Genomic DNA, 72,089 nt, shown 5'->3' on the forward strand with positions numbered 1-72,089 from the left:
TTAATCATATCACTTTGTCATTAAAAACTCCTCAACATAAAGAACTGTATTACAACTTTTTAAACCATGGAGAAAAGAAGAAGAGTTACTGGATACATGTGACTCCTATGAAGATGCTTTCAAAGCAAATGAAAGCACTATAACAGACGTAAACTTTACACAGTACCAAACAATGTTGCACAATGAACAGCAACACGAAGAAGAACTCCAGGCCCAACTAGATAAGGACACTCCCGACAGTAATCAACCTTCTGTAACAGGAAGCCAAGAACCACTTGTAGCAAATGAGGGAGAATTAGCCATGACAGAAGTAGAAAACACCATGTGTCAGTATGAACAAGCTACAGAAGACTTCACTGTACTGAAATTATAACTGAACAATGAACAGCGTAGCATTTTCCAAGAAGTCACGAAACAAATTAAACATAGTGTGCAACATGAAAATAAAAACTGTACCTGCCAAGACTACAAACCTATGGCCTACGGCCTTCGGACATACACCCGAGACTCTAGGCCCTGGCCACAACCACCTCAGCATAAAACACCCATGCTACCAACCATTTTGACTATGGTATGTGGGCTGATTATAGGGGATATTAATAACAATCAATACTCTACTAACAACCCAAAACCAACATCATTCTAAAGTAAAATAGCTAGTAGTGCGCCCAGCATTTAGTATGTACATGGACAGCCTCGGTGACCGCGGACATTACGAACACATCAGGGGCACCTTTCACATAAACAAATACAGCGTTTCACCCATCTCTTACTCCCCCACCCTCCCCAAGCACTCCTACACACCAACACACTCCCCGAAATTGCATTTTTCCTCTGTTCGCTGCCACGCTGTCTGCGGATCCAAGATGGCGGACGCAACAAAACAATGTGATGCACCTCACGCCTCACCCCAGCCAATCAGCAAACCGTGAAATGTGTCAGCGGAGCGGACATAGATTTCACAAATTTTTTTAGACCTACTTTTTTATCATTTAAAAAGAAAACTACCATACAGATTCCCACCAAATTTACAAAGCACACTTTCGGGACCAAGCCACTGCTCCTGCCACAAATTTGGTGAAAAACCGTCCAGCGGTTTCAGCTGTAGGCGTGAGATTTTTTTTCCCCCTTTCACTATATGGGAAAAAATACATTTTGGGACCCCACTATAACTTTGCCCTCCCTTGACCAAACCTCACCAAATTCAGAGTGGGCCATATACTTTTTTTGCAAAGTTTGGTGAGGATTCGCCCTGGGGGAGCAAAGTTATAAGCAACCCAAAAAGAGCTCTTCCTATGAGATGAGCAACTTAACCATAGTTACATGGCCGCTACCACAGGCCCCGACTCATGTCCCCCACCCCGCCACCCACCCATATTGACAGGCACCTGCCAGCAGGCCCCGACTCATGTCTCCCACCCCCATTGATGGGCACCTGCCAGCAGGCCCCAACTCATGTCCCCCCCCACCCCAACCCACATTGATGGGCACGTGCCAGCAGGCACCGACTCATGTCCCCCCACCCCCATTGAAGGGCACCTGCCAGCAGGCCCCGACTCATGTCCCCCCACCCCCATTGACAAGCATCTGCCAGCAGGCTCCAGCTCATGTCCCCCCACCCCCAAACCACCCCCATTGATGAGCACCTGTCAGCAGGCCCGACACATGTCCCAACCCCCATTGACGGGCACCTGCCAGCAGGCCCCGACTCATGTCCCCCCAACACATTGATGGGCTGCTGCCAGCAAGCACTGACTCATGTCCCCCCACCCCCATTGATGGGCACCTGCCAGCAGGCCCCGACACATGGCCCACCAAACAACATGTCCTAACAAAACAGACCCTTGCCCCTAATGCCAATCCAAATCCCCACTGCCCCCCAGTAGAAGCACACACCCATCCACTGCACCCACTCCCAAATTAGCCATGCCATGACAGTCTTAAAAGAACCACCATGGCCAAGCCACCATAAATGCACAACAGAGCCAAACAGTGGCAAAACATGACTGAGGCAATGTTCATTGAGACATGCATAAAACCAATGATAGTACACAACACCAATCATGAAGTAAAAATAAATGTATCAAAAAACATAATGAAATGACATAATGAAAATCAAACTTGCAAATTAAGAAATAATGAAAGCAATTCCCAAAAAAAAAGTAAAATCCAATGAAAAACAAAAATCTACGACCTGAAAAAATAAAAGTGGTCCATCGCCAATGTCAATATGAATTAAATAATTAAAAAAAATGAAAACCATTGATCCATGGGAATTGTAAAAAAAGAAAGTATGTACAAGTCTTGAACTATATGCAATGCAAGTCCAAAGGGTCCATGATCCCAAAACAAAAGGAAACCTACAAAAAAAGTCCTATGAATAAAAAACTACATACATAAAGTGGAGCGAACACCATGAACGCACAGACCGGATGAATGTGCAGATCGGATGAGCAAGAACAGAATAAGTGTGTAGAGCAGATGAATATGATGAAAGGATGAGTATGTAGAGCCAATGAGTCTAGATAGCTGACGAATGCGGAAATGCAGAGAGTGTGTTTATCACCGAGCGGACGATTCTAGAGACCTGGCGAATGTATGAAGTGAATGAATGTAAAAAGCGTATGAGGGTATGAACCGGATGAGTGTAGGGAGTGGATGACTGTAAAGAGTTGATGAGTGTTGGGAATGGATCAGTCGGCCTGATCACGACCTTGCCGGTAACCCTTAAATCCGGCGGTAGCGCTATTACCGCCAGATTTAAGGGTCCGCCGAATCAGGGCTTTGGCGGATTTCACCCCAGCTCTTGGCTGGGGGGAAATCCACCAAAAATTTGCGCTATTACCGCCGGCGAGAAATCCGCTGGCGGTAAGAGCGCAAATTTTCCCCATTGAGCCCAATGGGGAATGGGGCATTCCCGAATGGGCTCAATGGGGGATGGGGACTTCCAAGTCCGCCCAACTCGTGATCCCACGCTATTAGCGCCGGGGGCTATGGCGGTCGCACTAATAGCCCCCGTGCTAATAGCGTTACCGTTACGGCCGAGATCGTCATCAGGCCCATAGCATGGAGCGGATGAGTGTATGGAGCGGACGAGTGTATGGAGCGGACGAATGTAGGGAGCGGATGAGGGAATGGAACACATGGGTGTATAGATCACATGGGTGTATAGATCGCATGGGTGTATAGATCGCATGGGTGTATAGAGCGCATGGATGTATAGAGCGCATGGGTGTATAGAGCACATGGGTGCATGGAGCAGAGGAGTGCATGGAGTGGATGAGTGCATGGAGTGGATGAATGTATGGAGCGGCTGAGTGTATGGAGCGGATGAGTGTATGGAGCGGACGAGTGTATGGAGCAGATGAGTGTATGGAGCGGACAAGGGAATCGAACGCATGGGTGTACAAATCGCATGGGTGTATAAATCGCATGGGTGTATAAATCGCATGGGTGTATAGAGCGCATGGGTGTATAGACCGCATGGGTGTATAGAGCGCATGGGTGTATGGAACTGAGGTATGCATGGAGTGGATGAGTGTATGAAGCGTATGAGTGTATGCAGCAGATGGGTATATGGAACGGATGGAGGTATGGAACTGACGGGTGAATGGAACGGTTAGGTGTATGCAGCAGATGGGTGTATGGATAGGTTGAGTGCATGGAGCGGTTAAGTGTATGAAGCAGATAGGTGTATGGAGTGGATCGGTGTATAGAACGGAAGAATATTTGAAGTAGATGAATATTCAGAGTAAATGAAAGTATAGGACAAGTGAGTGTAGAGTTGAGTATATAGAACAAGATATTCATGCTGGAGGCATGAAAACCACGAGTGATTAAAACAAATGAGTGCAGAGAGGATGGGTGCGTAGAGGGGATGAGTGCCTAGAGGGGCTGATTGCGTAAAAAAGGGAACGATAGGGCATAAAGCGGATGAATACCAAGTAACAAGATATTCATGTTGGGTGCGTGAAAACCACGAGTCATTAAAACGGACGAGTGCAGTGAGGATGAGCGGTACAGACTAGAGTAGGCAGGGCGGACCCGAGAGCGCAGGGAGGGATGGAATATGTGAGTGCGTGGAGCGCATAGAATTGCGTGACATGTATAGTATGGGTTGGAATGCAGATAACGTTTGAAAGAGCATATAACCCATCATATCACACCAACATGCTTACTCTCACCTTTACATCACCACCCAACTGGAACACCGGGATACTATGACACCATTCGGTATAACTGTTCTCATACCAACATCCGCCGCTCACTCCACATCATTCTAAGTAAACACTGCTGGTTACACACCCCCAACCAGGCGTTCTCTTCAGGCCTAACGCAGCCACATCCGGTCTGGATAAATCCTGCCAGAACCAACACATACTCCTGATCTCTCAACCACCTCACCTACCGCTAAGAAGCAGCTTCTACATGAATATCGCACGAGCTGCACACATAGCAGGTGCACGCATGCAACTTTTGACTCCCTCTACTCTCTCTACTGATCTGAACTTCGGTTCCCAAGGGCGTTCAACCTACCAGCGCCTTCAGTCCATACCAATGGTATACAAGGCGCTATATAAATGCAAAATAACATAACATAATATAACATGCACAAATTGACAGGAATCGTGCAGCAGGCAGCAGCATCCATACACACACACACCAGCATGAACATCCGAAGGTTGGCATAACATCACAAGCAACATGGGGTGTGCCGAACACATGCACACACGCCAACAGACAGACATGCATCTGTACATCTCCACCACCTGTCACAGTGCATTCATCGGCAACAATGTCACATCTGCCAATCGGGTTCCTACATGTCTTTGTCACATGCATCCATGGCGTATGACTGTCGCACACAAGTCAAACACACACAAGCACATGTAAGCCGTGCACGTACATGAAGGTGGAACCAGCATCCATGTGTCACAACCCAACAATGCCATAGTACATACACAGAAATACTAACATGTGTGTATCTCCACTTGCAGTTGTGCATCATGCTTTGGAACACATACACCATTGATGCGCATCACACATGACAGGACTCACATGCAGCATGGTCATGTCCCTGCACATACACATCCATACATGGCCCTTTTCAGACATATGTCCAAGCTGCACACTCCTGGCACACCTCAACATGCACTGTGTCCAATAAGTACGCATGGACATTTACCCCTCGATTCCGGACCGGTCTCCCTCTCGAGGACCTGGCAGTGAAGCACTGGGTTAATGCGTTCCAGGACCCTCATGTCTTTGGTGGTAAGGTGGACCCACCGCCTCACTGCATCCGCTGCTTCCAAGAGGCGCCGGGCCTTCCTGAGGGTCCTGGACCTGAAGTCCTCCCAGCGCTTACAGACGTGTTGTAGCTCACGGGTTGCCACCCCCTCTGCGTTGATGGCAACCACAATGTCCAGCCAAATCCTCTCCCGTCCATCCTTTTCGGCGCATCTTTTTCCCTAGAGGGCATCATAATGCAACAGGACTTGCTCCACCAGGATGCCAACCTCTCCTGCTGTGAAGCTGGAAGCCCACTGCCTCTCTGGCTGGGGGTTGCCAGTGGTGTCTGTTGGTGATTCCCCTGACATGGCAACCCCGAGGCAGGTGTGGGTGGGCAACTTGGTCCTGGTGCTGGGCTGTGGAGCGCTGGAACTTCAGTCGGGAGTCTTCTGTTAAAGCAGGGGTGGTCACAGCAAACTGGAATACTGCAGATGGCTAACGTGCAGGCAGAAAATAGCAGGGCCCATGGCCAGCAGGCAGGCAGGCAGCAGCAGATGGCTGGTGGGAGTTGGCACGGGGCTCTGGGGGACAGGAAAATGGCCTTCTGGGTAGGAGCGTGGTCTTCCGTGTGTTGTTGCATGGCCAGTTTGATACAGAGTGATTTGGCACATAAAAAAACAGCACGTCAGCGTGTAATTCGATGAAAGGCCCTTAGCGCGTAAGTGTGTATGTGACCTAACGCGCACAGGCTTTTCCCTTGGCACGGGTGCTTAGGTATTCAGTATGTGAAAAAATTGCACGCCCGCGTGTTAATGCGTGTAATCCGAGGATAGGGCCTAAGCGCGTATGTGAGGTAATGCACACAGGTGTTTCCCTCGGCATGGGTTAAAGGTGAGCGGGGCCAGCAGTTCACTGTACGTGCTTTTCATGGAGACAGACACGTGTGTTGCTACTTCTGGTTGTTTCACGCACCATCACTACTTCACAGCGGATCAAGGACATATCTCTTCTTTTGGCTGGGGTATTGGCTACGCATGTTTTTCATTACCACACTAGTCAGACGGTGAGTAGCCACGCTATTTTTCCCACTGTGGGTACCCCTGTCTATTGCTTACCCGTTTTCGAGGTCGTAGTAGCCTGCGTGTCCCGCGCATACGTGTTTATCGTGTCCCTGGATGCCAGTGTGTACTTCAGGAGGTTAATTCCACACACGTGGGCTACTGAGGGGTTGCGTGCACAGTTTTACTGCAGTTTTGGGGTGCCTGAGCATTGCGTGACCCGTCACTTCATCACCGGGGTCACATACAGCCTTGTAGGTGCACAGGGGTGCTGTTAACATCTAGTATCCTACCCCCTTCACCCCGATTGCCCAGGACAATTGTCGTGTACACCTTCCATTGGCACTACTACATCTTTGCCGGCACTACTACATCTGTGCCATGGTTGGGAGGCCACGAAAGGTGAGGGACACCTCAGCTGGATATACTCCATGTAGCGGGCATGGTCAGGGACGTGGCTGGGGTGACCGGGGAGTAGGGGACTCCAGGGTGTCCAGGGTGGCCACAGAGGGGGAAGAGGCAGGGGTGCACGACTTCGGCTGCCCTGTGTTGGTGCAGTCATGCCACCACCCTCTGTGGTTCTGAGAGATGCAGCTCTTGCATCTGGCACTGGTGCCCATGTGACCCGGCTGCCTGTTTCATCGACTGCCAGGGGTCCAAGGGTAGTGTTAGCAGCAGGTGCAGCTGTGGACACCTACACGCAGGTTCAGGGTCAGCCAGCGCATGCTGCGTTGGCACCTGAAGAGTCTCAGGATGATTTCCAGGCGATCAGGAGGCACACGTTAAGTGCACGCAGGGCTGCCCTGACCGAGGCACATGTCCCTTGGGCAGTATTGTCATCTGCTTCCCCCAACAGCCGGGTGTTGGCAAGTGCATGGACAGATGCAGCCGACACCACCCTGGCTGTGAGTCTACCATCCAGGTCAGTCCCGGTCAATGACCTTGGCAAAGCGGATGTTGCTGCGCAGGGTCCAGTCAAGGGCACCCAGCAGCCACTGACGCAAGTCAGGGCTTCCGTTCTTGTTCCACCTGCCACTCCCTTGGTTCAAACCATCAGTGCCACAGCTCCTACTGATCAGGGCGGCATTTGCCATTCAGGGTCCAGATCCCTGCCCAAGAGGAGGAAGGTTGCATCTGCACAAGAGGCTGGGACCCCACACATGGCTCCGGCCTCCGGCACATCGAGGAAGAAGCCTTTCTGCAAGCAGGAACTGGACTTCCTTGTGGGCTACATGTCGGAACACAACTGTGATATGCTAGTGGGCCCAAATTGTCACACTATGGCTGCCCAGCATTGGGACCACTGGAAGCGTGTTGCGGAGAGTGTTAGTGCATTCGGACATGAGGTGCGCATAGCTCAGGAGTGCAAAAAGCATTGGGATGACCTCCGATGCTGTGCTAAGCTAAAGCGTGCTTCCAATTATGCCATGACTGGGGTGACTGGCGGTGCAAGAACTCACTCTGCATGAGTTGATTGCTGCGGAGTTCATACCGGCCGAATTGTACGAAGGAGTGGGAGAGATGCTGGATTTTGACGCCCCGTCCAGTGAGTGTTTCTGTGTGCTTGTCCAGGCCATGTGTGGTTTGCTTGTGGGATGTGTTGTGCTTGACTGCCAATACATGCTACGTGTACATGGTTCTCATGTGTGAGTCATGCAATGCTTCAATAATGCGTACCTGCTGTGTAGCATGCTGGACATATGGTGCAGAAAGTGACTGTCCTCATCACCACACTTGCACCCTACTCACATGCTAGTCACCCGGCTGCCCCTCTGGTCCATGTTCCAGCTCACTGGCCCTTCTGTATGTAGCCTGGGGTGTCTTTCCACTCAACACTCGGACTATGTCATCGCATGACTGACATGCATGTGTCTTCTGCCTGCATGCTGGTACTCCACATAGGCATTCTCCTTTGCCCCTCCACCCCCCCTGCACCACTATTACACCATTGCAGTGGTGGGTAACATGTTGGACTACTGCAATGGCCTGTTCAACGCTCCTGTGTACATGCACACTTCCCCCTGCCAACCTGCCAGACACATACTGTGTGGTACATCCTATGTCCTTGATGCAGGGTGTCTCACTCAGACTGTGCAGATGGCAGATGCTCCGCAGGGATATGAGTGCCCATTCATGCTCCATGTGCATTACATGCATGGCCCTATGTGTCCATTGCAGGATGATCATTGTAGTACGTGTCCAGGATGACATGCATTTAATGGCATTTTATCATCCATTCCATGCTCACTGTGGCTCAGTCTGGCATCACTCACATGTTTAGGGTGTCATAGTCTGTGTGGGGTACAGGCCTCCCCCTGTCTCAGGCCCCTGACTCTGTCAAACTGGTGTAGTGCCTTCTGCACACATGGGTGTACTACAGAGGGTTCCTCATGTGTCTTGCTCACTATCCCATTCTCATCGGCTGTGTTGTCCGTTGACACAGATGATGCAATTGACGGAACTCAACACTGTCTGCCAATACACAGTTCTCTGGTCAACCTTTCACTGTCATGCAATGCCTCCCTGTATTTTCACTAAGGGGCGGGGAGGTGCCTGTATCCATGCAACTCATTGTATGCACATTACACGTGATGCCTGACCTTGCACGTACACTGCCTTCTTGTTCATTGTTTGACATCATAATGTACTTGTTGATGTAGATAGTCGGTAACATGCACATGCTCTGCACTGCACCAACCCACTTCTGAGCCATGTCACACCATTCTACATACCTACTCACTGATGCAATGTCAAAGTGACCTGGCATGCATGGTCAGATTTTCATCCCTTCACTGTCATGAAAGGCACAGGTGCATCCTGTGACACATGTACTCAGTATTGAGTGGGTGTTTAAAAAAGTTCATGGGTCAATCTGCAGCCTGTACTAACCACTATAGGCCACAGATTGACTGTAGCCTGCCAATCGGGTTGTAATGACTGTGGAGCTGCCTGCACATGTGTATGTGTACACTTTCACATACATCAAAGCAAGCAGCGGTTTAGCTGCTTGCTTTGCTGTATTGGTTGCTGTTCATGTTCACAATACAGCAACCATTACAGTGAAATGGGTGTTTTTGAAGACTTTCACATGTACATATGCAAGCAGCTTCAATGTAGTGTAGTGCAACATTGTGGCTACTCACTTATGTGTGTGTGAAAGTGTTCATTTACACGTGTGTCTCCTGCAGCTTTTTTGTTGTATGACTAAAATGTACTTGATTAACGTTAATGCTGCTGTGATTTCAGCATTGCGCCCGTTACGTTCAACTGGCACAATCCTGAAGGCTGAAGGTGCACTGTGGTGCAGTATGTGTACACCCATGCACACTTAGCTAATCTGTTGGGGCCTGGCCGTGGTGATTTGACACACTGAATAATGTTTTAGGGCACAATCAATGCACAGTGTGCTCAATCAGGCCCTGAGGGGTGTTCTGGAGGCTTCATGGCCAGCAGCTCGGACCGTACTGGGCGTTATGGTCCCTCAGACCTGGTTGCAGGCCCTCGCTTTGCTTGGGACATTCACTATGTCTACATGGCCCATGACGCCCAGTACTGGACGAGCTGCAGATGGATGAACCTATATTGGTGATGATGGTTTAGTGATGCATGTGTATGCACATATTACGTGTGTCATGGTGTGTTTGGATTCACTTGCAGCTGTGGCCATTTTTCAGTTGTGACATGCTTATAGTATGTGCCATCACTTTGTTTACATCTGTCATTTCTGCTTGCGACATGTGCCTCACAGAGGTGGTGTGTGATGGAGGTGATATACTACATTCTGTACATGTGTAGGCTTTGCTATTTACACACATTTCTGCTTTTGTGTGTGACATATCTGCTTCATGAGTTGGCTGTCAATGTGATGTCTATGGCCCTCATTACGACCCTGGCGGAAATCGAAAAACGATGGCGGAAATGCAATACCGCCATCGAATAGCGCTCGGTGCGACTATGACCCGTCACCGCAAAGTACGATGCCATTAGCGACACCGTAGTGAACGCCAACGCTAACTGCACCAAGCACGCGCGCGCGCGCCATGCCAAACCGCAAACACCACCATGGTGCAACGGTACGCCAATTCCGACCCTAGCGGACATGTACCTAACACCATCAGGCATGGCGGAATGGACCATACCGCCATGGCGAGAAGTACGGCATCGCGAATCAACCGTAAACGGCCCCACTGAGTGCCTGTACACCGCTCCCTGCCCACAAAGTACAACTCCCCGTAGGTGCAATGAAGCCACAATGCAACCATTGAAATGTACAAGTCACCCATGCATGCCAACGAACAAAAGAAACACAACAAGGGCCAATGGGAGCTGCAGGGCACAGATGGCACGAATACACAAGCCATCCCAATGGACATGACCACAGTCCCCCACCAAGAAACGCACGCAAACACAGGCACCTGTGACCAGCAATATACCGAAAACCACATCATTCAACCAGTCCACCTGGCTGACCGGCATCTGTTACACAAAACCCAATCCCCCGCCCCTGAGCATGACAACATTCAAACTGGCATATTGGCAGCCCCCATCCCTGACCTCACTGGGCTTCGTAGGCAAACGCGCACAGCACAGTACCACGCAACTAAACCCCGAAGCTGGAACCCAATGCAGATCTCCTCACAATACATCGCCCCCCAAATAGGCATATGCCACATCACTTGCAAAGAAAAACGCTACACGGGCCAAATCAGAATAGACATTTATGCACATCAAAATCACCAAGCACATACAGCCATCAGGCCATGAAATCCAAAACACCAACCACCATTGTGGGCTGCTTCCGCAAGAAACGACCAGCCACTACCTGTGTGTCGCCCTGTTCCCCCATGGTACACAGAGCCACATTCACGTCCGAAAAGGCAACATGGAAGCGCACAGAACCGCAGGGCCGTCCCAATGGGGAGGCACTAGTCCAGCTGAAAGGCCGAAATGTTGCTCCGAGCCACCAGTACTGCGTAAGGGCATGTGGGCCATTGGCGATCGTCCCATAAGATCGTAATGCTGCTCCACTGATTAACACGAAGCAGCAGGTGTCGGGAGTAAAATCCATCTGCAGGAGTGGCATACAGATGGCAGTGGCAAAAGGGGAGGAGATACCTGTCAACAAAAAGAAAAGAAAAAGAACAGAATGGCCATCAGAACTACATACCAACAACTCACTTCAATGATCACACGAAATCCACAGCCATATGCATGCTAGCCCACTCCAAAGGAACATCACCACCCCAAAACCACTTGCGACTCACAACCATCTATATCGAGGTGCAAACACCATCACAAACGAGTGTCTGAGGGCGCCTCGAGACAGGGAGGGCTCAACAAGGCCAGATGGACGATGGTCCCACTATGGCAGCCCTGCATCACATAGCGTAGGGGAGGCGGATAGATCCCAAGAAGCCCTGTACATGGCAAACTCTGTACCAAATCACCTGCCCATGCATCCATCCATCATTCCCTCATCCCGGGATCAAAATGCCTGAATAATTACTCACATGACATTAGAAACATCCATTGAGTCTGTGCGTTATGCAGCCTGCTAAATCCACAGTGCCCCAGCCCGTAATTCCAGTGTTCTGAAGTAACATGTATTTGGGAACGGACGGCCTCATCGCCCACGTAGCTATTGCGCATCCCAAACTATTCATATCAATCATTGCTCCCTCGCCATGGGCCCTGTCTCAAGGACATAGAACAATAGAACGTTACATTTGCAGTCAGACCTGTGGGCATCTCCTCGCCGCTAGCTGGAAACCGAAAGCGCCGCCCTTCGAATTCCTCATTTGCAACATCACGTCGAAAAGGCATCTGTGGCCGTTTGAAATCACTAATTATCCCATCGAGTGCGGCTGTGTGTGAAAATGGCAACTGCCTTCACTCACAAATGGGACGCCCCGCCCGTCGGTGAAGCTCGGTACAGTGATGCATGAGGGCCCACCGTTAACCGAGTACTACGTCCCACTGACCCCTCACAAGTCTGTTCGCGACTGCACAGATAGTACGTGAAACAATGGGACCACAGCGGAATGAACATATCAACCAATCTTACACGGCCATCGGGTACAAATACATGATTGCAATAGCAAGATGCCATTCCCCGAATTGCAGCGTTGTGCGCGGGACGTGCTCGGCCAAAGGGGAGAGCAGTTTGCACAGGTGGAATTAATCACCACAGGTGGAGGCCATACAGCCTGAAAACACATAAATTGCACAGCCAGTCCCCTCCCACAACCACACCGAAATGCTACCGGCAGGACTCGCGATGTTGGCCCTGGGGGACCTGATAGCACTGCAAGTGCTCCGACTCCAAGAAGTAGACGAACACCAACTACAACCAGCCGCACGGAGGAGGAGGAGGCCAAGGCAGGGCCAGCAAGGCCCACCAGCACAGCCACTACCACCACGCAGGCAGCCCGCAATTCAACGCCTCCGAGCACATCCGTTCAACCTCACTGATGAGCAGATCCACACCCTCTACCGTCTGGACCGGGACACCATAGCCGCCATTGTGGACATGACACAGGCTGACCTTGTCAGCATGATAGACAGCCCAACCGCCATCCCACCCCTACTGAAGGTGGTGTCTGTACTCCACTTCCTGGCCACAGGCACCTACCAGCACACAGTCGGACAGTTGCATGGCATTTCTCAGCCACTGTTCTCACGGACACTATTGCTAGTGCTCGATGCCCTCCTGAAGCACGCAGACGACTACATCTCTCTACCACGCTCGGAGCAGGAAATAACCAACACAAAAGTGGGATTCCATGCACTTGCCGGCATACCGGGTTGCATTGGTGCCATCGACTGCACCCATGTTGAATTGGTCGTCCCACATGCCATGGAGGCCCAGTACCGCAACCGAAAACAATTTCATTCCCTGAATGTACAGATGGTGTGTGACTCCAACAGGATCATTACACATTGTTGTGCCCGATTCCCTGGATCAACCCATGATTCTATGGTCTTGAGGAACTCGACAATACCACGCTACATGGAGCGACACGCAGGGAACAGATCCTGGCTACTCGGTGAGTCTCATTACATGCATGATGATGTGGGGTATGTGAATTGCCAATGACCTGCCAGGAAGGGGGGGGGGGGTGTGCGTACGTATCAATGGCATTCCACATCATACGTTTCTCGTCCACATACAGGTGATGCTGGATATCCACTGAAGAGATGGCTCCTCACACCAGTCCGGAACCCACGGGACCAGCATGAGGAGGACTACAACCATGCCCACTCACGTACCCGTGTAGTCATTGAACAGGCATTCGGCCTACTGAAGGGTCGTTTCCGCTGCCTCAGCAGGTCTGGCGGGGCACTCCTGTACCGCCATGAGAAGGTTGCAAAGATGGTCATGGCATGTGTCATGCTCCACAACATGTGCGTACGTAGAAATGTGCCCATGCCCCCTGACGCAGAACTGCAAGCACCTGAAGATGGTCATGATGAGGGTGGGGATGTGGCAGCACCTCATGGAGTCTGCGAGGCACCGGAGGGCCGTGACATTCGTCAGCATCTCATTGATGTATGCTTCTAGCACTCACGCCTGGTGGCTGATGCATGGACACGGGACTCGTGGCACTGCGTGTGTCTGGGACATGCACAATATGGACTGTACGCCTATGATGGCCTAGTACACAAAGATCAATGTCCACACTTCTCATTGGTTGATCGTGCACTTTTTATGGCATATGTGATATCATGTTGAACACCCTATCGACCCGCCACCCAAGTGAGCCCAACACACCCCCTCCACCCTCCTACCTCCCCCCCGAACACCAGTGTCCAAAGATGCTCATTGTCAGTGGGCTGTCGCTATTGCATGCCCCTCTGCGGGTATCAGGGGCACCCCTGCCTGTGGAGCGCAGGTTCCTTCCAGATCTACGTTGGGGGCTGCCCTGGACGGAACTTGCAACGGATGATGTGTCTGCCTGCTCACGTCCATGCATGTCCCTAAGGGTTTGCGAGAGCTCAGTGAGCACACGGCGCACTGCGGCAAGTTCGGCACATACGTCTTTGGACGTCGCATGCAGTTCCCCCCTCAGGCTCTCGGTGCTACTCTCCATTTGGACTCTCAGGCTATCGGTGCTACTCTCCATTTGGACTCTCAGGCTCTCGGTGCTACTCTCAATTTGTGCCCTTAGCGTCTCTGTACCTCTCTCCATTTCTGCCCTAAGTGTCTCTGTTGATGTTTCTATGTCTGCCTTGGTGCCCCCACATTCATCGGCATGGCCCTTGAGGAGTGTGGCCATTTGCTGCTGTTGGACGATTAACTTGTCGAGGGACTGTTGCCTCTGCTGGGCCATGGCCATTTGCGGTGGTGTCACAGAGGGGCTGTTGTCCTCATGTTGCCTTGCCACAGGGCTTGTGGGGGATGGCCAGTCGTCGTCTTGTGGGTGCCCCTGCGTGGTATCCTCATGTTGTACGGGAGGGGACAGACAGGGGGATTGGGACAGGTCATGGATGGATCTGACCTCGACATCCCCGTCTTCTGTGTCGGAGCATGCTGCCATCAATGGGGTGTCACCTATGGTGCTGCTGCCACCAGAGGCAGTGCCTTCTGTGGCATCCGTTGGGGGGACCTGTGGTGGTGGTGTTGTGGGCATGCTGGCTGCTGGGGTGCCTGTTGATGTTCCCTCCTGTGTGCTGCCACCTGATTTGTGCTGCTGCCGTGTCTTGATGCGTGCAGCTGAGGTGGAGGGTCTCTGGCCGTTGGTCTTGGCCCTCTTTGCAGGTGTGCTGGTAGGGGTGTCCTGTAGCTCGTCGTTTGGATCGGACCCTGTGGTGGAGTAAAGGAGGGCGAGGGTTATTGATGGGTCAGTGGGAATTGGAATGGCATTGTATCACATGCATTGGGGTGGTGCCTGAGGGTGATTTGGTCGGGGTCTTGGGGGTGGTTTCATTTGTGTGTGGAGTGAGGGTGCAGTTGTTTGGCAGCCTGCAGTTAGGGTGTGCCTGCTGCACGTGTAGTGCGTGTTTTAGGGGTTTTTAATTAATTATGTATTTATTGTGGGTTTTAACGTGCGCTATCAGGCCGATGTGTGTGGACGTTCTCCTGGACATGTGTTTCTGTTGCACTATGGGGACACATGGTACTTCACATGAATGGACTTTGTGGATTTGGCATTGTTTTATCTGGGCCACCTACCTGAATCTTCGGATGTCTGCACTCCTTTCTCCATCCCTCCGACTCCCTCTATGCTCTCCATTCCGATGGTGGAGGCACAGATTTCTTCCCAGGGGGTCAACTTGATGGGTGATTCAGGACCTCCCCCGGTGGCTGTGGCAATGTTGCGGTTGGCAGAGAGTATGCTGCGGACGCGTATCCGCAGGTCGTCCCATCGCTTGCGGCATTGCTGTGGGGTGCGGGGTGCGGTCCCCACCGCACTTACCCGCTGTGCCACCAGAGCCCATATGGCCTTCTTGTTCGCAAGTGCCGTCCTGGTCATTTGCGTGGAGAAGACGACGGCAGCATTCTCCTGGAGGGTCTCTGTTAGCACGGTGAGTTCCTCACGGGAGAAGTGGACCTGCCGCTTGCGGTCGCACGCTTTCTTCGCTGCTTTTCCCATTATTCTTGGTTTCGCTAGGGTGGTTGGCGGGTTGGGGTGTGTTTCGGGGTAGTGATTTTAGTGGTTGTGTGGTTTTAGTGTATTTATAGGTGTACGCCGGGATGTTTCCCGTTCCGGGCCCATGTTTTAGCTTCCGTTTCCGTATATTTCCGGCCACCGTACTTTCCGGTAGGCGCACACTGCGGTGACCGCTAAGAGGGGTGGCGGTATTGCACCTAGGGCGCCGTACGGCGGCGGTGTGGGCCGTTTTGGGGTCATTTCCGCCATCGCGGACTTTGCACTTCCGCCATGCCGTGGTGCTCGTGCCCGATGGGTCGGAATGGGCCGCACTTTGCTCCTTCGTGCAATGGCGGAAACGCTATTTACGCTGTGGCGCTCCGGTCAGTCGCTTTCCGCCAGGGTCGTAATGAGGGCCTATGTGTGTGTTGGTTATGTGCTTCTGACATGTGTACTCATGTTTGTTTTTTCCACATTACAGATGATGATGCAATGGAGCCAGAGGATGGTGATGCCAATCCTGACATGGGGTTGCTATCACATCGGCAACCCAGCACAAATGGGGGTCATAGGGTGGTGGGCCACTAGAACCCTTTTTGCTGCAGACCATCATGTCCAGGGCTGACAATGGGTCTAACTCAGATGATCACTATGACAACAATGTAGAGTTGGATGCGTATCATGTCCATTCATCCACGGTGAGTGATTCTGATGTGGATGATCCTCTGTCCGCGACACCTGCACTGAGGGGCCAGGCAGTGTTGGAATCTCCACCTGTGGTGGATCGGGATGCACGGTCACACTCCTCACCAGTTGCTGATGTGCCTGGGGCATCACGTCAATGGAGGGATGTAGTCCTGCAGCCGCAGGTGGTGCCAACCCAATGAGGACCGCAGCTCCTTGGGCCCCGCGGGTGTCAAGCCCAGCAATGCGGTGGCCGTGCGCCACTGGGGTATACTGAGTGGGAGCAAGCCATGGTTGCCAATTCTGAACAACAGGGGGCAGCAATTGATAATATCACTCAGAGCATGGGTCTCCAGCAGCGGGCAGCACAGTCGACGGCCCGCTCGCTCAGGTAGGGCATGGTGGCCTCAGACAGGACACGCTGGGCAGAAATGGTGTCTCTGCGTCAAGCACTTGCTGAGACGCAGAGGGACACAGGGAGGCCCTGAGGGATGACCATGAATCCCTCAGATCTACTCTGGGTGTGTTCAACATGACCCAGAGGCAGCGGACAGAGGAGAGGTTGGAGCAACTTGAGAATACCATCTCGGCTGAGCTACGTGCTTGCCGGAAGGTGCTCCAGATGTCATGCCAGGCCATGCAGGAAGAACTCCATGTTACACGTGCTACCTTGCAAGCCGAAGCACGCGTATCACGTGAGGTGCTATATGCTGACCTACGTGTCATTGCTACACAGGACCAGGTTTACCAGTCCCGCAGACTTGCTGCCGATGAGGGGCAAGCTGCGTATAGGCATGGTCAGGGTTCTGTGCCACGTCCACCTTTTGAGTCAGAGGGTAAGCAGTATGACGAGTTGTCTCCCACACAGGTCGGGCCGTCCAGGCGTTGAGCCCATGGAGGTTTTTTTTTTATCTCAACATCATCGCATGTGGGTGTTGAGGTGTACCCTGTACCTCCCCCCTTCTGGGTGCCTCCCCCCTCCCGGGTCATATGTGGCCATTTTTTTTATAGTTAGTTCAATTAGTTAATATAGTTTAAAATGTCTTGCCTATTGTGCATTCATGTGACGGTGTGATGCTTTGTGGCTTTTAAAAGCATCCACTGTCTGTTCCTGCTGGGCCCATTCAAGCTTGTCTCATGTATTTGTTTGCAGCTTGGGGTCCTGACTCACATATGCACTCCTGCTTCTCCTATCCATATGCTCCCAAGGATGGTTCGGTGTTACAATCATTTACACAAGGGCATAGGACTTCCATCATATCTGGGACCTGTCTGCTGTTGTACCACTTGTGTTAACACCCCTAGTGGGGATTATGGATATTTTCTCCACGGCATGTCTACAATCAATTTTGGTGAGTACATTATTGAACCGTCCAATTATTGATGTTGATAGGGAAGTATGTTCATTTCATGCCTGTATACGTGCTTGATGCACTTCATGCTGTAGACGGTAGCCTGCACCCTTTAGCTGTCAAACTCACACTGATGATGGGAGGAGGCCAGGTGGTGACAATGTCAAGTTGGTATGTGTTGAGTACAGCCCCTGGGGATTGTGGCAAACGAGGATGCATTAGGATGTGACCCAAGAGGCACAACTCATGGTCCAGTCCTCACCTGAGTTGTCCGCCTATACTACTACAATGCTCCGTTCTGTTTGGACGGCACGTTGTGTCTGTCTTCCCTCTATGACTTTGATGCTGCCTGACGGCGCAGTTTTCCTACTGGACTACAGCTCTTTTACTTGTTTTTCACACTCTGGTGCCTATAGTACCTGCTCTTCTTCCTGCTACTGTCCTTGTTGCAGATCTGTCCGCCCGTCTCTCGGGCAGTTATTTCCACATACTCTTACACTGCCTTGGTTTGCCTCAGTACACTTCTGTTCAACTGCATCTCTCTGTGTCTCCTCCTCTCATATATTACATCCATGCTTTTATGTTGAGTGTTGCCTTTTGCCAATGCTATTCAACTTTTGTGGTTCTTAACTTGCTGTCAGCTGTTTCGGGCTATCTTGCTTTCTCTGTACCTTTCCAGACTTGTGCTGTCTCTGCCTTTCTTAGTTCACGCTATCAAGGATTTATTGTGTTTCAGCTCAACCATCCAGTTGTGCCAGCCTCCTTGGTTATTTTCTACTCAAGTTCAAGCTCTACCTGTCAGGGTACAGAACCTGGGGTTGTGTGGAAGGAGGTCAGATGTAGGTCTCAGACATGGCCCAGTAACATGCAGCATGAAGACACACACAGAAAACTTTCCAGCCTTATTAAAGCCTTGTATGCCCTTTCTGCAGGATAAGGAGCCTCCAGACTATCTTTCCCAGCAGACACCGGGCCAAGAACTACTAAACACTTGCCACGTTGGGTGGGGCACACGTGCGCATGCGCACACAAGCAGAAGCATGGGGCTTGTGCTCAGATGTCCGACAAAGCAGGCGTGTTTCCAGGAGCTCCTAGCAAGGTGAGAAGAATGAGGGGCCATGCCCCAGCCGACCTTCCTCCAGGCCCCTCACACATGCAAGCTAAGTAGCGCCAGTGCTGGGGAGCTTGGCCAGGCATTGGGGAAGAAGCGCACAGTGCAGCTAAGCCGCGCTGAGGACCAAATGCCAAGAAGCTTTCCAAGTTGTCAGGGGCACACGCAGGGGGCAAAGCCCATATCCTCGACTCCACCCTGCTCCATAGAAGCTAAGTTATTAGCACAGTAGTGTTCCTAGCCACAAACTAATACAGCGCAAGCGGCGCACACAGCAATGCACAAACTCGAGGGCAGTGCATATCATTAGCATATGCAAATTGCCACATGCGCTACCTATAGAAATCTGCGGCTGGCAGAACGTGACTTGTACTGAAGTCGCATCTCACCACACGCATCTAGCAGCTCACACAAGGACCATTCAATCATGTGTGATTCTTAACACATGGTCTTCCATTTACCGCGGGGCAACGTGTGGCTGCCTTACATCATTAACAGTTATTGAACCATCACTGGGGCAAGCAAAAGTATACGAACGAAGCATCAGACAAGAGTGCTTGTTGGGGAGGAGTCACTAAGTTTGAGGCATGAATGGTGTTATGTGTGCGTGGGGAAAACACACAGAGAATAGTAACTCACGCTCTCTTTGCAGCATTGAACTGCTCCTGTTACCGGACCTGAGAGTGCACTGGCAGGAGGCCAGCACTCACCCCAGAGATAAGTCTCACTTTGGCTCGCCTTTGAGACATTTTTTACAATGTGCATGATGTACATGGTTTCTCTGATTGAGTATGTGTGATTGTCAATAGTTGTATTTTGTCTTTTGCTGTAACGCTCACCTGGTTCCCACGGGGGCGCTGGTCTAGTCTGGATTGCTGTGGCCTCTTCTAGCGTGATGCGCAGGACCCGGAACACCGATTGGACAGGACCTCCAAATCGTGCTTGCCTGGCCCGTAGGAATATCCTTCTGCAGATGAGAAAGGGGATTAACAGTCTGCAGAATAGTGTGCTAGCTGCCCCCTTTCCCCCTTCGTTCCTCTCTAACTTCCTCCAAACCCCGGTTTAAGCTCACCTTAAGGTTTGGAGGGATGAACTCTCCATCCTGCTTCTGGTGCAGAGGCGCGCATTCGTCCAGTTACTTCACTGGTTTTCAGAATGGCGCTGGCAAAATCCACTTGACTTTCCTGAGCGATGCGCCGTAAGTATGAAAGTTCAAAGTTCAAGTGAGGCCCCCTTTATGTTGTCTTTCTAACCTGTGATCTGTCCTTTATTTCAGGTGCAGAATGAAGGCGATGCGTCGAGGGGTTAAACTGCCGAGGTGAGTAGTGATGAGGGCGATCCCTCTAAATGTCCTTATCATTCCCCAGAAATGTCTCTTGTCCTTTCCCCATAGGGGCCGGGGTACGGTACCTGCCAACGGGGCGGCGCCGACCCGAAATGTGGAAGAAAAGCCGGTAAGTATTATGGCTGTTAATCAGGCTTTCCTTCTGTGTTCCTTCTGCTCACCTTTTGTTTCTTCCTCTCTCCCCTAGGTGCAGAGATGTGGCGTCCGATGCTGACAGCCGCGATGGAGCGGGGAGATGTCTCGAGGACAGGTGAGTGAAGCGTGGCGCTGCAGCGAGCAACGTGATGCTTTTAAATGGAAGTCTTTCTTCAGGGATGCTGGCGAGCAGATTCCGGATGCAGGTAAGAAGTTTGAAATAGTCCTTGGTTTTCACCTTTCTCTTCTCTTCCTTCCTTGCAGGTCTTCCAGGTTCGAGGCGGGCGTGGATGGAGTCCAGGAGCAGGAGCAGACACGGTGAGCGTTAAGCTGCAGGAAGCAGAACAACGCGAAGCATGAGCTGCTGTCTGGGCATGGCTTAAATAGCCTCCAAAGAAGTCCCAGGTATGTATCCTTCCCCAACTAGGTATGTATCCTTCCCTGGCCACGCCAGAGTGAAAAAATAGTCCCTATGAAAAAATAGTCCCTTTCAGGTCTCAGGGAGGCCTGAAGCATGCAGCATGGTCTGCATCAGGTAAGTGCACAAAACACCTCCCTTTATGAGCCTGGCACCTATGGCGCCAGGACTGATGTCCAACGTGAGCCTGGCGCCAAAGGCGCCAGGTCTGAGCCCAAAGAGCCCCTAAAAGGGGCCGCTGGGTTTTTACCCGAGGGCATGATGCCTGCTTCCGGGGGTGCTGGGCCTGGCCTGGTGTTCCGGGGGTAGGCATCATGACAGCACTCCCCCCCCAAGGCCCCTCCCAAGGTCGTTCCTTCTGGAGGTTTCGGTTTGTTTGGGAAATTCCGATGGAACCTTTTTACCAGCCGAGGTGCATGTACGTGATCACTGGGTTCCCAAGACCTTTCTTGAGGCCCGTACCCTTTCCAATCAATTAGATAGAAAAGTTTTGATTTTGAGATCTTAGAATCCAAAATGTTCTTCACCTCGAATTCAGGCTCCCCATCTATCTGAATCGGTTCTGGTGGCTTTGTTAATCTGGTTCCTGGGTGCACTGGTTTCAAAAGTGACACATGAAAAACGGGGTGAATCAGCATGTTAGCTAGTAGATCGAGCTTGACTGCCACTGGGTTGATTATAGCTTTGATCGAGTAAGGGCCTAAATACCTTGGATTAAAAGTTCGAGGCCCCTTGAGTGATAGGTGTTTGGTAGCCAACCATACTTGATCCCCTATTTGGTATGGAGGCGCCTCTCTTCGATGCAGATCCGCATTCTTTTTGTATTTCCCTTTCGCATGTTGCAAATGTGCAGTTGCATCCTTGAAGGCTTGAGTAATCGTAGAATGCAAATGATCCACTTCGGGCATTTCAAGGCTCAGAGGTGAGTCCAAGTCTGAAGTACGAGGGTGATGTCCATATAGGGTATAAAAGGGGCTCTGACCAGTTCCAGAGTGTATCGAGTTATTGTATGCATATTCAGCCACCCATAAAATGTCCTTCCAATTACCCTCCGATTGGTGCAACATACATCGTAGATATTGTTCAAGGGTCTGGTTCGTTCTCTCCGTCTGACCATCGGTCTGTGGGTGGTGGCTGGTCGAGAGTCTTACGTCGATTTGTGCCAGTTGACAACACTTTTTCCGAAAATGAGAAATAAACTGGCTTCCCCAATCGGAGACTAGTATGGACGGGAATCCATGCAAACGGATGATATTTTTGAGGAATTCCTTGGCAAGAACAAAGGCTGAAGGTAATCCTTTCAACGGAATAAAGTGGGCCATTTTGGAAAATAAATCCACCACGACCAGAATAGTATTGTAACCATTACAAGAGGGCAGGTCCGTGATAAAATCTAGTGACAGGGTGTGCCAAGGTGCTGGTGGAATGTCTAAGGGCTGAAGAAGACCGGCGGGTCTTGTCTTTTGACCTTTGTTTTGGGCACAAACTCCACAGGACATCACAAAAGATTTGATATCCTTTCGCCAGGAAGGCCACCAGAATTGTCGTTTAACCTTTTCCTCTGTTTTGGCAATGCCAGGATGTCCTTCCATCAGGGTATCATGATGACAGGAAATAACCAGTTCTCGCAATTCCTTTTCTGGCAAAAATAAGTGTCCTTGGAAGTAAGGTAAGCCATCCTTGACTGAAAAGTTAGACCCCGTTTTGATACAATCCTGCAAGGCTGAAGAGTCCAGGAATTGTTTCACTCGTGCTTGAATGTCTTCAAGGGTTTGTAAAGTGGTTATCCCCAAAATTCTTTGTTCGGGAATTATCAGCACAGGTTCTGAGTTTGTGTCGATTTCTTCCATTCCAATTCGGGATAGAGCGTCCGCCTTACCATTCTTATAGCCGGGGCGGTAGGTGATTACAAAATCGAACTCAGCAAAGAACAAAGCCCATCGGAGCTGTCGAGACGATTGAGCCTTGGCAGTTTTTAAATATTGTAAATTTCGGTGATCACGGTGATGGTATGCCGGGCGCCGAGGAGATAATGCCGCCAAGCCTTAAAGGCGGACTTAATGGCTAATAGTTCCTTATCGGTGATCGCATAATTTATCTCCGGCGGTGAGAACTTTCTGGACCAAAATGCTACGGGGTGCAGTTGGTTGGTTTCAGGGTCTCTCTGAGACAGGACAGCTCCCATGGCTGAGCTGGACGCGTCGGTTTCGACTATATATGGGAGATCGGGACGCGGGTGCTTCAAAATAGGTGCGGACGTGAACTTAGCTTTCAACTCCTGAAAGGCCTGTTCGGCTTCCTCGGTCCATTCAAAACATTTATTTTTTCGCAAGAGTGCAGTGATGGGTTGCACCACACGTGAAAACTCCGGGATAAACATGCGATAAAAGTTGGCAAAACCAAGCATGCTTTGGACACCTTTCACCGAACTAGGGGATGGCCATTTGAGGATGGCATCCACTTTCCGTGAATCCATTCGGACCCCTTTAGGTGTCAGGATGAATCCGAGAAACTCAACCTCGGTGGTATGGAAACCACATTTTTCCAGCTTGGCAAACAGTTTGTGCTGGCGCAGTTTCTCTAGGACGGCCCTGACATGCTTTCTGTGATCAGATTCCGAAGAGGAGTACACAAGAATGTCATCGATATACACGACAACACAGACATCGATGAGTTACCGAAGGACATCGTTCATGAAGAATTGGAAGGCTGCAGGTGCGTTGCACAACCCAAAAGGCATCACCTGGTATTCGAATAGTCCATATTTTGTACGGAAGGCCGTTTTCCATTCGTCGCCTTCTTTTACTCGTACCAGATGATAAGCCCCCCGGAGATCTAACTTGGTGTATACGCAAGCGTCCTTCACCTGGTCAAGGAGTTCAGGGATCAGAGGCAGAGGGTAACGATTTTTAACAGTTATCTGGTTCAATGCGCGGTAATCGATACAAGTTCTAAGGTCGCCTTCTTTTTTAGGCACGAAGAACAAAGCTGAGGATGCCGGGGACTTTGACGGGCGAATGAAACCATTGGCGAGGTATTGATCTAAATATTGTCTCAAATGCAGATTCTCTGGTTCAGTAAGGGCGTAAATCCTGCTACAAGGGGGTTGTGCACCGGGCACCAGATCGATTTGGCAATCGTACGATCTGTGGGGAGGTAACGTGTTGGCCTGTTCCTTTTGGAAGACGTCCTGAAAGTCTTGGTACTCTGGAGGTAGTTGCACGGGGACAGAGGTTACTGATGCTAGATTAATCTTTGGATTTTCTGGGTAGCAGGTTTGTGCACAATCCGGGAAGGTTATTCTCTTCGCTCGCCAATCAATTCGAGGATTATGTGTCTCTAACCAAGGGATTCCGAGAATAAGCTGAAACTGTGGAGCCTTGATTACATCAAACACAACTGCCTCCCGATGGCCATCTGGACCTACAAGTGTCACCTCAGCTGTGGAATGTGTTACCGGTCCAGAGGCAATTTCGGTTCCATCTACTGTGGTGATGACCTCTTTGTTGGTTTTAGGATGCAGAGGGAGGTTTATCCTAGAGACCAATTCTCGATCCACATAGTTTCCTATAGCCCCGCTATCGATGTATGCCTTTATAGCATGCAACCGTTTAGGCTGTTCCGGATCTACGAGGACCATTGGCACAATGAAATGCGAGGTCTGAGAGTTAGTTTTCAAGCTCGGCAAGCGGACCCCTACGCTTGCCGGGCGTGGTCGTTTCCCGATACAGAGTTTCCATGGATTTTATCAGCGGCTCCTACCATCTTCTTGGGCGGCTTAACCGGGCAATCTCGTAGAAAGTGTCCAGAGGACCCACAATAAAGGCATAATTGCATCTGTCGTATTATTTCCCGTTCTTTTTGAGTTAGGGGTCCTTTAACCCCTCCAATTTGCATAGGCTCCGAGCCATCAGCCCCCTTGGGGTTAGCGTGGGTCTTGGCCAACACCCGGGTTTCAAACTTGGGCCGATCTGCTTTTCTGTTTTGCAGCCTGTGATCCAATTGGACCACTAAGTCTATATATTCAGTGCATTCTTGGGGCAGATTTACAACTTGTGCCAGGACATCTTTTAGTTCTCCGCGTAGACCTCGATAGAATAACGTGATTCTTTTATCCTCTGGCCAACCAGTTTCCACAATTAGTCTATTGAAGGTTGCAATGTAGGATAGAAGGTCTTGATTGCCCTGTCGCACAGATAGAAGTTCGTCATCCAGAGCCTGTCCCTGGGAGTGTCGAGCAAATAACCTTTCCATGCTTGTTTGAAATCCTTGAAAATCACGAAGAATCGGGTCATCTTGAGTTACCAGTGGGACTGACCAATCGGCAGCACAGCCGCTGAGATATGACAGCACAAAGGCTACCTTGGTCTGATCATTAGGGAAGGCCCCAGATCTGCATAGGAAGTGCAAACGACACTGATTCATGAATACGGCGAATCGTTTGGGGTCCCCAGCAAAGCGTTCAGGTGGGGCCAGCGGCATGTTTCCAGGTAGATTAATCTGCACCGGGTTACTGGAAACCACAGGAGCGGGGTTCCCCCCGGAACCGGGTAAAGGAGTTTGTCCAGCTTGACCTTGCAAAAGCTGTCTAGCCAGGTCATCAGCTCTAGCCTTTATTACAATCACTTCCCTCCTGAGGGCACTAGTCTCTTGACGAGCGGCGTGTACTTCGGCCTGTAATTCCCCCAGTAATTGGGCCAACTGGTCAGTTTCGGAAGTTTCCATAGCGCCTGGGTGGGAATTTGTAGGAAGGCTTCGCGTTCTGTAACGCTCACCTGGTTCCCACGGGGGCGCTGGTCTAGTCTGGATTGCTGTGGCGTCTTCTAGCGTGATGCGCAGGACCCGGAACACCGATTGGACAGGACCTCCAAATCGTGCTTGCCTGGCCCGTAGGAATATCCTTCTGCAGATGAGAAAGGGGATTAACAGTCTGCAGAATAGTGTGCTAGCTCCCCTCTTTCCCCCTTCGTTCCTCTCTAACTTCCTCCAAACCCCGGTTTAAGCTCACCTTAAGGTTTGGAAGGATGTACTCTCCATCCTGCTTCTGGTGCAGGGGCGCGCGTTCGTCCAGTTACTTCACTGGTTTTCAGAATGGCGCTGGCAAAATCCACTTGACTTTCCTGAGCGATGCGCCGTAAGTATGAAAGTTCAAAGTTCAAGTGAGGCCCCCTTTATGTTGTCTTTCTAACCTGTGATCTGTCCTTTATTTCAGGTGCAGAATGAAGGCGATGCGTCGAAGGGTTAAACTGCCGAGGTGAGTAGTGATGAGGGCGATCCCTCTAAATGTCCTTATCATTCCCCAGAAATGTCTCTTGTCCTTTCCCCATGGGGGCCGGGGTACGGTACCTGCCAACGGGGCGGCGCCGACCCGAAATGTGGAAGAAAAGCCGGTAAGTATTATGGCTGTTAATCAGGCTTTCCTTCTGTGTTCCTTCTGCTCACCTTTTGTTTCTTCCTCTCTCACCTAGGTGCAGAGATGTGGCATCTTATGCTGACAGCTGCGATGGAGCCGGGAGATGTCTCGAGGACAGGTGAGTGAAGCGTGGCGCTGCAGCGAGCAACGCGATGCTTTTAAATGGAAGTCTTTCTTCAGGGATGCTGGCGAGAAGATTCCGGATGCAGGTAAGAAGTTTGAAATAGTCCTTGGTTTTCACCTTTCTCTTCTCTTCATTCCTTGCAGGTCTTCCAGGTTCGAGGCGGGCGTGGCTGGAGTCCAGGAGCAGGAGCAGACACGGTGAGCGTTAAGCTGCAGGAAGCAGAACAATGCGAAGCATGAGCTGCTGTCTGGGCGTGGCTTAAATAGCCTCCAAAGAAGTCCCAGGTATGTATCCTTCCCCAACTAGGTATGTAGCCTTCCCTGGCCACGCCCGAGTGAAAAAATAGTCCCTATGAAAAAATAGTCCCTTTCAGGTCTCAGGGAGGCCTGAAGCGTGCAGCATGGTCTGCATCAGGTAAGTGCACAAAACACCTCCCTTTATGAGCCTGGCGCCTATGATGCCAGGACTGATGTCCAACATGAGCCTGGCGCCAAAGGCGCCAGGACTGATTCCAAAGAGCCCCTATAAGGGGCCGCTGGGCTTTTACCCGAGGGCATGATGCCTGCTTCCGGGGGTGGTGGGCCTGCTGGCCTGGTGCTCCGGGGGTAGGCATCATGACATTTGTCTACTTTCCATTGCCCATCCACCTCTCCTCTCCTGACCCTCTTTCTGGTTATCCTGAATACCGATGCCTATCCAAACAACGAATCCCTAAACCTCTTTCTCTGCTCGTGTCTCGGAGGCCTGTGTAAGTTTTACCTTGCATGTGCCCAGACCGCAGAGGGGGTGGTTGTTTTGTGCCACTCCGGTGCCTGGAGACCAGAGCTGTGACACTACCCATCAGTTGTTGCATCCTGATTGATTATTGTGTACTGAAAATGCTACCCAACCATTGTTCAACTGTGCTACCTTGGTAGTTCTTCTATCATTCTGGTTGGACATGTTCTTGGCCATATTGAGCGACTTCAAGTCATCTACTGGAGACTCTTCCAGGATTTTTTCTGGCTACATGTTTTTACCCTGGTTTGGGGGTTTGGCTCCTTGGAGTTCTCTGTGATTTGGTATTTTTACCAGTCAAGGTGGCCTCTGAGGGGCCTGGGCCCTATTTACATTCAAGGTAGAACAAGGAAACCAAGGGGTAGGAGGATCCTGAAGCCAGGTAGACTAGAATGAAGAAGGAAATGGACCTCAGACACAGTTCTTATGAAGGTCATGGTGATGAGTAAATGAGGAAGGGCCTTTTGTTGTCGACAGGACGCTTGGGCTACAGTGTTTGGGCACTCTCTGACATTCTCATTGTGCGGTACTATGTACATGATGTTTTCTGCTGGTCAATGGCTGTTCCTGTGTTGGTTTTAGTTTTCGGGTGTCAGGGTATTGTTGTGGTTTGATATACTGGGGTGTACACATGGGCAATGTTTACATGTGATGTGTACAGGACACTGAGGTTCACTTGATTTCACATGCATGTATTGAGTGCATATCCTTATTGACACACACACTTACATAATGCTCCACCACACATACAACCAGCCTTCCATGCCCACACATGCACACAGATTGCCTTCTCTGGCATGCTTTGCCCCTGCAGTGCATGATCACTTACAATTTGGGGATTGTATACATCCGTCAATAGTTAATTTTTGTTGCTTGTCCTTTTTATATGATGCTCAATGTGTATCCCCAACACAATGGCTGCTCACTGTGCTGTGTGCTGAGCAGTGTGTTGCAGGAGACACACACAGTACACGGGTTAGGGATTTGCGGATTTGGCTTTGCCAATGTGCATGCCAACAGGCATTCTGTCTTTTATTGATGGTACCGCTGGTGGCATGCAATTGTGTATGACTTTGTACGTGTGGGAGCTTGTTGGTCAGTCATTTTATCTGATTCCATGTCAGGTGTGATTGTCTCAGGCCTCTTTCCATTTATCATGTGTCACCTCGTATCTAATTGGTCATGTGATGTGCTTTTGGTTTGCTCTTTTGCTGTTGCATGCCATGTCATGGTGTTTCAGACAAGGGTGATGTGGGTTGGGGTGGTTTGGGTGACATACCAGTGATTGTCATGACCTGTTTTGCAGCGGGGTGGTGCGATATACACCTTGCATGTGTTCCTTTTGGTCACACAGTATTGGTTATGTTTAAGTAGCTAGGGATGCACACAATGTAGCACTTCCGTGGCAACATTCTCAGGGTGGTAAGGTTGTGACAGTTGACTGTCTCTTTACCATCATCGATTGCCACCTGGTGTGTTCCAGGCCTGTGTGCACTCCGCAGGGGTCGGAGTTTAGGTGAAAAATATGGCCACATGCTGGGTCTAGGCTGCCTTGCCATGTGCCCTTTCCCCTCCCATGGGCAGCGCCTGTGGTTGGGGATGTGGGAGCACCACCATGTCCACCGGTACACCCTGTCGTGTTGCAACATTGTGCAGGACACATGCTGCCACAATGATCCTGCACACTACTGGTGGTGCATATAGTAGCTGCCCGCCAGAGCAGTCAAGGGAGCAGAAGCGTGACTTGAGCACTCTGAATGTGCCCTCCACTATTCCCCTGGTTGCAATATGGGCTGCATTGTATCTTACCTGATGATTGCTCAGAGGGTAGGCACTGTCCCTCTGGGGAGGTGAGGATGGTTGTCAGTTCGGTTTGTGTATTTGTCTGTGTGTGACATGCATGCATGTGCACAGACATTTGTACTTACCAATGAGCCATGTATCGCCATGCGTCCCAGCTTCCAGGTCCTGGCTCAGGGCGGACATTCTGTATATGAAACTGTTATGGGTAGACCCAGGATAGTTTGCGTAGACAGAGGTGATGATTCCATGGGCATCGCATACAACCTGTACGTTGATGGAATGCGGTGCTTGCGGTTTCGATAGATGTGCTCAGTGGCCCTAGGTAGACGTAGGGCTACATTGGTGCAATCTATGGCTCCGAGCACTTTGGGAAGTGTGCCACCCTTTAAATGTCTTGGACCACGGCCTGCCTTTCTGAGGGTGTTCTGGGCATGTATATGTGCCTGCGGACTGAGGGGCATGCAGTCATGATTGCTAACACCTGGTGTAGGCAGCGTGACTGCATGGCCTGTGAGATGCCCCCAACTATGGCAGTTGTCTGCTGAAATGACCCAGTGGCCAAAAAATGCAGGCCATTGAGCACCTTTTCCAAGGGGCTCAGTGCTTGGGAGCACAAGGTAGGTGATGTGAGGTCATCCTCCCACTCAGTGTATAGGTGGAAACCTATACCTGCCATAGACCTGGTCATCAGGCACCCCAAAAAGGCTGGTTCTGGGCAAAGAAATCTGCGGCCTGTCTATTCCCCTCCTCCTGCGGTGTCCCACGATCAGTGCTGCGAGAAATGGGACATTCATCGTAGCTTTATATACGTGTTTGTTATTTGTGTGCAATTTTATACTGCACGCTGCCTGCCTTCTTGTGGTGGACGTGTTTACGCCTGTGCGTGTCTTTTGGCGTGCGCGGGTTTCCCATATTTGATTCCATGAATACCTGTTGTTCGTGCGCGTGTGGGTGTTCCGTGTATTTCGCAGCAGTACTTCCCCAGGTACACCTTCATTTTCACGCGTGTTCTGCCCCCTTTTGTGCTGTATGCGCTACACGTTGTGCGCTTTCGCTGTGTTGGTCATGCCCGGCGTTTGGGTGTTGAAGTGAAGTGTGCACCCGTGTGCGCCACCCACGGATTTGGCGCTCATCCCGGGGAAAACATGCACAGAGCCTTCCATGAAGCGCACGCGTGCGCTTGCTTTTTCACTCTTGCACCACAAATTTCAGTGCACATTTGTTCCATGAATCGGCCCCTCTGTATCATGAGCTGCCCCAGAACAACTGACCTTTCCCCCCTTTCAGACGTGGCAATCTGGGACCTGCCAGCAGGCTCAGACTCATGTCCCCCACCCAAGTGACGGGCACCTGCCAGCAGGCCCCGATTCATGTCCCCCAGCCATAATGACGGGCACCTGCCAGCAGGCCCCGACTCATGTCCCCCAGCCAATCACCCACCCACCAGTGACGGGCACCTGCCAGCAGGCCCCGACTCATGTCCATCACCCACCCACCAGCGATGGGCACCTGCCAGCAGGCCCTGACTCATGTCCCCCAATTGAAGTGATGGGCACCTGCCAGCAGGCCCGACTCATGAATCCTTAAAGACCCACCCACCAACCTGTGACGGGCATCTGCCAGCAGGCCCCGACACATGGCTCACCAAACAACATGTCATGACTAGACAGACCCATGGCCCTAATGCCAACCAAAATCTCCCCTTCCCCCAGTACAAGCACGCAACCATCCACTGTGCCCACTCCCAAATCACCCATGCCATGACAGTCTTAAAAGAACCACCATGCCCATGCAGAAATGCACAACAGAACCACACAGTGGTAACACATGACTGAGGCAATGTTCATTGAGACATGCACAAAAGCAATGATAGAACACCAATCATGAAGTTAGCAAAAATGTATTGACAACATAACGAAGTAACATAGGGGACATCAAACTTGTAAATCAATATACAATAAAAGAATAGGTAATCCAATTTAAAAAATAATTGAACGTCATCTTGAATGAACAAAGTGGTCCATTGCCAATGTCAATAAGAAATAAATAATCCAAATAAAAGGAAACCATTGATCCATGGGCAAATTGAAAAAGGAAGTATGTATAAGTCTTCAACTATCTACAATCCAAAGGCCAAAGGGTCCATAATCCCCAAAGCAAATGAAACCTACAAAAAAGTCCTATGAAGAAAAAACTATATACATGAAGTGGAGCAATGTCCATTAACTCCAAAATAAAAGAAAAATGATAGGAAACCTAACACTAATGAACTATGTACAATGGCGGCGAGCAAGTCCTACGGCTCACTCTTTGATTTTCCGGGCCAAGGCATCATCAAAATCCTCTTCAACGTCCCGGAGGCGGGCCTCTTCCCTGTCCTCAACGTCTCACAGGGATGGAGTCATGGCTTTTTCCAACTCCCAGCGAGTTGCCTCGAGGCACTCAGCCCACCTCAATGCCCTGCGCATGGAGTTCTCTGCCCTGACCATAGTGAGCCATGCCTCCTCCGCCCGCTGCCGCTCCGCATCTATCCGCTGGCCCAACCACTGCCACACGGAAGACACTCCCAATCCAGGGTCCTCCTGCCCTCCGGCCAATGCCTGCCCCTGTGATGTAGATGGCGCCGAGCCATGATGACTCCCACGCTGAGCCTGCCGCTGCCTCCATGCAACTGCCTCTGCCACCACGACGGCATCTGGGATGATGGAATCCACCGGTGCAGTTCTGCACATGCCCTGCCCGATGAGGCCAGCACATCCTCCATCCGATGGCGTCCAGTTGGTGAGGTGTCCACCCTTGCTGGACCTCCGACTCCCGACTCTGGCAGGGATGGGATCTCCACCAGGATGGCTGCGTTGGTTGGGGCAGATCTGTAGGGGGCCCTGGTGGCATCTGGGCTAGAAGACGGAACAGAGAACGACTGGTGTATGGTGCACAGAGAAGGAGAGGGCCACAAGACTGGTCAACACATGGGGGAAACCCCCAACCATGGACCCTCCCAACTGGGCCACACTGGCACACAGCACTTGGTGATGACGTGCGTGGTCCCCCCAGGAAGCACGCACGTCATCATGAATGTCACGTGTGCGCAATGCAACACCAATCAGGATGGACTCCATCCAGTCACGGGTCCCTTCGTCCACAGGTAGAGGAGTGCCAGATGACGTGGACCTCCACCCTACCTGTGAACTGGCCTGGGACGGGGCATTCCTGCTGGTGCATGGTGATGCAGTCACAGTTCAGGGACAGAGACATGCACAGGCACCTCCACGGCGACCTGTTCTGTCTCATGCCCCTGTCCCTGAACTGCACCACTTGCACCAGTGGTAACACCCTCACCAGGCCCCATGTGTGGCTCTGTAGCGGCCTCCTCCTCCTCTATACCTACCACCAACCTGGATGGCTCTGCACCGTCTTCTGCTGTTGCAAGCCCCTGTGGGGGCTCATCTGCCCCTTCCGCTGCAGCCGTAGTGGCAAACGCAGCACCAGTCCCCTTGCTCTCAGATGATGGGATTTCCTGGGAGGGTGACTGGGCCTTGTGTCGCCGGCCGGTGGAGGCATGCCTGCCGCTTTCCTCCACAGTGCCGTCTCCGCCCTCTTCTTCACTCGCCCCTGTGTAAAGGCAGACATTGAACACAAGCATCAGGGTACTGAACTATAGTCCCCTAGACAGAAAGCAATAGCACATGAGTGGCACTGTCAAACGTCACATCCGTCATGTCCCTCCACAACACATGGGTCTGTACAGGCAACACACATGCAGGAACAGGCATGGCACATGCAACATACATTGGGATCCACGTCCAAGTCACCGTTGTTGCATCCAATGGTGGGCTAATTTTCACATGCACCATGGGACATGCTGGTTACATACACACACATCACCGGAGGGTCATGCATTTGGCCCAGTATACCCCCAGACACAGTTGATACAAGGATGACTAGGCTGTATCAGTGAATGAACACATTGTCACGGACATGTGTCATGCATCCATGGCACACACACTACTCAGACACACGGACATGTACATCATGCATGTCTATGACAGCAGCACACATTTCTAACACCCCAAACATGTCAAAGTACAGACACAGGCATGCATACATGTGTGCGTTCTGCATGCTGCTCCGCATGATGCATTGTAACACACACACCATTGATGTGCCTCACACATGACGTGACTCACATATGGCAGGGTCATGTCCCTGCACATACACAACCATACATGGGCCTTTCAAGACATATGTCCAAGCTGCACATACCTGGCACACCTCAACATGCACTGTGTCCAATCAGTACACATGGACACTTACTGCTGGACTCCGGACGGGTATGCCTCTCAAGGACCTGGAGGTGAAGCGCTGGGCATATACGTTCCAGGACCCTCATCTGGTCATCGGTTATGTGGACCCGGCACCCCCTTGCATCCGCTGCCTCCAAGAGGCACTGGGCCTTCCTGAGGGTCGTGGACCTAAAGTCCTCCCAGCGCTTCCAGACGTGTCGTATGTCGTGGGCTGCCACCCACTCCACATTGATGGCAGCCACTATGTCCTTCCAGATCCTCTTCCATCTATCATTGTCGGCGCGTGATCTTCCGAAGAGGGCATCATAATGCTCCAGAACTTGCTCCACCAGGATACCAACTTCCTTTTCACTGAAGCTGGTAGCCTTCTGTCTCTCTGACTGGGGGTTGACACTGGTGCCGGAAGGTGTTGTGTCGGACATGGCAACCCCCGAAGCAGGTGTGGGTGGGAACTGGGTCCTGGGGCTGGGCTGTGGAGTGATGGTACTTCAGTCGGGAGTCTTCTGTTCCAGCAGGGGTGGTCACTGCAACTTGACCCCTGCAGATGGCAGATGTGCAGGCACCAAATGGCAGGGCACGGTGGCAGAAGGCAGGCAGGCAGCAGCAGATGGCTCGTGGGAGGCTGCTCGGGGATCTGGGGGGGCAGTAATTCTGCCTTCTGGGCAGGAGTGTGGTCTTCCGGGTGTTGTCACGTGGCCAGCTTGATATGGAGTGATTTGGCACGTGAAAAAACAGCACATCAGCATGTAATTCGAGGAAAGGCCCTTAGCATGTAAGCGCGTCTGTGACGTAACACACACGGGCGTTTCCCTCGCCATGGGTTGAAGGTCCCACGTGGGTTTCTATCGCTCTGTATGTGCTCTTCGCGGGATGCGGTATGTGTATTCCGGGGTGCACGTGGACTTTTCCACACGTTTTCGCTAGCGTGAGCGGGGTACGTGCATTCTGAGGGGTGCGTGTGGACTCTTACATGCGTTTTCACTATCGCGAGCAGGGTATGTGTATCCGAGGGGTGCGCGGGGCGTTTTCCATGTGTTTTTGCTGGCGAGAGCAGGCTACGTGTATTCCGAGGGGTGCGCAGTGAGTTTTCCACGCGTTTTCATTAGCGCAAGCAGGGTACATGTATTCTGAGGGGTGCGCAGGGAGTTTTTCACGTGTTTTCGCTGGCGCAAGCGGCGTGTGTGTATACCGGGGGGTGCGTGGTGACTTTTACACGCGTTTTCGCTGTGCGACCGGGGTGCGTGTATTCTGGGGGGTGGGCAGGGAGTTTTCCACACGTTTTTGCAGCGCAAGCAGGGTATGTGTATTCCGAGGGCTGCGCAGGGAGTTTTCCATGCGTTTTTTGTGCTTGGGGGGCTGTATGCTGGTCCCCTGGCCTTTGCCCCATGTAGGGGATTTGTGCGATGTTTTTAGGCGCACGGGGCAGTGTTGGGGGCGTTACTGGCGCTGCAGGGTCGCTGCACCGCTCTGCGCCAAGGCTGGTCATGGATGTTGAAATCCATGAATGCGCTGTGCGCTGAAATGGGTTTTGGTGCACGCGGCTGGCGCAGACTGGCACACATGCATTCTGGGCGCCAGCCTCGTGCGCCACTGGTGCGCCAAATGCTATGAATTACCCCTTATAACTGTCTGTATTTAGGCTTTCTGCTGTCATAGGCCAAAACAAGTGTATGTCCCCTCACCCGTCATCATATCCCTTCTCCAGACATTGCTCCTCCACCAGACTCCAGCCCTTGCATCCTAAAGAGATGGAAGCTTGGATACTAAATCAGAAGTGAAATTGGTTAAATGAAATGCTGTTCACTAGAGACGAGAAAAGGCAATGGGCGCCTTTACATTTTACTGCAATTACAAAAAAGGATGAAATTACTTTATGGACAAATAGACATGAATCAATACTTTTTCCTCTTAAACCATGAAAATGTCATTTTAAACAGTGTGCACAGTGAACTCTTTCGATCGTAAAGATTGTCACATTCCACCGTTTCTTTCTTTACGGTGGTCATGTCCAGATGAGATCACTTGCTTATGAACATGTTTTTGACAATGAGACACAAAGATTGTTAGGCAGTATATATATATCATTCTTCAAGACTTTAGGGAGGAAGTAAAAAGGCAGGCAGCAGAAAACGATACATGGAGGAAGGTGGGCACCAGTGTGATAGATAGATGGGTGTATCAACGTGTAGATATATTTAGTACAAACAGTATAAATCGTGTTCTCTGGAGCAAACAGGTAGAAAAACCCTTAGCACAAGGGTATGGATTTTGCCACAACAGGTTCAGAGATTCCCCTGGGCTAATCTGATTCTCACAGCAAATGTTTCATCATACATTCATATTGTTCAATATCTAGTAGTAAGTCCTTATTATTTCAGAAAATATATATGTTCTTTGTACTACAATCTGTAGACTCAGTCCTTATTTATTTGATCATTAGAATGCAGTGTGCATTACAGATGCTTCTGTAGTATAAAGAATATATATATTTTCTGAAACAATAAGGCTTACTAATAGAGATTGAACAATATGAATATATGATGAAATATTTGCTGTGAGCATCAGGTTGGTCCAGGGCAATCTCTGAACCTTTTCAGGTAGCAGAAATAGACAATACATGGGGGCTATAGTAGTTTGCGGCTATATCAGAGGGGTTAACGACTGAAGGAAGCCCCTGCCTATTTGTATTTTTTTATTATTTATATCGCGCATCAAACAATGAGTAACGGATGAGGTGAGGCCCTGTTTGGCACAACCTGTGCAAATGAGTGTGGTGCTGAAGAGGCAAGTGTAATATGCAGGAAAGGGAAGGACTTTGTTCGAGCTGCTTGTATACCACCAGGGTGCTCCCTAAACCCACCCTCACCCGAGCCCCAATCAGGAAAGCCAGGGTTTCAGCTACTGATGCGTGTGCCGAGAAGGACATCTGTGACGAGATTCAGAATAGAGTGCACCCTCACCTGGCTGGACTTCTGAGTCCATGCTCCCTGCATGCGTGACACAACAGTAATGTGGATGGGAAGAACACCTCACCTTCTTCCAGTTACTCAACACGACAGCAGGCAGTAAGTAGAGCAAGCAAGCTGCAGGAACCATTTTTGTTTTCGTTTTACTAAAAGATCAACCACATATTGAATACAAATATTTCCCCCCATGAAATCGTTTGTCCTGGTCTGGTCATAGAAGACAATTGGAAATCCTTTTTGTCGTATATTGTCTTGCACAGACTTTAATATTGGTTGTAGTGTAGAAAGGCTTGAACCCAGCTTCCAAATGAGTCAATTGACCTTGAGAGATTGCCTCTCATTCTACTGGCTGTCATGTCTTCATTTGTGTTTAAAAGTCGGCACATGTCGCAGCTAATTTGCTTCTGGCCCACTTATAGATTCTTCAAGTGCGCTTTCTACTAAATGTTGATGCAAGGAAAGGACGATTTCAACGAAAGAAGGACTGCATGAAAGCTGCAAGCCAGGTCAACAGTCTCTCAATTCAATGAATTTCAAATTTTGGAAAAGAATCAAGTCCTAAGGCGTTACTTGCTGATAACAGCAAAGTCTGTTAGAAAATATAAACGTTTTGTGAAAAATAGCCAAATTGGGTGAAATTTTGAAACACTGCTTATATGTTGTCATGCCTTAGATGTAAAAGACAAAAAGTCGGCAATGTCATAGAATGAGAAAATCTTTCCGAAATTCGTTAAAGCTTGACATTTGTGTTCTAATACCGCTTTCCGTTCGCTCTGTTTTTCCTAGTTCCTAATCCCCTGCGTACAGTGTCTGAGATATCTCGGAAGGATTGCCAATTTGCCCCTGGAGGGAAATAATAAAAAGTAGGACACAGTACGCAGGAGAAAATAAGTTTAACAGAGACAGAAATGCGCGTGTTTGTTAAAATCCCTTCATGCAATGCAACAATGGGCTCGTGATTCTATACATGTACAGTATAACGCAGTTGTATTCATACCTTTGCTTGAGTTTTCACATCCTAAAACATGGCTCATGCTAAAAATAGCTTTGGACCATAACGTTGCACGGTAAGCAGCTTGTTTGACTTGAGGCTTGATTTTAAACCATTTAAAGCATTTTAGAGTGGATATTTTAGGCCTTTGCATACAGATTCGAATTATCCCCACTAATGCCGCCCTAGCTTGCTCTAGAATGGCTGGGCAGGTGCAATCAGGTGACCGGAAGTCTTGGAGTGTGTTTTGGTGTGGTTAGCTACGTTGTTTGGGGCTCCAGTGCCCAATTCTATAGAGATTTGACGGTAAGCAACTCGTTTGACTTGCGGCTTGCATTTGGAACCACTTAAAGATATTTTAGGCCTTTGCATAGATTTGAATATTCCACACTATATGGAGGGCTTCTTGTTCATCCGCAGACAAACTGGCCTGTCGCCTTCCCCAAAGGCAAAACCGACTCTCTGTCCTCATCAAGAAGAGAGTCCACATTCAAGCCTGTGTCTCTGTGACATCTAACAACTCGGCCAAACTCTTTAAAATCTGCAAAGAGCTTGTGTTAGGCAGAATCCTGTGCAGTTTCCTTAGAGAGCACTACTGGAGATTAAGACTACATCTATGAGCAATAAATCCCCTTTGGTATCAGTCTGTACCACAAAGATTGAGTTGGTAGCTGTGGATAAGCAGTCAGACCTATCTCAAGAGGGAGATAGAGCAGTATTCAGGGTTTACACCATAGGACTACAATACTGTGGTACAAGGAAACACTGACAAAAGCTTTGTATTAAAAAGAAGATATATATTTCTTTTACACACTTCTAGTTAAACACATTAATCACAGTTATTAAAGCAAGTTAAAATCAGTCAAGAAAAGTATACCCAACTCCCTAGTTAAATTTTAGACAAGTTTGAGCAAGAGTGAAAACTGAGCAAAACGGCACAGTGAAAACCAAACACAAATGGCACTCTAGCAATTTCTCACAAGGGAGGGAAAGAACAAGTTATAACTGAATATACTCTTAGGCACCCTAGCAACACTTCCCAATCAGTTTGTGAACAAGTTTAGGCAAGGCAATACTTTAGTATGTATGAAACTGAGGTGAAAACCGAGCAAAATGGCACTTCACAAGTTTAAAAAGTGGGAAGGAAAGGGTGGTTATAAGAGTTAGGTGCACCAACACATTTCTAGGAAAGAAGCAATCTAAAGAAGGCAGTTGTAGCAAATTCAGCCAGAGTCAATAGGCCTGTGCCAGAGTCAGTGGTACAGAGCAAACAGGATCATTTTAATATATTTTCCAATCCTGCTGTGTTTGAGATTGATTTTTCTAAACTATTTTGTCTTGTTGTGGCTTGGTCACACATGGGTAGTGTCATACCATGTACATCTAGTTTGTCTGTGGCGCTAATTTCCATTGTTGGTTGCATTTCTTTACTTAACATTATTTCATTGAATTTGAAACAGCTTGCAAGAGTTGGCATTAAGGCCATACAATTGACATTTTTGTGGGCTAATTGTTCCATAACATCTGTAACACATGCATTATCACCATAAAGTGCATGAATGTGCCATGTTTTCAATATTGCTTCTGCTGCTTTAGAAATTATACCAACTCTGATACTTTTAAAGATGTTGGCATAAGTGAGATCTGCAGATTGCCCCATGTTTTCTGTTAATTCTCTGTATTGGAAATCGTTGACATTTCCAATGCTGCCAACAGTTTTACGGCAGAGTTTGTGTCCTAATGTTTTAAAAATTGGCTCACCTTTTACTGGTGTCAATTGAAGAAGATCTCTGAAAACAATAATGTGTTTTCCTGCAAAGAGCTCTTCATAATTTGTTATGAGTACTTCTTGTAATCTGAGGTGAATCAAAGACAACATTAGGTTGGACACCATGCTCACTTCATCTATTAGAAGCATTTTCATTAGTTTCAATACTCTGCGTAGTTCCATTGCAGCTTCACCACTGACGTACAATAGTATAGGTTTGTAATTTTGGCAGGTGCATTCTTTGATTTCATGTTGTACACCATGTGCAATTTCTTTTGTTACTTATTGAAAAATGCTTTGTTGCTCATTGTTTAGTTTTGATTGTAGTATAGTTAAGTCTTTTTTATCTTCATACTGACACATGGTGTTTTATACGTCTATCATAGCTAATTCTGCCTCATTTGTTATTAGTGGCTCTCCCAGTGGTTCTTGGCTTCCTGTTACAGAAGTTGGGCCTTGAGTTCTTCTTCGTATTGCTGTTCATTGTGCAACATTGTTTTGTACTGTGTAAAGTTTACATCAGTTATAGTGCTTTCATTTGCTTTGAAAGCGTCTTCATATGAGTCATAGTTATCTAGTATTTGTTCTTCTTTTCTCCATGGTTTAAAGAGTTGTAGCAGGGACATGTAATATACTTCTTTATGTTGAGGAGTCTTTAATGACAATTTGATATGATTAATTAAATTTGGTTTGGTGAGTTTTACTAAGCTGCCTTCACAGTTTGTCACCTTGTATTTACCGTTTTTTTCATCAGGTTTTATATTATTTTTGTATGTGTAGTTTTGGGCTATGTGGTATAAACAAATGGTTTCCAAAGTGGTACTCCTGTTTGGGTAGTATGTGTCCAATAAATTGTTTTTTAAAATGTCTTGGATGTTGGGATCATGTTTGGCTACTGTTTCTATATCTTCATATGATTTTAGAACTCTTTTTCTAGATTTAGCTGGACCAAGACTTTGCCATACTATATTTTCAGATTTACCATACAGTGCAGTACCAGTTAAAGGATCAGCTGCTTCATAGGATCCCCATTCTCTATGGGACAGCATTTTTATGCCCAAGCTGTATAATTTTTGAGACACTGTTTTGTCTGATGTTAGGTCATTCCAGAGGTCTTGCAGCTCTGTTTTTTCTGCTTTGGTTAAGTATGCTGTGACATATCGTGCAACTGTAGTAGAATTGTCTGCAATGTACTGCACATCTATGTTTGCATTCCATAAGTGGGCAATGATTGCATTGTAATCATTGATATATTTTCTTCTTCTTTTCTTTTTATGTAATATGTATTTTTAGGTGACTTACCTTTAACACTATGGGCCTCATTACACGTTGTGCGCTAAAAACTGCGAATTAGCGGCATGGCGCTATTAACGTGTCTGCCCTCGCAAGAGGGCGCTAATGGCGTACCATTACGAGTACGCGGACACGAGCATAGCGCCATGCCGTTAATGACCCTACCGCCATGCCGCTAAAGTCCCCAAAAAGTCATTTACCGCCTTCCGCGAAAGTGCAGATAGCACCTCCGCCCTCGCGCCATTAGTGGTCACCACTATTAGCGATCACCGCTATTAGCGGTCACCGCTATTAGCGGTAACTGTTAAATTGCGGAACCGGAAATAGCGTCATCGCACAGGAACGGGAAAGAGCACGGCTGCCATCATTAAAAACACAATCCATTGCCATCCTCTGCACCCTGGACCTGTTTTGAGTTGGGAGCTGTGCAAATTCATCTGGGACACCGGCATCATGCCCAAGGCTCTGAAGAAAACCAGTGACAGGCAGCGCAAGGAAAAATATACCAATGAGGAATTGGTCATGTTAACACAGACCCTTGCAGAGCATGCAGAGGTAGTCTTTGCAAATGACATGCGCCGGCCAACCTTGCTGAAGAAAAAAGCCATCTGGGAGGAGGTTGCTCTCAAAGTCAGTGCTGTGGGCACCAGCACGCGCACCGTGCGCGAATGCAAGAAGAGGTGGGACGACCTCAGGCTGCGGGTGAGGGGCATCCTGGCTGAGAACCACCGCATTGCCAGTGCCGGTGGAGATGGCTCACCAATCCGGATGAAGGAATGGGAGGAGACATGCGCAAACATGATTGCCGTTGAATCCATTGAGGGAGTGGGCAGCATGGAGATCGGCGTGGCTACCACTTCAGATGGAGGTGAGTGTACACATGACAGGATGCGGTGTGAATGTACTGTTACCCCCCATATGTGAGCACAGACTCCACTCATGCATGGACACACATCCACACATGCATCCATCCCTCACCATGTCAGTGTCAGACCCAAACACACACACATGCACACATCACCAGAGACAAGTCCCAAACACACACCATGCACTGAACTGGCACATCACTTGCATCCACAACCACTGAGTCCCAATGGCCACAACTGCATCATTCATGTAATCTTCATTAAGTAAATTGAATCGCAACCAATGGTATCCCCCTTCTCGTCCCTCACAGGCTCACATACAGATGGGGAGGATGCCGCTGATGCATCAAAGGCACCAGCTCCATGCAAGAGGGCAAGGGCACAGGAGCCGGAGGATACCCCAACAACATCCAGGGGCAATGGGGGAAGGGCACACCTGACGGGTAGGAAACATCATCATGGTGCCACTGCCAGGGCAGTAGTAGCTGCACCACCAACTGCGGCCCCACCACTGGAGGTGAACCCACTGGCACCAATGCCAGCCACCGAGGGACCACCATCAGCTGTGGCTAGCTCCGCTGGTTAGGCAGCCGCCACTGCCCCCCTATCCGATCCGGAGGACACCCTAGGCCAGCACATGGAGATGCACACCCCAAGCCCCCCTGGAGCCCCAGCGCCTGTGCCATTCCAGACCCCTTGGTCTGATGGGACTGTTGAGGACACCAACCCTGCAATCATGTCCCCCATGTTACCATCACCTGCTGCAGTGGATGCATCGGAGGGCACAGCATCCAGTGCACGGTCACCCAGCACTGCCCCCCAACTCAACACCATCCTGCAGTGCCAAAATGAGCTGACTGTGCTGGTCGGCCAGCATGTTGAGGAGGCTGCCAATCTCAGAGAGAACATTGTCGAGGCGGCGAGGCACTGCACTGAGCGGATGGACGCCAACACCAATAGGCTATGCGATGAGATAGCGAGGCTCAGGGAGGTCCTTGTCTGCATGGCTGACACTATGGACCGCCACTTTTCTCAACAAGGCCAGTCTGCCCCGTCCTCAACTTCCGGGTCAAGACAAACAAGCCCTCTCCGGCGCTCATCGCGCACCACCAGGCGCACGACTGGCAACACTCAAGATCCTTTCAAGGACAATGGAAAATAGGGGGTTGATGGAGATTCCTCTGTATGCATTGTCCAGGGAATACATGGCAGACACATGAGGGACTGTAGTGGGGGGTGGTGGGAAGGGTGTTATGGGTCTGTTGTGGGGGGTGGTGGGAAGGGTGTTATGGGTCTGTTGTGGGTTGTGGTGGGAAGGGTGTTATGGGCCTGTTGTGGGGGGTGGTGGGAAGGGTCTTAGGGGTCTGTTGTGGGGGGTGGTGGGAAGGGTGTTATGGGCCTGTTGTGGGGGGTGGTGGGAAGGGTGTTATGGGTCTGTTGTGGGGGGGAAGGGTGGTGGGATGTTTTTGGGCTTGCACTACAACACCTTTATGTCAATCAATACACTGGTTTCTGATCAAAACACAGGCTTGGACATCTTCATTGTGTGTGTGTACTTTATTGGCAACAGGGTCCATTGCGTGCTTCAAAACATACACTAGTGCATTACCCCCCATATCCATGTGACAGTACGGAAACATGTTCCTCAGAATATCTGGTTGATCAGATGCTGTCTCACAGCATGTCCCTCCTGGCCATCCCCTCTTGCAACACCTGCATCCCCTTCACCTCCGTCCTCATCACCATCATCATCCTCATCAGGTGTTTCTATTTCAACGTCAGGGGGCAGTGGCACATTCCGTCTGATACATATATTGTGCAGCATGACAGATGCCATGGTGATCTTGCCCACCTTCTCATGTCCATACAGGAGAGCAACACCAGACCTGCTAATGCATCTAAATCGTGACTTCAAAAGTCCAAAAGTCTGCTCGATCACGATGCGGGTACGGGTATGTGCACAATTGAATTCCTCCTCGTGCCTGTTCTGTGGGTTCCGTACAGGTGTGAGAAGCCAGGTCTTCAGGGGATAGCCCACATCACCTGTATGGGGGAATGAACGGGGTCCTGTTACTGTTCACCTCAAGATCGGCCTGTTCACATCACACAAATTGACATTGCATTGTGATTCAAGTACTGAATTGACAGCATACATGCAGATGGTCTGTGTGACAGCAACGTGCAAGGGGGAGGTCGACCCTGCAAGTAGAAATGCCACATTCATGCCTCGAACAGTAATTGACATGTCCTGGGTGAGGCCAGGTCTTAGGTGTCCCTGGCCCATCCAAATTAGGTAACACACTGCTAGTGTACTGACATCCTGACACCGATGTTGCCATGCTGTGAAGCATCACTTCAGTGGTGCCGTAGGTGTGTGGTTCAGTGCTATGTCTAGGGGTGATGCCTTTGCATACATTCAAGGGCGCGTTGCTGGATTGGTGTTGTGCTGCACTGATTCTGTATTACGGTCTTGACGCCATGTTGCTGATTTGTGTAATATGTGGCGTGGCATGATGTGCAATGTGGATGGATGTGTGATATTTTGCAACCTGCATTGTTCTCAATGTTGTGCACCTTCGAATTGCATGTGGGTTCTTCTCAAGTACACTGAAGGACATTGGCGTACATCTGTATGTCCATTTTCCCTACGGATGCCAGTCAACACCCAGTTGGAGTATGTATCTCTCCCCCCACCCATTCACACCCAGTTGGAGTATGTATCCCCCCCATTCACACCCAGTTGGAGTATGTATCTCCCCCCTTCACACCCAGTTGGTGTATGTATCTCTTCCCCCCATTCACACCCAGTTGAAGTATGTATCTCTCCCCCCCATTCACACCCAGTTGGAGTATGTATCCCCCCCAAATCATGCTGCCATTTGCTTGCCCTGCTACTCACCAAGTAGCCACGAACGTTGTCTGGTGTGTCGCTCCATGTAGCATGGGATAGTTGAGTTCTGCAGAACCATGGAATCATGTGTTGATCCTGGGAATCTGGCACAGCAATGTGTGATTATCTTGTTGGCGTCACATACCATTTGGACATTGATAGAGTGGAATTGCTTTCTGTTTCGGTACACTACTTCATTGTGATGTGGGACCACCAATTCCACATGGGTACAGTCGATGGCCCCGATGCAACTTGGATTGCCTGCCAGTGAATAGAAGCCAACTTTTGTGTTTGCAATCTCCTGGGAAGTCTGTGGCATGGATATGTGTTCAGGTGCATGCTTCAGGAGTGCATCGAGTACCTGGTTCAGCATGCGTGAGAATACTGGTTGTGAGATGCCATGCATCTGTCCCACTGTATGCTGATAGGTGCCTGTGGCCAGGAAGTGGAGCACACTCACCACCTTCAGTAGCGGGGGATGGCAGTTCTGATGTCTATGGGGCTCACAATGTCGTTGTGGATCATGTCCACGATGCTGGTGATGGTAGCCCTGTCCAGACGGTACAGGGTGTGTATCTGCTCAGAGGTCAGGTTGAATGGACTGGCTCTGATCCTGGGTATTGGTGGGTGCCTCTGTGGTATGATTAGGTGCCGTTGTGGTGCCTGCTGTGCCTGTCTTGCCCTCCTCCTCCTGCGTCTCCTTTGCGCTGCCTGTTGTTGTAGCAGCTGCGCTGCAATGAGGTCCTCCAGGCCATGTAATGCTGCCAGTATTGGAACCATCTTGGTGTGGGGAGGGGCGTGGGAAGGGGTTTGGTGTGCTCCTTTTGAGCTGCCACAGTCTCCATTGCCTTCACCTGTGCTGATTTGGTCCACCTGTGGCAGGTGGGAACACTGCTCATTTCCCTTAACGGGTGGTCCGCGATGCCGGTGTTTGCACCATGGCGGTAAGGGGTTTGGGGGGATTTACCATGCCGCTATTAGCATGTGCACAGGCCTTGTGATGCTGTGCTAATAGCGGCATGGCGTTATTAACGGGATGGAGGGTCGCGCGCACGCGGCCTGCCCGCTATTAGTGGCACCGTAATTAGCGGTGCCGCTAATAGCGGTGTGCCGAGTCGTGATCCACATGGGGATTTAACGTTACCGGTAATAGCAAAGACAAAATGAAAATTAAACTACTGCAAAATATGGATACCTGTCCAGTACGCAAGTACACAGGACTACAAGGACATTCATTGGCCTTCATTACAGGACCTACTTGAAAAACCACCTTCCATGATATCAAAAGGATATCAACACATCATTCAAATATTAGAAATCTAGTTTCTAAACTGTACTATTCTAAAAGTCCTGCTGTACCACTAGCCAATTCATGTAACATTCTTCTACATGGTACAACAACAGACCTACTAGAAGAAATCGACTATATCCAGAAAAAATATTTTGGAAGTGAAACCCACTTACAGAATGAAATAGCTGTAAACCAAATTACAAGAAATACTGTACAAGTCTCCAAGCTTTCTACTTGCAGCTCCATGCATATCCATATGCATGAACACAAACTACAGGTATGCATATTTTCTATACAGTACATGAACACATTTTCAAACTGACTTTTAGCTTCAATAATCTGTAAAATGAATCTACTGTCTTTTTTTCAATCTCCGAATATCACCATAATATTTATATTATTACTCAAACACTCTGTAAGGTTAATTCATGCTATTACTGTGCCTAGAAATAGAGATTCTGCACCAATCTGTCCAAAAATCCCCATGTCTTAAACAGCGATTTACAGCCAGAATGGAACACAAATTCCTATTTTTCGACACACAACTTAACCAAGTCAACCGCTAGAATTTAGATGTTATAGAACAAACAACTGTTTTAATTGTATAGCATTAGATATACTATGTATACTTCTCCACACCACTAGCTTACCTTTTTCTGTCATCTGAACCCCAGTTTAGTAACACATTAATTCAATAATACCCATCCCTACTAGTTGTAGTTCCCAATGCACAATCACACACCATTGCATACATCTTTATCATCTTACTCAAACACTCATGCACACAGCACACATACATTGCAGAACACCACACCCCATACCTTCTTTATTTTTTTCAACAGACCCTAAAGAATGCCTACCAAAAATCAAGTCCGTAGAAAGCAACGCAGAAGTAGGGCAAATGAAAATAAAAGTGTGCAACATAAGCATCCATCTCTAGTACAATTTGTAAAAAGAATTTGAAACAAAACAGCTAATACAGTCATTTAGTGAAACAAAAGACGTTTCAAGTACAAAAACGTTGCCTCCTCTATCAAAATGTAAACCAAACCAAAAAACAATTAGCAGAAAATCAGATATCACTACAGATAAAATTGCTTCTTTAAATCTTGATATAGTTCAAAGTAAGCATACCAAGAAAAGTATTTTAGCCAAAATGTCCCGTCACAAAGTCCTTCAAAATCTTATAAAAACAATAGAGAAACCAGGTTCAATGCTTAAAACCTACCGTAGGAAATTAATCTTAGAAGCGTTGATAGACAGTGCAATTCTTCTCAAAAGAAAGTTATTTATTTTAGTGTTAAACAAAATGAAACCACTAACAAAACTAATAACTAAATTACAAAAAAGACTTCTCAATAAACTAAATGTCGACAGAAAGAACTTCTTAAGTATCTGCGGAGGTGAATGGAGTCACACTACGAGCACAGAACCATACTTTAATGAAGAAGCATACAAACAGAAGCAAACAAAAACAATTGCCATACAAAGCAGTGGTCGAGGTTATGAAAAAGTTAATAATACCATAATGGAACAAGAAGTACTCCTTACAAAAATATGTCTTGAAAACTTAGAATTACCCCTTCATTCAACTGAATCAGAACGTCTAGTGTGCAAATGGCCATGCTCGTCAATGTGTAACATTCCCAAACAATTTTTCAAGTCTTTAGGCCAATTCCTCAATCAATATGTGAGTGGATTTTATTTGGGTAGTGAGCATGTCTTCTCGTGCTCTGAGACGATAGTTTCAAAAGCACTACGAAGTCGCTCCCCCTGCAGAGTACTGTGTCGCATTACATACACACAACTGTGACCCTCAAAAGGTAAAGGTCATCAGCTTTATGTATGGCCTGTGAGGCAGCTTGAAGAAGACGCTGTCCCACAGAGGTGATCCTTGTGGTGACAGGATCAGAAACGGAGGATGAATTAGAGGAAATCAACCTACTATGCCCCTCGCAAGGTACAACCTTGTGAATGGCCCCAGAGTGAAAGGACTTTAGGTGTCGCTTCATGGTAGTAGTCCCAAAGCTGTACGAACCATGCCTCCCGCGACTGAGTACCATTATGCACTCATTGCAGGTGACTCGGTTCACATGAGCCTTAGGACCATCCCCATGAATGGTAAATAACAGCCACACCCAAGACTCACGCCGAGTGCGGATAGTAGGGTTTTCCACTACCTCATTCTCGTCATCCTCTTCTTCCTCCTCTGCATCCTCACTCCTGTTCCCCTCTTCAGGCCCTCGGGGAGGTTGTGGAGGGGGTGGGGTGGTACTGAAGCAGGTGCAGCACCAGATGGCAGTAGTGCAGCCATGGATGCCATCTCGATGATGGTGTAATCTGCAAGTTGCAGGAAAAATAGCTGTGCTCTGAAGAATAGCCAGAAACACAATGAAAATAAGCTCTAGGGCGTGGTCTTTTATAGGGGTGCTTGTACGCGGTTCGCGTCATGCGCGCTAACCGCAGACAGATCGAACACAAAAAAAGGTTCAAAAACTTTCAAAAAGTATGTAGAAACTCAGGATTAGTATGTGGAACTTGTGCTATGGTGAGTTTTGATTGACAAATATTGTGGATTATTTGAAAATGTACTTTTAAATTGTTCGGTGACACGAACAGTGTCCGCATTCAGAACACGCGATCAGCATGGGCACGGTCACATGATCGCTTCGCAAACATGTTCTCGAAGGAAGCGGCTGTCCGCAGGACACCAAATGCACGGACATTGGTTTGCGAATGCGCGTTGATGTTCTACGGACACTGTTCGGGTCCTGAAGTAATTAAAAGTGCATCACACGTCAAATGAACAGTTACAGACAGCAGTTTGTTCTTAGAACAGTTTAACTTCCTTGCGAACAATACGGACAGTCATAGCGTCCTCAGGACACCTCCATTTTCGTTTATTTACAAACATTTCAGAACACCACTTGTGTTCTTAGAACAGTTTCAACTTGCTAGGGAACAGTACAGACAGGTATACTGTTCTTCAGGACACCTCCATTTTCGTTTATTTATGAACATTTCAGGACACCGCTTGTGTTCTTAGAACAGTTTCATCTTGGTAGTGAACATTATGGACAGGTATAGTGTTCTTTAGGACACCTCCTTTTTTGTTTATTTACAAACCTTTCAGGACACCACTTGTGTTCTTAGAACAGTTTCAACTTGCTAGCGAACAATACGGACAGGTATATTGTTCTTCAGGACACCCCCATTTTATTTATTTACAAACATTTTAGGACATCGTATGTGTTCTAGAACAGTTTCAACTTGCTCGCGAATAGTACGGACAGGCATAGTGTTCTTCAGGACACCTCCATTTTCATTTATTTACGAACATTTCAGAACAACGAATGTGTTCTTAGAACAGTTTCAACTTGCTAGCGAACACTACGGACAGGTATAGTGTTCTTCAGTACACTTCCATTTTTGTTTCTTTACGAACATTTCAGGACACCGCGTGTGTTCTAGAACAGTTTCAACTTGCTAGCAAACAGTACGGACAGGTATAGTGTTCTTCAGGACACCTCCATTTTCATTTATTTATGAACATTTCAGGACACTGCGTGTGTTCTAGAACAGTTTCAACTTGCTTGCGAACAGTACAGACAGGTATAGTGTTCTTCAGGACACCTCCATTTTCATTTATTTACAAATATTTCAGAACAACCGCGCTGTCCGCAGACACCTAAATTGTTTGAAAAAAAACTGAAACTAATTACAACACAATATATAAATTTAACTTTATTTAACATATATTAACAATTCATGACAGAGAAGGTGAGACAGAAACGGAAACAAAAACAGGAGAATTAGGGGTTTCAACATGATTGGTATCAGGTGAGGAAGGGATGGAAGTCTCATCAAAACGTTTTGGGTTATGGAGAGGGTTTGGGGATAATTGACTGAGATATGGTGAGGGGGGACAAGTACATGTGGGACAATGGTATGAGGTTTTTGTTTTAAAATGCTCCTCAACAAAAGTTTTCAAATTATTAAAATTAGTCAACAATATATCAATTTTTTCTTTTATGCTGTCAAGAGTGTTATCTGTAACAGTTTCTTCAGAGGTATTTTCTATTTTGGTATTCTCTGTACAAAAATATATATATATATGTTAAATGTATATAAAATATCAATAATTAAATGGTTTATATTGTAAAGTGTGAACCATTAGTTTCACTATCTTCTGACATTTCCTCATGTGGGAAATGCTCCTCTAGCCATTCCAGAGTACTAGACATTTCTGTGAGAAAAAAAAAGATAATATTTTTTTTTAATCTAATACAGAAAGATTATAAATATATGAGTAAAATGAAGTACACTTACTATTTCAGTTAAGATATTTCCTGAGTACTCTGTAGGTCCGGTCTTGCTCTTAGTTGTGGAGCGTCTGTGAGGTAATTTTGTTGGAAACCAATTTATCTTTTTATGGTATATTCCATTTTAGAAAATATTGTATTTAAATGAATGGTTAGTGTGTTACATATATGGGTTACATTTCTTATGTATTATTACATATAATATGTATGTGTGCTGCTTTGTGAATTTTTCAAATGTTACTATGTTATGATATAACAATTAAACATGCCCTCCCAGAGTTTTTAGGTAGTGGTACTGTTGTCCGAACATGTCCGCGGACATCAAAAAAGTTTGCGGACATCAAATTCAGTAGAAGGGGTTCAGTATGTTCCATATTACATGTACATGAAGTCAAAGTTATTATTGTTAAGTTGTGCTACTAAAAAGCTATGAAATTCAGTGAAAGAACTTTGTTAAAGGGACGTTATGGTTAGGTTGTGCTACTAAAAACCTATGAAATCAGTGAAAAAACTTTGTTAAAGGGACCTTATGGTTCCAAGTTATCATTTCCCTATTCAACATGGCAAGCTTATGAATATTGCACATCCATCATGTATGCTGCACACGATGCCTATGTTTATACATGAGTACCTTAGTATACTGGATTGAGGTTAATAATAGAATGCTATTTATATCAATGCATAGCTTAAAGCACTGATTAGCACTTGATATTTATTTCAATAATCTTTGACACTTTTTTTATTAACATTACAATAAGAATCCCTTGTACAGACTTTTCATGAAAGGTAAATGTACATGTGATGTCATCAGTGATGTCATCAATGACATTTGTGATGTCATTTTTGATGTCCTGGGTGTTAGGCTTAGCAGTGCACGGTGCTGGCGCGAGTTATGGCTGCTTAGCTTACCATAACTGGCGAATTTCAAGGGTTTTTCGGTTTTACTTGGAACCATAACATCCCTTTAACAAAGTTTTTTCACTGAATTTCATAGGTCTTTAGTAGCACAATTTAACCATAACGTCCCTTTAACAAAGTTATTTCACTGAATATATATATATATATATATATATATATATATATATATATATATATATATATATATATATATATATCACATCTAGAGGCTCATTCTGTGCAGCTGCTACCTCTTAGCTAGGTGTTTCCACTGATCACTAAGATACCTGACATCTAGCCAGTTACTGCCGACTACTTTTGCCCCTTATCTGGACCTTTTTCTACTACCACTCAGGTGACACACATCTAGCTGCTTGCTTTCTGCTCTAACTGCCTCTGAGTTAGGCCCCCTCTCACACTACTGAGGTATCTCACACCTATTGCCCGTTTTCCCAGATTCTGGTACTCCCTCCATTGTTGAGGTATCCCACATCTAGCCAATTACTACTGCCTGCCATAGTCTCAAGTGCAGATATTCTCCCATTATTTAAGTGCCTCAAAGCTGGCAAGTGGCTCTCTATTGCTGTTCCCTCAGATCTAGCCATTTCCCGCTGTCCAGGTGTCTCACAGCTGGCTGTTGACTGCCCGCAGCAGTGATATCAGGTCTGGACACCACCAGGACAGCTCAAGAATCCCCCATCTAGCCTAAACAACTGCAGTATCTTAGACTTGGGTGCTTCTCTCCCACCCGAGGTACCTCCCACCTAAACGCTCCCTACCTGCAGCTATTCACTCAGTCCTGAACACTTTGCACCTGCTGCAATGCTCCCTCACATGACCATGACTGGCAATTGCATTCTGACAGGAATGCAGTGACAACCAAGACCACCTCTCTGCCCCCACAACTCTGATCCATCTACTCCACACTCACCCAGAGCATCAGTCCCTCACACAGCCATTCATCACATGCAAAAGTAACCCTCTGGCAAGCCATAAAGCACCCCACCCAGAACCCCACCTCAATACTAGCACCTTCATTCACAAACCTCGGCTATTAGCAACAACCTTTGTCTATCGCCAACCCCGGCACTGAAACCCTCTCACACTGTGACCCTTTTTCAACCTTCCTCCTCCCACCACACCTCCTCCAACTCTCAGACCAGAGGAGCTATCTGGTGTGCCAATAATTGCGCCTCCCCTAGCCCCCTCCCATAGATTTCCACACTACCTCCCCACATCCCCTCCCTCTCCCTCTGGTCAACTATTGAAAATGATCCTCACCCCCCACTCCTACACACCTTCCAACTTCCAACTCTCAAGCCAGAGGAGCTATCTGGCGCTCAAAACAACACAACCTCACTACCACTACCGTAGTATCTGAACCACCTCACAGGATTTCACCTCCCAGATCAGTCCCCCCACCCTCATCCCTCCCACTGTCCGAACCCCTTTAATCACTCATAACTGGGGAGTTCTGCATCGCATCATAAACCCATCCCTCTGCCAATATGCTTACCCTTGCTCTCTCCCACCTCTGACCCCCCCACCTCACCCCTAGCCTCATTCCCATTAAAACGTGGCATCCCCAAAACGGCCCCAACCCACTCACACCTCCCCCACCCCAAACTCTACCGAGTCAGGCCTCCCTTCCTCATCACCTGGTCTCTGGTCACCTGGCCTAAGACCTGCCTACCTGGTGCCTTCCTGGTTGCCACTCTCTTTCCCCACTTAGCAAGCCCCGCCCACCTGGTGCCTTCATGGTTGTTGCTCTTTTTCCCTACTTAAGGAGCCCTCCAACCTCTTTTCCTTTTCAGATTGGGAGCGGGTGCAAGTGGATTTTGGTCACCTGGCCTAAGCCCCACCCAGCTGGTGCCTTCTTGTTTGCCGCTCTTTTCCCCAGTTAGCAAGCCCTGCCCTCCTGGTGCCTTCCTGGTTGCCGCTCTTTTTCCCTACTTAAGGAGCCCCCCAGCCTCTTTTCCTTTGCAGATGGGGAGCAGGGAGTGGTCAAAGTGAGCGGGAGCGGTCGGGAGCAGTGCTCCTCTACTTTTTTAAATTAAGTTTTACTGTTCCTATACTTTAATTTTAAAAAGAAACGGTTCCTGAAAGGTTTTGTTTTAAAATAAAAGTGTAGGAAGAAGTTGAAACCTGCAATTTCAGTGCAATGCACTGAATGTTCCCTTAGACAGCAGGTGAATGTGTTTGGGGGTTTGTATTGTCTGTGGGAGGGGGCGTGGTGATGGGGTTTATGGGAAGTGGGTGCCGGCCAGCAGGGAACATAGTTCCACTGCTTCTTTTCATACACTTCAACCACTGGGAGCAGGTGCAAGTCGATCTTGGTCACCTGGCTAAAATGCCCAACCACCTGGTGCCTTCCTAGTAGCTGCTCTTTTTTGCCATTTATCAAGCCCCACCCACCTGGTGCCTTCCCAATTGCCACTCTAATTCCCTACTTAAGGATCCCTCCAGCCACTTTTACTTTGCAGAAGGGGAGCAGGTGCAAGTGGATCTTGGTCACCTGGCCTAAGCCCCGACCACCTGGTACCTTCCTGGTTGCCGCTCTTTTTCACTACTTAAGGATCGCTCCAGCCTCTTTTCCTTTGCAGATGGGGAGCATGTGCATGTGGCTCTTGGTCACCTGGCTAAGCCATGCCTACCTTCTTAACCCTGCCTCTTCCTTCCTGCTCTTAACTCTTAGATCAAGGGCGTTTTCTCCATCTCTACCAGAAATGTTGTCAGGCTTAGTACAGAAGTCGCTGTTTCCATTTCCTTCCCACTCTCCCCCTCCCTTCCTTATCTATGTATTATCTCCCACTATCTGAAATGTCATCAGGCCGAGTACGATAGTTAATTTCACATCCTTACTGTTCATGGCTTGTAAGAATGTTCTTGTATTTTCCCATGTTCCCTCCCTTGCCTTGAAGCGCTTTGAAACACATTGTGTATAGGCACTATATAAATAAACTATCATATCATGTCACCTGCCATGCCCACACCCCTACCCACACACATGCCACTCCCGCCCCTCTTGGGCATCCCCTATATCTCCAGACCACCCCCCCCACCACCTTCCCTTCTCTTAGCATTGAACAACTTGCTCTTTCAGAGAACTATTGCTTCATCCCTTTTCCCCTCTGACCCCTGTAAAGGCCCACTCCCAACTCGCACGTGCAATACCAATAAATGTGACACACCCCAATGGGGAATGAGACTAAGAGAACAGGCTGCAAGAGTTAAGGTTTGTTTATGTAAAATTGGCATCCATAGAATTCTGCTGCCCGAGAACGCTCTGGCAAACAACATACTTACAAATGATTAAAAGAGCAAAAAAAGTCATCAGTGATGTCAGACGCTAATGTTACAAAAGTTCATTATGATTGGACACAAGACCAAAATGTATAGGTGCATGTAGGCGCTGCTCCTCCGTGGTTGGCTGCTTGGTTGGCGGGAGGGTGAGCGTCACAAGGTCCATCTGTCTTTGTCTAGGCATGATGAGGGTCATGTTGCAGTGAGGTAGGACGGTCCCTAACTATGCTAACATAAAATACTACCATTATACATGCACTAAATAATGGTCGCTAAAGTTCCTTTGAGTATATTATCATAAATCTACAAATTGTGCCCATATAATCACAGCATTGTTCATTGGGACTTATATGAAGTACCGTGTTTAGGGTGTTGGTCAGTAAGATAACATTGACTGTGGGCTGGGTGCAGGCGCATCAAAGAGGCTACAAGACATTCTGACATGTGTTAGTTCTAGGGTGCAATATACTGTGACAGAGGTCTGATGTTAGTTGGGGGCACACTGGGGTAGGCTTCACAGCAGGGTCACATGTCTGGTACATCAAGAGAATACCTTTTGGGGACACAGGATTATAGTGGCAGTAATTTTCCAACAGCGGGGGTACAAGCGCATGGCAGGTTTGTGGAGATGGATGGACTAAAACGCATGTTCCAGGCCGGTTCACACACAGGACAGTGATCTCAGAGGAAGAGTGAAAATGTTACATTGGTGTATTTGTTTCAATTGTCTCCAGCTTATCCATGAGAATGGAGGTGCAAAGCTTTCAGGCACACTGAGAGTCGAGGGTACACAAAATGGAAGCCCAAGTGTCCCGCACAACAACCCTGCATCTTCTACTGTTAGCATGCCTACGAGCAATGGAAGCGAGCAAGTGTTTTACATTGTGCTGAATATACGAGGGGGGCCTAAACGACCCCTCACTCCCACACATTCCCCCCTTTCATCACATCTAAAGTAACAAACTACTTTTTATTATTATTCTCATACTTATAATACTCTGCTTCTGCTAATGCCTTGTCCCATGCAGGTGTACCCTTTATTGGCATCCAAGCCCTACATACACCTACGTACGCATCAGGTGTGCATGTCATATATATTCCTCCATCCCCATCAAGGTCCACCCATACGTCCCTGTACCATTGCAGCTCCCGTGGCTCTTTAATTGTTGTGTGATATATACTATCCACCCTATATCCATGTTGGCGATAGACAGCTGTCATGCGGTATTTTGGTGGGTTTTGTTCTCCTGCCTGTATTTGTGCATCTATCATGGTTGCTACCATTGTCTGTTTGCCCATTTTTACCATCATCATTGTTGAACTAGGCATTGATTTCGCACAACATTGAATTCCTAATTGGCACACACAGAAAAATAGTAAAATAAAAACGACGACTGGAACAAAAATTCTCATCATGCTGCTGAACCAGGACGGTATCCAATTGAACATGTTATCGAACCAGTTGCTCGGCTCTATTCCTCCTTCCTTCAGCATTCTCTCCCCCAGGCTGTGTACTGCCGACATGACGGGGAGAGGGTCCCATTATCCGCATCTTCAGAAGGTGTGAATGTACAGCATGCACTCCCAATTTTTTGGCAAACACCGCCGTCTATTGCTCTGAGAAGGTCCAGGACATATCGGTTCTGTTTTGTCATTAGACGCAAGGTGCGAAGTTCCACCTTGATCACATTGAATCCCTCTTCAGTGTCATTGGCCAGTTGGATCAGTTCCCAGTGCACTATTTGCAGACATTTGGCGTTTGTTTGTGCCTGAAGTCCTGGCGTTAGGAGGGAGGCAAAGAAAGTTTCTGCTGAATTGAACAACTTGTATTTTGCAGGGATCTCAGCGAGAAGGTTGGATGACTCGCTGGAGATACTGTTTGAGGACCTTCTTTTGCGGGATACTCTGTCTTGTAGCTCATTTTCAGACAGAATATCGTATGTCGAAGGCTCTGTGGTTGCTGGTTGGAGTGCTGCTGATGTGTCAGCCAAAACTCCTGCTGCCGATTTGCCAGCCGAGTGCCCTGCTGCTGATATGCCAGCCGAGTCTCTCCCCCCTTGGATGTTACTTTCTGGAATCACCATTAGTGCTGAATGCAGGGTGGCCAGGGCACAAGTACCCTTCCATGAAGCCAGTAGATGCAGGTAGGCTTGTTTGCGCACACGCACCTTTGGACTCTCTCTACTCCCTCTACTGACCAGGACTTCGGTTTCCAAGGGCGTTCAACCTGCCAGCGCCTTCAGACCATACCAATGGTATATAAGGCGCTATATAAGTGCAAAATAACATAACATAACATAACATACTCAGTACATGTCCATGAGCGCTGCTGTACCCTTTTTCATATCTGGGATGATGATTGTTTTGTTGCATTGCTTGTTGGAACCCATCTGCATCTTTCGATCGCCTTGAAAACAGAGTTCATGTGGAATTTCCTTCTGGGTTTTGATAGGTTTCTCGAGAGCAGTAACCCAGTACATTTTGCAATATGCTGGGGCTAGACTGCAGCACACGTGTCTTTGACCCATTGAAAGTTTTTTTCAGTTAGTCCTCGTAGTGCCTCAGCTTTGCACGTGATCATCTCGTCATGCCACTTATTCTTTGTAAACCTTGTCAGTTTGATGACAAAAAATAGTTCTTTGATGCAAATCACTCCTTGGGGCTTGCTCGTGCAAGTTTTCTTGTTGTGCATCATTTCTATTGTAACCGTGTGTGACTGGAAGGTGCTCCAAATTCTACATAATATGAGATGAATTAAACATTGGGCATCCGACAAAGGCACTTCTTGAGATAAAAGTATTTTAGGTGTACCTGATGCATGCAGTATGAGAGAGCAATCATAGCAGCTCTCGTTCATGGCTTGTTTTGCTGTTGCACTAATGTCGGAGTACCATTTGTTAGATTGGACTGGGTGGCACAGGTTTTCAATTTCATCTAATCCCACGCCATGGTACACGTCATATCTTTTCCCTCCCGCCCCCCTTTTCCGTTTCTTCACCCCGCTTCCAAGTTATTTATCAGTTTAACCCTTCTATAGTTTATAGGAAAGACAGCTGCCCATGTTGTGTCATTGGGTTCACTATCAGCTTGCCAGGCCTCTGGTTCTGGGTCTCTTGTGTAATTGTAGTAGGATTAAAGTGAATTATAGTTCCTTGTGAGGTAGGTTCTGTGGTTGTTTTGCACATCAGTATTTATCAGGTCAGGCTCACCCTCCCAGGAGTAATCCCCATCATACTGATTGGTCTCATTATCTTTACTTTGTTTAATAGCAGCAAGTGAAAAATGTGGGGTTATGACAGTACGATTTTTATGCAATGTAGAAAAATTGTTATTTGCAGAGTGGTTATGTTTCCACATAGTCTTAACTCCAGCCCATATGAGCGTTGAGCCCTCTCGTATTAGGTTTACCCCGCCCCCCTCTTTCATATCCTTAATTATGAAAGCCAGAGTCCAGTACCAGGCCGCAAAACATAACATCACAGAAAACAGTATTGCTGTAAATTTAAGGCCACACTCCAAGCTATACTACATGCTTATTCTATTATCTACTCTATCTCTATCTACATTTGTGTCGTCGTCAGTAAGTGCCCTTCTTTCTGCCATTTTTCCGCCTGGAGTGGCAATATACAATTGTTAAGTGACATGCATACAATTTATTATGACTCATATTCATTTCTTTTTTACATTGGCATCACATTACTTCTCAATTTATTTATTATTTAATTCATAACACTTTTAGTGTGCACACTTATATTCTATTCTGCAATTGTCCTTTTCATTCTATCAACATAAACTTAATTTTACATCACAGATAATTTTAATAATGATAGTCATTTTCCCATGCATACTGTCAATCCTGATAATGTGAGAAACAGAGATTAAGAGAGAGATAGAAAAAGAGAGAGAAAAAGAGGAAAAGAGAGTCCTACTTTATTTTTACATACACATATCTATTCCCATTTGTACACTTCTCTTTTCTATTCTCATGCAATGTTACTTATTCATCACTCTGAATATTGTCCTTTTGTTGTTTGTATGCCTGTCGTTTATCCACTTGCAACTTTCTTGCTTTTGTTTTGTTGGCTTTGGGGGTTTTGCACTATCGTGCGCTCTTCTCACATCTGATGACAGATGCACCCAATATTTCAATCCCTTTACCTTAACTGCAGTAGGTGTGCAATAGATAACCTCGTAGAGCCCATGAAATCCTGGAGAGTTCCATCTCCACACAAAGCTTTGCACATACACATGTTCACCTGACATTAATTGACCCTTTGGGCAGTCTTGTGCAGGCATTGTAGTATATGTTTCAGCATTTTACGTAAATGGTGGCACTATCTGTCTTGCCATGCTACGCACTGCACCTGTCAGTTGGGTAAGGTATTCCTTAAATTCATCCCGCAGCACTGTGGCAGCTCTGTGAGCGTCTAAGGATCCTCTTACTGGGGAAAGTGGCGTATGGATGCGCCAACCCGTCACTATTTCATGCAGGCTCAAATGATGGTCTTTACTTGGTTGTGTTCTGAGTTGGAACAGTGCTAGGGGTAAGCAATACACCCAGTTCTTTTTAAGGGTGTTATACAGTTTGGATAGTTTGCGGGTGATAAATAGAGTATAACTTTTGCGTAACACCCAGTAAAGCAGTTACTTCTTTGAATAGATCATTTAAAAAGTGTGTACCGTTATCTGACCTCATAACATCACATATGCCCCACCTCAAGAAAACTTCCTGCACTAGGAACTTTGTGGCACACTTCGCGTCTGGGTGGGGGCACGGTCTAGCTTCCACCCACCTTAAGAATGGACAAACTATCACAATCAGATATCTCTCTCCATTACATCTTTCCCCCATATCCCAACAGATTCTCTGCGGTCCAATGAATCGTTATATCAAGACTGGACTACGCAAACCCCCATACCTCGGAGTCCACGCCTACCAATTGAATAAACTCCAAAGGGCACAAAACGTGGCAGCCAAATTGCTTCTTGCGCTTGGCCCAAGAGACCACATCTCCCCATCCCTTGAAACGCTGCACTGGCTTCCAGTAGCCCAGAGGGTGACTTTCAAAACCTTGTTCATCTCCCATCGAGCACTGCATAAAACCGGACCTCAATATCTTCAAGATAAAATAAAACCCTACAACCCCCCACGCACCTTAAGATCAAGCTCAGCCAGCCTCCTAGTCATTCCGAAAACAAACTCAATCAGGTTAGGCGGATCATCTTTCTCAGCCTTGGCACCCACGCTATGGAACTCACTCCCACCCCACATCCGCCAGACTGAGGATTTAATGTCTTTCCGCAAACTGCTGAAAACCTGGCTCTTCCCCTAAAACCAACCCATACCAAACTAACCCAAACAGACCAACAGCAACTCAATGACACAAATCCATCAAATCACCGGATGCAAGAATGTGGCAGCTGACGACCCCCAATGTAAACTAGAAGGGCAAACATAATTAAATTAATAAAGTAGATCAAGCAGTGGAATGGTTAATAAGAATAAATCAGACAGGAACAGGAAAGAGAGTTAAACTCCCGAAATTGATAGAATGCATGCAGAGCGAACAAAGTGAATGGCGTGGATGAATTACTTAGAACAAATAACTATATAGTTTGAATGAATGTGGGAATCGAATGAATATGTAGACCGATGAGTATATGGAATGGATGAATATGTTGAGTGGATGAGTGTGTAGAGCAGCTAGGTGTGTAGAACGGACAAGCGTGTAGAGCGGATGAGCGTGTAATACAGGGAAGCGAGTAGAATGCAGAAGTGCGTAAAACAGATGAACGTCCAGAACGGATGAGCGTAAACAGGATAAGTATGTAGAAAAGACGAGTATGTGAACCTGATGAGTATGTAGAGCACATCAATATGAATAACGCATGAATATGGAAGTGCAGAGAGTGTGTATACCCAGCGAATGTACAAAGCGGATGAGCGTATAGAGCGGAGGAGTGTACAGAGCGGAGGAGTGTATAGAGCGGAGGAGTGTATAGAGCAGAGGAGTGTATAGAGCGGATGAACGGATAGAGCAGATATCCGTTGAGTGGATAGGGTGGATGAGTGGATAGAGCGGATGAATGGATAACAGTGGATGAGTGGATAAGAGCGGTTGAGTCGATAAGAGCGGATGAGTGGATAAGAGTGGATTTGTGGAGAAGAGCGGATGAATGGATAAGAGCGGATGAGTGGATAAGAGTGGATGAGTGGATAAGAGCGGATGAGTGGATAAGTGCGGATGAGTGGATAAGAGCAGTTGAGTGGATAAGAGCGGTTGAGTGGATAAGAGCGGATGAGTGGATAGAGCGGATGAGTGGATTGAGTGGATGAGTGGATAGAGTGGATGAGTGGATAGAGTGGATGAGTGGATAAAGTGGATGAGTGGATAGAGCGGATCAGTGGATAGAGTGGATGAGAAGATGGAACGGTTGAGAGGATGGGTAGATAGGGCGGATGAGTGGATTGAGTGGATGAGAGGATAAAATGGTTTAGAGGATGAGTGGATAGAAAGGTTGAGAGGATGAGTGGATAGGGCGAATGAGAGGATGAGTAGATAGGATGGACGAGAGGATGAGTAGACAGAGCGGATGAGTGGATAGGGTGGATGAGAGAATGAGTAGATAGGGCGGTTGAGTGGATAGGGCAGATGAGAGGATGAGTAGATAGGGCGGATGAGTGGATAGAGTGGATGAGTGGATTGAGTGGATGAGAGGATGGAACGGTTGAGAGCATGGGCGGATAGGGTGGAGGAGTGGATAGAGTGGATGAGAGGTTAGAACGGTTGAGAGGATGAGTGGATAGGGTGGACGAGAGGATGAGTAGATAGGGTAGCTGAGAGGATGAGTAGATAGGGCAGATGAGTGGATAGGGCGGATGAGAGGATGAGTAGATAGGGCAGATGAGTGGATATGGATAGAGTGGATGAGTGGATAGAATGGATGAGTGGATAGAGTGGATGAGAGGATGAATGGATAGGGCGGATGAGTGGATAGAGTGGATTGAGTGGATAGAGTGGATGAGAGAATAGAACGGATGAGAGAATGAGTGGATAGGGCGGATGAGTGGATAGGCCAGATGAGTGAATGTGTGGATAAGGCGGTTGAGTGTCAGAGCATATGATTGGATAAGTGTACAGAATGGATGAATGGATGAAGCGGATGAGTAGACAGAGCACATGAGTGGATAAGAATACAGGGTGAATTAGTGTACAGAACGGGTGAAGGTATAGAACAGATGAGTGTAGAGGTGAATATATAGGACAGGATAGTGCTGTTGAATGCGTGAAAGGCACGAGTGCTTAAAGCAGATGAGTACCGGGAACAAAAGAGTGCAGAGATCAGTTAAGTGCGTAGAGAGGATGAGTGTGTAGTGGGGATGAGTGCGTAGTGGGGAGGAGTGTGTAGTGGGCATGAGTGCGTAGTAGGGATGAGTGCGTAGTGGGGATGAGTGCATAGTGGGGATGAGTGCATAGTGGGGACGACTGCGTAGTGGGGATGAATTGCGTAGGGGGGATGATGCATAGCGGGGATGAGTGCGTAGTGATGATGAGTGCGTAGAGGGGACGAGTGCGTAGAGGGGACGAGTACGTAGAAGGGATGAGTGGGTAGAGGGGGTGAGTGCGTAGAGGTTGGTGAGTGCGTCGTGGGGGTGAGAGCGTCGTGGGGATGAGTGCATCGTGGGGATGAGTGCGTCATGGGGATAAGTGCGTCGTGGGGATGAGGGCATCGTGGGGGTGAGTGCATAGAGGGGGTGAGTGCGTAGAGGGGGTGAGTGCGTAAAGGGGGTAAGTGCGTAAAGTTGGTGAATGCTTAGAGGGGGAGAGTGCGTAGAGGAGCATGTGACGAATATAGTATGATTTAGAATGCAGAGAATGTCTGAAAGGGCATATAACCCATCTTATCTCACCACCACGCTTACTCTCTCCTTACATCACCACACAACTAGAACACAGAGATACTATGACACCATTCGGTATAACTGTTCGCATACCAACACTCGCCGCTCACTCCACATCATTCTAAGTAATCACTGCTGGTTACACACCCCCCAGCCAGGCGTTCTCCTCAGGCCTATCGCAGCCACATCCGATCTGGATAAATCCTGCCAGAACGAACACATACTCCTGACCTCTCAACCGGCACACCTATCGCTAGAAAGCAACTATCACACGGATACCGCACAAGCTGCACACATACCCGGTGCTCACACGCACCCTTTTTTGACTCTCTCTACTCTCTCTTCTTATATGAACTTCAGTTCCCAAGGGCGTTCAACCTACCAGTGCCTTCAGACCATACCAATGGTATATAAGGCGCTATATAAATGCAAAATAACAATAACAATATATGCATAGTCAATGTGGAGCTCTCTAAATGGGCCCACAGGACGCAGCAGCGCTCCTCACAATGTCCTCAGGGTCATTCCTGAATTGTATGTCTGGTACATTGTGCATTCTACTGTGAATTTTGACAAGTGTTCCTGTAAATTTGGAACAAATCAATGTTCCTGTATCTCATCTGCAATGTTTTGTTTAGTCACGTGTGTTGGGAAGTGTAGTTGTTGAAATCCTATTTCTAATAACTCCGCTGGCATTACTACCTTCCCTGTTAGTTCCTGTCCCCATATTAAATCTTTTGGGGACTGTTTACAACCTCTCTTTCCCCACAACGTTTGTTCTTCTGTAGGTGCACGTTTTTGGAGCTCTATTATTTGGGAAATTGGTGTATGGCTGTATCCCTTCTCTTGTGTGTCTGTATGGGTGTCATAACAATGCACTCTATTGCTTGCAAAATATTGAAATACGCAGCCTCTTTCGCTGCAGCATCGGCCGCTGTGTTTCCCAATGAGATATCATCTGTGTTGTTGGTATGTGCTTGACACTTCACCAACGCCATCACTGATGGTTCTGCTAGTACCTCTATCAGTTCATTTAGTAGGGCTGCATGTTGTACTGGTGAACCATCTGCCCTCCGAAACCCTCTTCGTCGCCATCGTGACAACCCTGAGTGCACTGTTGTTGTAGCATTTAGTCAGAGTATATTGTGACAGCACATCATTTTGCTGTATGCAGTGCTTCAATAAGTGCTTCAATAAGTGCAGTCAGTTCCGCTGCTTAAGTGGAGTAATGAGAGGGGAGGCGTTTCTGCACAATAATCTCATACCCTTCTTCCTCCATTCTTACAACTGCCGCCCCTACATGCTTTTCTCCTGTCTCACTGTCTATTGATGCTGACCCATCTAAGAAGTATATTTCCCCCTCCTGTAGCACATTTTCACTCGCCTTGGGAATATCATCTTCCTCTCCCTCATATGTAGTGGAATAATGTGCTTGTATATCCTCAACTGTACATGGTTCAGTGATGAATATAGCTGGGTTTACTGTCTTGCATCTCACCACATGAACGTTTGGGCTGGATATTATAATTTTGATATGCCGCTGCCCTTTGTGTTGTTAATGTAGATTTTGAACGTTCTAAAATCACGATGGTGGCACTTTTTTCTATTGCGAAGGCCGCTGCAGCGAGAGCTTGTTCGCATGCGAAGTGGCTCTGCATTACTGAATCTAATGTACCACTGTAGTAGGCCAATGGCTTGTGATCTAATGATGTTTTCTGGGTCAAAACTGCAGTCATTAAAATGCCATTGCAGTGTGAAAACAGGTAAAACTCCCAATCATAATCAGGGTTCGCTAGAACTGGTGCATGTGCAATAAGGTCTTTCAATTTGAAATATTGTGTCATCATCTCGTCCGTTCACTTTAACGGGACATTATTCTTTTGTGCTTCCTTCAAGTCCTGTAACAGTGGTCATGTGTATGCTACATAATCAAATATCCAGGCACGGCAGTAATTGCAGATGCCGAGACATTTTTGCATGTCCTTCATTGTCTTTGGTATCCTCAAGTGGTGTATTGCTGCTTCTCTATCTGGTAAAATACTCTTCCCATCTTTTGAAATGAACTGCCCTGAATAGAGCACCTCTGCTAGGCAATATTGCAGCTTACCTTTGTCCACCTTGTATCCTTTTGTGGCTAGTAAATTTGACAATGTTATCGAATTGGCCCTGCACTGTTCTTCACTTTTACTGCAGACGAGCAGATTGTCCACGTACTGTATTATTGTGCACTCTACAACAATGTTGCCAAGATCTTCATGCAAGATTCTATTGAAAATGATTGGGCTTTCACAATATCCCTGCGGTAACCTACAATGTTCATATCTGTTCCCCCCTAGCGTGATTGCTGTGAGGAACTGACAACTTGGGTCAAGTGGTATTGAGAAGAAGGCGTTCTTCAAATCCACTACTGTGAAACAAGTACCATCTGTAGGTGTGCTATACAAAATGGATATGGGGTTAGGCACTAATGGAAACGGTTTTTGTATGATGTCATTAAGTTGGCGTAGGTCCTGAATCATCCTCCAAGTCTCGCCCCTTGCTTTTTTCATCAGAAAAATTGCTGTGTTACATAGTGAAATGGATGGCACTATTATCCCTTGTTGCAGTAATGCATTTATTGTTTCTCGTATCCCTTCCTCTGCCTCTCTTGATAGTGGGCATTGCTTTACTCTAGGCGGTATTGCACCTGGTTTCAACTTTATTTTGATGGGCGTGACCTCTTGTAAGAGCCCTACATCATGGGGGCATGTGGTCCATATTTCTGGCAGGACCTTTTTCATATCTTTCTCAAATATAGTGGGTGGCACACTAATACTTGCCATGAGAGGGTTGTGTATTTCCCTGTGTTGGATCATGATGTCACATGGTACACTTATTTCCATTATTATTTCCCCATCACTCTCATTGTCAGTGAACAGTTCTTCATCAGTTAAATCGTGCAACATTATATTTGGGTCTATGCATAGTACTGTTCTCCATTCGCATCCATGTGTATCCAGTCCTATCACTGCGATATGTTTACTTGAAACTTGTACCCCTTCTAGATCAATAGACATAATGGTGCCTTGTACAACATCTGTATTCACAATTGGGCGGAAGACAACATCTGAGGGGACTTTCCATTCTTTTCTTGTTATCTCTGGCACCACTCTGTCAAGTACCCGGATCCCATATACGAACATATCCATGTCTATGGGCACCGCTCTTACAGCAATTTCATTGGTCCTGATGCTAATCATCAGCATTGCCCTTACTGGGCACACTCCAGGGGTAGAACACACTATTCCCCGCTCAGTAAAGGAAATTATCATATTCAGTTTACTCAGGAGGTCTCTTCCCAACAAATTTATTGGTGAGTCTTCATGATATAGTAGAGGTGCTTGCACCGTTTTTTCCCCCACCGTTATGTCAAGATCTTTTGTGTAAGGAACTTTTAAAATAGCCCCAGAGAACCCTTGTGTTTCCAATTTTTTTTCCGAGAGCAGGAACTGGCCCTCCATGAGAGATGAACTGCATGTTGCCTATCTCCGCCCCCACTAGTGGTTCCTCTTCTGCATTGAGGGTAGTGGATAGGACTGGACACACAAGTGGTTTCTGTGGGCTGTCCTAGTCTGCATATGTCTCCATTCAATCAACAGAGAATACATTGTCCCCCACTACCGCTGCATCGCGAAAAGCTGCCAGCGCGCCATTTACAGACGTTGCAAAAATGTTAGTGTTTGCATTACCCATGATGATCTGTCTTGTCATTTGTTGCTGTATACCTCTCTGTTGTGGTTGTTGTCTTTGTTCAATTTGTGGTTCTCTCTGTTGTGTTTCATTATAGCATTGTTTGTTCTGCCCATTCCCTCCCATAGGTAACCCATAGGGACTTCCTGGGTTGTGGGTGACCATACTGCTGCTCGTTTCCCATGGGGGGCTGCCCTTGGTAATAACCCATTGGTCGCATTCTGCACTCTCTCAAAAAATGTCCCCACCTTCTGCAATTCCAACATGACCCTTGTGGTCCTCCCCTCATCCCTGGCCCTCCAAATCCTCTCCCATTCCTCCAAATCCTCCTCTTGATCCTCGGTACCCACCTCGTCTTCTTGCGGGCCTTCCTTGCCACTGGGGCCCTCCGTACTGCTCGTCTCGGTCCCATTGCTCCTGTCCATTTGCAACCCACGTTGCGGCCATCCTTGCTGGCTAATTTCCTACCCCCTCCTTTCCTTCGCCCTGTCAGTCAGTTGATGTTGTGCCATTCATCACCACGACCTTCACCAATTTATTTTGTACTAACTTTGCTTTGTCTGCCAACCTTCTCTGTACTATCTCTCTTTCTCTTTCTTTGATCCCCCTACACTGGTGCACAATGATACTCTGAATCCCTGCCCAGCCTTTGTCTTCTATCCTAGCTATTTTGTCCAAGGCCTTCTGTACCTCCTTCGGGAGCCCTTTTTTAATTATAACTTAGAACAAGGCAATGGATTGGTCCCACGCCATGCCTGTTTCAGATCTCCACAGGTCTTGCGCCCGGAGGATGAATTGCGTAGGCTCCTCCTCCTCTCCCATAGTGCATTGCTCCCTTGTGTATCAGTAGCATTTAAATTTTTGCCTACTCTTTGCCTTTGTCTCTGTTGCCACCTTGGCGCGGCTCTTTCATCCTCTTGTCAAATGGGAATGGCAGCGGAGATCCCACTGCTGCCACTCCCTCTTCATATTCATCTAGGTCACTCCATACTTTCTCTATCTCCCCTTCTGACTCCCTTTCTCCTTGTCCCTCCCCTCTTTGGCTGTCTGGGGTTGCAGGTCTTATTATTCTTATGTTTTGCCATTTAAATGGAACAGGAACTCTCCTGACTGCCACTCTTGCTCCTGCCCCTTCAGAATGGGCAGGGATGGTGTGAATCCACCTGCAACACTTGGCGGAGGGGTGGGTCAACTGCTGTCAATGGTGGTACTTCCCCTCCCCCTGGCAACATCTGGCCCCTATCACACAATTATATTATATTATAAATCTATAAATCGTGCCCATATAATCACAGCATTGTTCATTGGGACTTATATGAAGTACCGAGTTTAGGGTCTTGGTCAGTATGATAACATTGACTTTGGGGTGGGTCCAGGCGCATCAAAGAGGCTACAAGACATTCTGACATTTGTTAGTTCTAGGGTGCAATATTCTGTGACAGAGGTCTGATGTTAGTTGGGGGCACACCGGGGACACAGGGTTATAGTGGCAGTAATTTTCCAACAGCAGGGGTACGAGGGCATGGCAGGTTTGTGGAGATGGATGGACTGAAAGGCATGTTCCAGGCCGGTTCAGATACAGGACATTGATCTCAGAGGAAGAGTGAAAATGTTACATTGGTGTATTTGTTTCAATTATCTCTGGCTCATCCGTGAAAATGGAGCTGCTAAGCTTTCAGGCAAAATGCGGGGGCCATGAGCATGGTGTGTGAAGCTCTGCAGAGGGGAGAGAAGCCTTTTCGTTTTATCTCAGTGAGGCCTAGTCTAAAGATGGAGTCGAGGGTACACAAAATGGAAGCCCAAGTGTCCCGCACAACAACCCTGCATCTGCTACTGTTATCATGCCTACGAGCAATGGAAGCGTCCCCCATTATTGTGTGAGCAAGTGGTTTACATCGTGCTGAATGTATGAGGGGGACCTAAACGACCGCTCACTCCCACACATACCCTACCCTCACACATACACCTATTGCACACAAACGCAAAAAATTTGGAAACAGAGACTGGTCCTCACCCTTGGCTCTTCTTGCCTCAACTTGCCGGCATCGATCCACCCTCCCCTCCAGGCACAGCTCAGCTGTCAGGATCTTCATGCTAGCCACTGCCAGTCTCTCCCTCTTTGAACACAACCTTACGCCCAGCACATCGCATCTCTATTTCCCTTCATACTCGTACCCCACTCATCAGCTAGCTGGTACCCACACACTACACAGTCACCACTCACTGATCCACCTCCTTGGAGATCTCATGTAAACCAGGCACCACCTGCTCACTCTCCTGCCCTTGACCCTCCTCACTAACTCACCACCCCTCAAACAGTATCCCAGACCCACACCCCCACCACCACCCCGCAGTCGGGTTCAGTCACTCCGACTGTCCTGACCCTACCACCCACATCACCACCCTGCAACTGACTCCTCCCCACTGGCAACTCAGTCCTGCCGAATCCATCTGGCCACAAGCAAAAGAGGGATCACTGCATCCCAACAATTCACCTGCAACCTATTCAATGCCTGTACTGTGGCTAAAAACAGACACAACATCTTTGACATCCTATCCTCTGACAATCCCAATATCATCTTCGTCACTGAAACATGGTTCGCAGATGATTTCAAACCCATCGCGCATGAGGCTTTCCCACCGACTACTTGCTCATCTTCCACAACAAACCTTCCAGAGGTGTCGGAATAACCATCCTCCCAAACCTCACAACTCGATCTCACTCACCGAGACCAGCCATGCACAGGTAATTGAGAATCCCTTCTTGTCATACTCTCACTATTGCCCTCTCTCTCACACAGCTTCCTACTCATCTACAGGCCATCTGGATATGACAGACATTATGCCAACAGTCACTGCAACTCACTAGCTACCACTCTGGTCAACCACGCAGCAATCACACTTCTGGGGAACTTTAATATCTGGTTTGATGTGCCCAACACCCCCATGGCCCAACCACTGGTCAACAGTCTAGAGTTTTTCAACCTCTCCTGACCTACTACAGGTCCTACCAACACTGGAGCCACCACACTTGATGCAATGTTCAGCTCATCCAATGTCATCTCTATGCCCAGCCTAAAACCCCTAATCGAGACATACGACTCAGCCATTCCATTCTCTGTTTGCACATTGCCCTCACCACCCATGGCCCACTCTGGCCCATCCATACCCACACATGCTGGAACAAGTTGAAGGAACTACCTCATCGTGCTGAAGCCCTGCTATACACACCCCCAACCTAAGATAGACCCCTACCAACAAATCTAACTCCTGGCTTAATGACTCACTCCTCCCTCACACCCCCACCCACCCTGTTGCCAACCGCAAAGGACCTACCACCAAATGGTTCACGTCCCACCTTAAGACTTTAAAAATCCATAATCACTCTCTTGAACGCAAATGGCGAGCATCCAAAACCCCTCATAGCAAGTCTGTCTTTGCCCACCATCAAACTACAATAAAGAAAATCGTAAACTGCAACAGCAGCAGCTGCAGCAAAGATTTCCACAGAATCATCTCAGAATCTGTGAACCCTTCCTGCACCCATACCCCAACCACGTCCAAGCAAGCATTCTGCAACTCCCTCACCCAACACACAGCAATGGACAGGGCGGATGCCCTTAATGACAAACTTTCCAACCTCATCCCCTGTCCAACTCCCACTCCTTGAGATTCCTCCAATCCTGCCCCTGCAACAATATATTTCAACTACTTCAACCCCATCTCGAGCAAAGAGTTCCTCAAACTACTGTCCAGGAGCAGACCCTCTGGGTACCCCAGACCACAGTCCGACCTCTTTCCTCAAAGAGATCTTGACCTCCACCTGTGCAGGAGAAAGGGCAAGGTCCATACTTAACGGCTTCCTTCACCTCTGGCATCTTCCCAGATCTCTTCAAAGTAGCGCATGTCAAACCCCTCAAGATGATTCTGTGGAGCTCTTTGCTGCTGCTGCTGTTGCAGTTTAGGATTTTTTATTGTAGTTTGATTGTGGGCAAACATAGACCTGCTATGAGGGGTTTTGGATGCTCGCCATTTGCGCTCAAGGGAGCGATTATGGATTTTTAAAGTCTTAAGGCTCGACTGAGATTGGTTGACAAAAGACCTGGGGTAGGAGTGACTGTGTGTCACTTGGTGATCTATGTGTGGATGGCTGGATAAATCCTTCCTAGATCTCATTAAAAACTGGCTGCTACCCAAATACCAATTCCTACTATATGCCTTGACCAAGGCAACACTACATAAATAGTGGCTAGACGTCCCCAAATTACCCCTTGAGCATTTCATGGTAACCATCATAAAATCAATAATAATCTTTTGAGGCAAAATGTAATCAATGTATAAAGCCTGTACTCTGAACTCACCTCAGTCTGGTAGTAAGTCTAGAAATAGGTGGGAAAATAATCTAAATGCTTCTGTAGATGATGACACGTGAAGGTGAATTTGTTCAAACATGGCAATGCCAGGGTTAAGCTAATCCAATACAAATTAACAGGTCATACCTCACTCCTAATCTAATGCACAGAATCTCACCCAAGCACCCCTTTTCTTTCCAAGATGCTTGTCCCCTAATGCACTTATCTACATATGACTGAGTCATGTGGGTATATTTAGATGGTCTGGCAAAAAATAACACCCCACCTGTCCAAGGTTACAGGTCGGAACGTGACAGTCCCAGTAAAAGTGTATATTCTTGGTGTATTCTTGGTATATTCCCTCTCGGAAGATCATGTAAGCAGACTGCCAAATTCATCTATCTAGGTTTTGTCCTTATGAAACACCACATTGCCTTAACTTAGACCAGATTGACCACTCCAAAGTTTGAAATCTGGCTGAGTGACTTGAAGTGGTGGGCTAACGCAGAGTGATAACTGCACAAAATGAGTACTGAGACTACTAACCATCCTCCACTGCATAGGATGAATTTCTGAACATCACCAATTACACTCCTGATCTAATGCGCCCTTGAAGTCCAATCAATTATGTACAATTATGAGGTTCCTCCTTTGTTTTATTCACCTCAGCAATTTGGGGCTGTTGTGTTGCTCTTTGATTGCACAGCTATCCTCCACCTGAATGGAATGATATGCTAAGCCCTTGAACCTAATGTTTCTAACAGGTTGGTGGTATGTGTTATAATTATTACCTTAGTATGGGTGGATTTTTATTGTTTGGTATCGGAAACTCAATAAAAATATATAAAAATGAAATCTTCTTCTTGGGGCTCAACAAAATCAAGTTAGGATTTTGGGAGCTTTCTGCAAGGTCGGGTTGATGTTTGGGATGGTTAAGTTGGTTTGGTGGGAGGCAAGCACAGTGCTCTTCAAGGAGCAACCAGCAGTCTGAGATTCAAATGAATCTTAGAAACATTATTTGTCTATATTGTTGCAGATCGACTTTTTAAAGGTGTATTGATGCATTGATTCAATGACTGATGTCAAAGGGCTCAACCGAGTGCAATGATGCTATGCTGTTTGGCAGTAGTGATCAGCTCCACAAAGCTGGTGAACAGAAAGGCAATAGTAGAGTTGCTTGCTCAAAAAGGCTAAAAGGAGTTTGACGGCATAGAATGTCTAAGACAGCTCTGTTGAGTCTTGTAGCAGGTCAAAAAAAGAACTAGGACACATAGCCAATGTATTCATTTACGGACTCTGTTCATGTTTTCAGAGGAAAAGGTAAGTTCTTCTTCTTCTCTTATCAGCCAGAATATTTGCCAGAGAAAACGTGTCACTTACGGTAGGCAGAGTGCTGGTGACAGTGTTTAGGCTACAGGCAGTCCTTGTTCAACAGCACATCACTGCAAAGGATCCCATCTGGTGGCTGAGGGAGGGTTTTGCTCCTTCCTTGGAGCCCCATATCATCATGCTACTGACAGGAATCCTAGGTCAGACTGATAGTCTAAATTTTAAAGAGGATTCAATGAAGGGGATCGTGTTCCCTTGTATAGTGTTAGAATTTGCCACAGTGAAGTTGTCCATCCCAAGCCTTCTGTAAGGGGCCAATCCTTGCTTCTGTAAAACAAGCACTGTGCTAAGATATTACCATCCAGAGTGGCTTGTGTGCAGGATCTTGGGAGTGCACACAGGAAGGAGTCTTGCCTAAACATGGCAAGATGGTGGGACATATTCCCTAGTATGCTACATTATACTTGCCTCCTGTTATGTCTGCCTGATCAAAGAGAACCCAGCAGTTATCTGTGCTGTAACTTCCCAATTGGTCTGACAGAGCTTCCTTTGAAACACTGGCTCTCACCGTAGCCCATGGGTGAATGCCCTATTCCTTTGAGAATTCCCTGAAGAGTACAAAAGAGGCTTCAGGGGCTTGGTTCAAGAATTTCTTGTGTTTGAAACATCGGGCTACAGTCAGCAATTCACAAACGCTCTGAAAGCTGCAGGATTCACTTGAAACATTTGGGTAATGAAAATGACATCAGATGGATTTTGGCACTTATAACTGTATCTCCTCATAGTACCTTACATCAAACCAGGGAATTATGCCCAAGTGAGCTTTGATCTACGGGGGAATCCACT

Source organism: Ambystoma mexicanum, chromosome 2q (genome assembly GCF_040938575.1).
Source record: "Ambystoma mexicanum isolate Mex_15411 chromosome 2q, UKY_AmexF1_1, whole genome shotgun sequence".
Taxonomy (NCBI): Eukaryota; Metazoa; Chordata; class Amphibia; order Caudata; family Ambystomatidae; genus Ambystoma; species Ambystoma mexicanum.